Source organism: Apteryx mantelli, chromosome 7, assembly GCF_036417845.1.
Source record: "Apteryx mantelli isolate bAptMan1 chromosome 7, bAptMan1.hap1, whole genome shotgun sequence".
Lineage (NCBI taxonomy): Eukaryota > Metazoa > Chordata > Aves > Apterygiformes > Apterygidae > Apteryx > Apteryx mantelli.
In genome coordinates, this window is record NC_089984.1 from 43,808,896 (window position 1) to 43,880,831 (window position 71,936).

At 40.9% G+C, this 71,936-nt stretch overlaps 2 protein-coding genes across 3 annotated transcripts; one reads left to right on the forward strand and one right to left on the reverse strand.

The window, feature by feature from the left end:
* Positions 1 to 10,065: 10,065 nt before the first annotated feature.
* Positions 10,066 to 24,958, reverse strand: C7H10orf143 (chromosome 7 C10orf143 homolog). 2 transcript variants are annotated; one of them, XR_010884770.1, is made up of 5 exons: positions 24,878 to 24,958; positions 18,932 to 19,072; positions 18,748 to 18,813; positions 14,856 to 15,023; positions 10,066 to 14,047 (listed from the first exon to the last, which is right to left on the reverse strand). XR_010884770.1 is itself a non-coding variant. In XM_067300388.1 (4 exons), exons 1-4 carry the CDS (start codon positions 24,956 to 24,958, stop codon positions 14,994 to 14,996), a joined length of 318 nt encoding a protein of 105 aa, XP_067156489.1. In that variant the 3' UTR covers positions 10,066 to 14,993. The 2 variants fall into 2 exon arrangements, 1 of the variants encoding a protein (XP_067156489.1); XM_067300388.1 differs by having other exon boundaries at positions 10,066 to 15,023.
* A 9,769-nt stretch (positions 24,959 to 34,727) lies between these two features.
* GLRX3 (glutaredoxin 3) lies at positions 34,728 to 59,717 on the forward strand. Its single transcript, XM_067300389.1, has 11 exons — positions 34,728 to 34,834; positions 39,968 to 40,076; positions 43,038 to 43,112; positions 43,750 to 43,951; positions 51,569 to 51,741; positions 51,841 to 51,902; positions 54,662 to 54,719; positions 56,520 to 56,572; positions 57,756 to 57,795; positions 57,878 to 57,970; positions 59,438 to 59,717. The coding sequence occupies exons 1-11, from the start codon at positions 34,767 to 34,769 to the stop codon at positions 59,486 to 59,488; spliced, it is 984 nt and encodes a 327-aa protein (XP_067156490.1). The 5' UTR covers positions 34,728 to 34,766; the 3' UTR covers positions 59,489 to 59,717.
* The last annotated feature ends 12,219 nt before the right edge of the window (positions 59,718 to 71,936 follow it).

Consider the following 71,936-nt stretch of genomic DNA (forward strand, 5'->3'; position numbering starts at 1 on the left):
TTCGCGCTCCCCGGGTAGCGCGAGGAGCGAGAGGCGCTGGCGCCGCGGGGGGAGACGCGCCGGCGCTGCCCCCAGACCTCGCGCGCTCCCCCCGCACCGAGCCCCCCCGGCGCATGGCGCCTCGGCCGAGGAGGAAATCTGCGGAGCGCGCGCCCGCCGCCTCCGGAAAACCGGGGCACGCACGCACGCACGCCGCCACGCTATCGGCATCGCGTTAAACACATATAGAGCAAGCCGGGGCGTCACAACAAGTAGATGTACAATTACGGAGACAAAATACCCCGAGGAAATCAACGCTGGGCTTATTAATACCCAGGCCTGCAGAAGACAACTGTCAGACAATTGGTCAACAAGGTACACGGTATCTGTTAGGTACTGACTAACCCATTATGATCTTTATGAAGTGTCCTTTTGGGGGTCTAGATCTTCAAATATGAGTTGGAAGACCCTTTTCTTTTATTAGTTGCTAAGCTCTTTATACTTTTACCATATTGCGGCAGGTTAGAAGTCTGAGCTTTATTGTCTTATGTTATTGAAAATCCAGATTCCCGCAGCCTTCTCCCTCAGGTCAAGATTTGTCTGAGAATACATTCTCATTTCTCCATGTACAAAGGCTGTCTGGAGAGAGGCAGAAAAAGATTATGACTGTAATATACTTAAATCCAATTTATTTGCCTGACTAGAAACTTCCACACTTCACAATTGCTTCCTACAGAAGATTTTGTGTTTAATTCTCTCGTCGCGGGAGGCGGCGGCCGCGGTCTTCCGGCAGGTACACGCTCAGCACGCACCTGAGCCGGGCGAAACGCGGCGCGGCAGGCGATGCTGTTCTCGTCGCGCTCTGCACGTCCGCGGCTTATTCCTGCTTCAGCACAGTGCGTTGGAAACGGACCTTTAAACGTGCTTTGCAGAGCTGGCGCTGCAGGTCGTCGCTCGGGAGCGACGCGCAGCGATGCCGGAGGCCCGCGGTTTTCCCGCGGCTTCGGGGCAATACTTCCGAGTCTGTTGCAGGATAAAAAAACCTGAAACAGATTGCAAATCAACTACTTATTTGCGCAAATGCTGCAAAATTTTTTCAGGACTGAAAAAAAATCTCAGCTCAGGCCTTGGTTCGGACTGGGCAAAGTTGATTATTTCAAAAACCCGCGCGCCTGCTCTTCTGCACCAAGCCCCAGGACAGAGGACACGGATCTGCAAAAATTTGGGATGTTTATTTGGTTGCTCCTGAGCGTCTGCAACTTGCACGTATAAGCTTTAAGCATGGGGATGTATCGCACGGGCTTTCCCGGGCCTTCGCCGCACGCCGGGCGCTGCAGTCTGTGAACCGCAGTGATTTAATTCCCATCCCTGGCACGGGGCTGCTTGGAAAGGTGTTGCGGCTTCCCGGCACAGCCCGGCATGGCCCCCGGGCATCCGGCACGCTGAATTCTTTCACTTTCCTCACAACCTTCAGCACAAATTGTTCTTTCCAAAGTTTTCACCCCCTGGGGCTCTAAAATCATAACAATTAATGCGGGAAAAGGCTCCGGAAGCCCCCTAATCCGTCCCTCCCGTCGGGGCAGGATTGCTCAGGTGCGGAAAGAAATGAAGGGGGAGGGAGGAGCGGGAACCAGGCGGTGACCTGCTCTGGGGCGGAAATTCGGGGAGAAAGTCAGAACTCTTTGGAATGCCTATTTTCAGGTGAGCAGGCCCAGCTGCTTTTTTGACTTTTTCGGCGTAGCAGTTACTCGGGAAGCAGCGTTAGTCGGAGCGTGTCCCACGTTCAGTGCCCATTCAGGTCTTTTTTTACACTATTTTTTTCTTTTCAACCGCACCAGGATGATCCCACAGCGAGAATCAGACTTCCAATATTCAATTCTCAGCGCCTATTTCCGAGCCGGAGCCGTTCCCAGGCGGGCGCTGTCCCAGGCTCTGCCCCTCACCTCCGCAGGGTTTTGGCGGAGCAGGGTGGGTATCAGCAGAAAAAGTCATTTTCCTGAAAAGCGATTTACTCGGGGGCTGGCGAGGAAGCCCTAAGACCCGGTTCGGGCACGTAAACCTGCGCCGGCTTAGGCTGGCCGGATCCGAGAGCCCTTTCGCCGCTGCCTCCGGGAAGGGACTCGGGGCACCACCACCTCCGGCCTTCCGGGGCTTCCTATGGATTCGCGCCCCTCCTAGGAAATCCAGGGATCACAGTAACCCCCGCGGGTGCTTCTCTCATCCGCGACCCAGCGGGGTGCTAACGATATTCCCTTGTTTTATCTAACTGCTGGAGATGATCCAGGAGAGGGGCTGTGGACTGATTCAGATCAGGGAGTCGAATACCTGCATTTAATCGTGACCTAAATTGAAAAAGAGAGGAACTTTGATCCGAGTAATTGGTTTTTCTTTTCATTTTGCTTTGCATTCGTACTTTTTTTATTCTCCTAAAGAAAGTTTTGTCCCCTTTGCGTGATGCATTGGACCTAAAAATTGTCCTTATAAGAAACCAGGTGCTATTCTTTGCATAACAAAGAATACGCAGTGTCTGCTCGTGTGTTTGAGCAATGCTTGTGAACGCGCTTTTATTCAAATTCGTAATTTTTACATAGAAAACACTTCTCTGCGATGTCTTTACTCCTTTTCTGCTGCCTGTGTCCCAGCGCTCGCTGCCCCCGGCTGCAGCGTGAGCGGCTGCGGGAAGCGGCAGGGTTCGGAGCAGCAGCTCGCGTGTCTTCTTGCGGGTGCAGCGCGTTGCACCGCATACACGGCACATTGCAGCACATACACAGTGCGTTGCACCACGTATACAGCACATTGCACCACGTACAGAGCATGTTGCACCACGTATACAGCACATTGCATCACATATACAGCATGTTGCACCGCAGCGCATTGCGCCACATATACAGCACATTGCACCACATATACGGCATGTTGCACTGCATATACATCACGTTGCAGCGCATATACAGCATGTTGCACCACATATACAGCGCGTTGCACTGCATATACAGGATGTTGCACCACATATACAGTGCGTTGCACCACATATACAGCACGTTGCAGCACATATACGGCACATTGCATCGCATATACAGCATGTTGCAGCACATATACATGTTGCACTGCATATACAGGACGTTGCACCACATATACAGCACTTTGCAGCACATGTACGGCACATTGCATCGCATATACAGCACATTGCAGCACATATACGGCATGTTGCAGCACACATACAGTGCGTTGCACTGCATATACAGGATGTTGCACCACATATACAGTGCGTTGCACCACATATACAGCACGTTGCAGCACATATACGGCACATTGCATCGCATATACAGCACATTGCAGCACATATACGGCATGTTGCAGCACACATACAGTGCGTTGCACCACATATACAGCGCGTTGCACTGCATATACATCCCATTGCACCACATATACATCACGTTGCACTGCATGTAGAACATGTTGCACCACCGTGCGCTGCAGCGCTGCCCAGGCTTGACTTATTCCCGCTAACGGTGTCCGATTGACGTGTGCTGCTAGCTCCTCGCTGCCTGCCGGGTTTGCCATGTTTGCCCACATCGGGTCGCAGCGAAGCAGAGGGCCTTCGTGGCGGCCCAGGGCTGCCGCGGTTCCTGGAGCCGGTGCTGGGTTCCTGCTCCCGCGGTGCTTGGCCCCCGCAGAGCGGACGGAGGCGGAGGGCACCGCCGCCCTCCGCCCTCGGCAGCCTCGGATGGCTCGTCCATGCGTCCTGCTGGCCCCAGCCGCCCCGGGACGGGCCGCGTCCTCGCCGCCGGGAAGCGGCGCTCATTTGCAAGCTGTGCGCGCGGCGCTTCCAAAGAGCAGAATCGGGCCCGTAGTGTTCTTTTGATGTGTTTTTTGTATGCAAATAAGGTTTAATTTCTGAACTTTGAACAGTTTGCAGATGAGTTTATTAGAGTGCTGTATTATTAAGTCGCATACCCCTGGGGTCAGCGGCAGGCGTTTGGAAACCTCGGCGAACATTACCGACATTGTTAAAGCGAGGCGAGACCGTCAGACAGCTGGTATTCAGCGCCAAAGCGGGCCATGAAAACAAAGACATATTTGTAATCATACTCAGTAGTCTTTTTATGCGAAGTAATTACTAAAATAATCTGAGGACATGGATCAGATTATTAATGAAAATTAGAGCCTGCAAACTACAGTAATGCACATCTCCACCTTTCATGAAGCAGACGGGAAAGCGCGTAACGCGCTGACGAGCCGCGGGGCCGAGCCGCTGCTGGAAACGTGTCGTCCCCGCGGAGGAGCGCTGAAGGGAGCGGAGAGCACAGCGGCGCCGCGCCGCGGCTCGGCCGCCTAGATTAAAGCACATATAACCCGGGAAGAGCCCGGTGGCCTGGACCCCGCGGCTCGGCAGCCCAGCCAGGGCGACGAACGGCCCATTTTCCCGCGCCGGTGATGGCCCTGCCGAGCAGCGGTGGCTCCGCGCGGAGCTGGAGCTGTCGGGAAGCCGGATTTGCAGTTCCTGCTCCGAAAGCAGCGGCGCGGCTCAGCCCTGGCGCCCACGTCCGCTCGGAGCTGCCAGCCACTTCAAAGGGAATCCTGCCGGCAGAAGAGCTGCGGAATCGTGTCACCGGCTGATGTGCTCCCAAGATGTTGTCCATTTAGACAATTCATGAAGTTAAAATATTCAAGTTGCATTTACATAAAGCTCAGGGTAATCTGAGCGCTTTCTTATTTCGCAAATGACCCGAAGTTTGTAGCAGGACTCTAGTCACGAGCCGGTGACTTGGAGGGGACGAGTCTGCCCAAATACGGAGGGACGATTTACAACCTGCTTCCTCCATTATTTGTTCCTACTGCTGGTGAACCGTCTGCGCCTCAAAAACTGCAAAGCCAGAAAACTTGGTTTTATTCGTCCTGTGCCTCGTTACGACTTCTAAGAGGTTTTTCCCTGTTTTCCAAAGTAATTCTTCAAATGCTTAGGGAGGTGCAGAAGTCGCCTATCAGCTTAATGCCGCGCCGGCGAGTGGCTTCGTCACCCTACCTGCTGGTGCTGCTCTCGGTGCTATTTTGTGTTTGAATAGTCACAGGTCACCTCCAGCGGTGAGGTCCGAACCCATTACTTTACCCGACCTCTTTAGACTCAGATTCTGTCAAACGTCGGCTGCCTGGTCTCCCCCTGCGCGTTTAGGCACGTGCTACACCGCGCGCGCTGAAGAGTCTGAATTACGGAAAACGGGGCGACGGCCAGAGCAGACGGTCACCACCTGGGGCAGAAAGGCACGAAAAAGCGTCAGTTCCTGGTGCCGCGTTTGCGACAGCGCCACAAACGATTGCTGTCGATCTGAATTCGCTGTCGGGCTTATTTTGAAATCGGCATCTCTGGTACATCGACGTCTTTCAAAGCTTCGCAGAACCTTTCCGTGGCCGACGGCCCTGGGGACGGATCCCGCAGGGATTCCTCGCCCAGCCCGTCGCGGGTGCGAGCGCGCGGGTGGCGGGTGCCGACGCCGCCAGCTCTGGAAGGGGCCCGGGCGGCGCCGAGAGGAGCTGCTTGGTGCGACGCGGGAGGGCGCCGAGCGGCCCCGGCGGGGCTGCGGCAGGCGCTGCGTTAGCTGCCTGGCCCTGGAAGCGCCTCGGCGTTCCCGGGGGCGCAGGACACGCGCGAGAAATCTGTTAGGGACCTATTAGGGCCCAATTCATAACGGCGAGCGTTTTGCCTGGCAACTCGGTGGAGGCAAATCTCACCCCCGGGAAGCATCTTGCAACACCACGGTCTTAACTATCACATTTTGGGCGATCTTTTTTCTTGCCTTTTTTTTTTTTTGTAGTGTTTTTAGTTTAGAAGGTTCTGCTTTATCCAGCTGACGTTTTGTCTTTCAGATATGTGAAAATACAAATATTATGACTACGAGTCTCAGAGCTTCCCTCCTGACCGAGCGGACCCGAAGGGAGGAGGAGAAGTCTACGCGCTCGCCCGTACTTCCAGGTGACGACGGCAGCGCTCACAGCCACTGCCGGGTGCTGGGTATGAAGCCGGGCGAGTGGAGCTCCGGGTGCAGGGCGGACAACTTCTGCATCACATCCACAGTCTTACCGGAACTTCACAGGCCTCTCACTGTGCAATTACAGGAGGCATTTAGTCTGATTTTACATTAAAAACTCCTCTCTAGAAAGAAACTAGAAGATCAGAGACATTTTCTTTCAAGTACCACATTGAAACGTGAACGCTCCTGCTGCTCATTACAGAATGTGTCTACGAGGCATTACTCTTAGACTTTGTATTTTCATTGTTAGATTTTTTTTTTTGACTCTATTTAAGCATTACATCCAGGCATCTTGTTGGCATCTCGGTTTCTTTTATTGAAATATATGTTACGAAGTTTTAATTACAGTCTGAGCAGAATGCACAGTCACAAGCCATTGTTATGGATAGCGTTAACAGGGCCAAGAGAATCAAAACCAAACAAAAAATAAATGACACTTTTGTCCTTCAGATATGTGAAAATGTGAATGCAAATTCTATAGCCTTATTTTTTCTGATCCCCACTATTCTCTAATCTTATCAAATACGCATTCCCATATTCTGAGTCAGTCTCATAAAGCGGCTTGATATACACAAGTTGCATTAGATTTTGTAGAGCACATTTTCCTAGTAAATCCAATTTCACAATTTTTTTCTGGTGACATATTAGCCATTCCTTAGCATAGAAAATGCTCTTTGAATATTTTGACGACTGCGTTCTACAACAAAACACAGCATAACATAGTTGTCCTGTACACGACGGTTCTTTAGAAACCATTCTTTATTGGAAACGTATTACCGTTTCACGGCGTGCTCCTTGTTTACTCCGGCGAGACGCAGGTAACTGGTGCTCACCCGTACACGCCGCGGTTACCAGCACCTGCCTGGATGCAGCGTATCGGCTCCGTTAGCCTTTGATATTGCTGTTTGTCTGTGAATGGAGGTGCCTCAAGGTTCATAAATCTGTATGCAGTAGTATGGGTTCTCTAACAGCAATTCATTTTAATTATGTGAGACATAAAAAGACCACCTACAGATGAGACAATACAGCTGTAAGATTCTCAAGGTTACTATGGGGAATACTTCATAACTGAAGTATGTTTTCCCTAAGGAATTATACTACCATTTGATTTAATTTTTAATTTTTACATTTTAATCAAAAATAGATCAAATGGTGGTGTTATCTCCTGGGAAACATACTTCAGATATGAAGCAGTCCATGTTCCTTTTAAATATGTAAAGCTGCCATTTATGTATAACTCATGAATGACACCCTGTGTTGCAAGCAAATATCATGCAGTGATTTCTATATTGTTTCAGTAACAACACTATAATCATACACAAATATCACTACTGTACATCTGATTCTACAAAGCAAACGGTACTAAGTATTACGAACTTCAGAAGCTAATACAATATATATGTAGTGCTAAATAAGATCCATCATTTATTGAACGTGTGCACATTAGTATTGGCAGGGACCATATCCCATGGGGTGCTCAAACATCAAGCAAGTTGTTATTTAGGTTTCTAAAAGCTATTATTTGAAAACTCAGACTCAGAAGCACAGTTTAATGTATTACAGCAAAGAACAGAGAGCAACATTTTCCAATTGGGATGCCACAGTTTAGAGACCTTAGTGCATACGTAGTCATGGAACGGCAAATCTGTTCTTAAAAGTCGGTGAGGGCCCTGGTCTTTGGCAGAAGGTGAGGTTCAGATCAATAAACAGCTATTTGACAACCAGTCCCGGGCTGGTTGATTTTTGTGTCTGAAAACAAAACAAGACCGCCGATCTTTCTCTCGCTTACTTGTGAAAGAGTCGGGAACAACTAGGGAAGGCAGAACCACAGCAACAGATCAATCCAGATGGTCTTTGACCTGGGGAAGCCCACGGCTCACCGGTAAAACTTGTCACGACCGAGAAACCTTGGAGAACAGGAACCTGTTGGTGTAGGCCCCATTTAGGGGTGCGGTATGTTATATGTTAGGTAAGGGAAACACAGGGAACCCTGGGCCATAGAGCCTGGCCCAAACAACTTTGTTTTTCACTTTGTTTTCTCCCTAGAGTTTCCAGCTCTGTCTGTGAATTTTAGTTTTCTGTGCAAGTCACTTCAGTAAAATATCTGTCTCACCAGCATGCAAACTCCTTGTACTTATCAGACCCATGTTTACTCGTCTTTATATGCAGTTATTTTCAAAAGAAGTTTCATGCATGATTAAATGTCAAGGTGTAACTTTTAATGTTATAATTGCTGCCAGCAATCAATGCAAATATAGTATTATTAACTTGTGACTATTAATCTGCTACTATAGAATATCATATTATGTTCTCAGGAACCCTCATACTCGGTTCTCAGGAGAGTTGCCAAGGTTTTCATACTTACAGGCTTTCAGTTTTCCCTAGTAATGTCGGCATAAACACCATTCATTTTTAAATGTATTATTTTCAATAGATATGTTGTAACTATAAATTTCTTGGCTTCGTGGCCAGTCAAGTACAGACTGCCTTTAAACCCCCCACATGCCAGAAACAAAGTTTCTTTTTTTGTTAGCAGCCAAGATGAAGTCAACAAGTAATTATTAGCAAGTGAATAATTAAGTGAACACTATTACCACAGTCTAAAACAACTAAACCTAGTACAAGATGCTACACAACATGTGTAATGTATTTATTATTTTCATCAATGACGTACTCATCCTGCCCCTTTCACATGCACTCTTGCTACTTCGGACATCAAACCAGGCCTAGTTCTCTTGAATAGTGTTTCATCTGCTCACCTTTATACAAAATGTATGTACAGTTCTATCCAGTCAAAATCCTGCGTTCATCCATAAATAGACAAAGTTACTTTACACTCAACACCTGCAGGCCTGTATGTGACAAAAAAAAGAAGAAAAGTCAGCAAACACCTCTGCCTTCACCCTCCCTCCCCTTGGTTTCACTATCGCCATTCCTGAGTACGACTGTTCCCTTCCCAGGAACGCTGGACCGCGCTGTTTGGCAAGTGTTACGTTTTTCCAAGGCAGCCATTTAAAAGAATTCTTCTCTATAACAGGAATAAATGCAAGCATGTAAATAAATAAACATGTATTTATTCCTCGAGCAAGTTTCATTCCATTTTTTGAAGATTTTGCAGAAATGGCTATTTAAAGTAAGGGCTTTAAAATGCAGTGCATCCTGTATTTGGCTTAGCAGCTGCATTTTGAGTCCTCGTGAGGACTTTGCACCTAGGTGTCTCGCTGGGCTTTGCAACAACAGGCCTCTGCAATACAGCGCAACAGCCTCTTTGGGGATCGGACGGACAGCGCAGGCTCAGGGTGCGCTGGCTGGCAACCCCGTGGAGCAGGTGAAGAGCCCCTGCAGCAGCTCGTGTCGAGGCCCCTACACCTATGCTACGTGCAGCCGGAGGTTTTACTCCGGACCAGATTGTCTAGTCCGCCGCACCGAACAGAAGCGCCCGAAGGACCAGGCTCGGCTCCGACGCCTGCGGACCCCTGAGGGCTGGCTGGTATTTGATGTGCACCTGGAATGGAGGTCCTAGGTTGGACCGCTCCTGGAAGGAGCTGCTACACAGGCACTAGAAGTGTGCTAAAAACTGAAACAATTCACAGCAAATGGCAATGGTTGGGGAATTTGCTTCAAAATCACACTATGTGAAGTAAAACGATCACCTAAATAAAGCCGTAAGTTGGAAGAGATCACAGCTTTGATTCACACAGGTATCTAGGCACCTACCTTTCTACTGAAGTCTACAGGAACTTAGATCTAATCCTAAAATAGTCCAACTAGGTGAGGAAGAAAAAAACTGGAAACACAGAGGGGGAGGAACATTTGAAGAATACTAAAGCTTAACTCTATTAAACCAAACCTATAGAGGAATTACTTCATTTCAGAATATTGATTTTGCATATCATTCATATATCTAGCCAGTGAGGGGCAAAAACTGTGTGGGCTATATTGTGGAAATCGCACTTTGTATAGTATGAACCAGAATCAGTTTTTATTTACCTTTATGCCTTGGTGTCTGCAGAACACGATTCAATTATTAATGGAATAACAAAAGAAAAACAGTCAATTTCATACGGTAGCCAAAGTGGTGTTTAATGATTCTGCTTCCAATAGTAACAATTTACAAAATACAAAGTTAAAAATACTAGATTATATCATTTTTACTTGAATTAAAAACAGGCTGTATGTCTAATTTACTATACACACGTAAATAAAGTATCACTCAAGTTATTGTGTGTACAAAACATAATATTAATATAAAGAGCATATAAAATTTATTAAGAAAGCAAAATTCCATAGTTATTACTATGGTAATAGGTGAGGTGAAGAAGTCTTACAAAAATAAATTTGTGGTACTACCGCAGATCTGACACAAATCTGCTTTGAAGAAATATTTACCCGTCCAAACCTGTACTGCATTCATCTGTACCTATTACAATAGCTTTATGATTCTGACTAATGGCAAATCTTGAAACAAATGACAAATACAGTATATCTATTTAAAAAATACCAGTATTATAAGTCTTCAATATATTAAACTATTTCAAGTACAATTTATTTTCACACTAGCTGATTTATAAATGCATTCCTTACTCCATTAGGAAAAAAAAACACTCAAATACTTTCTAGCCTAAAGACTCACTTTAAAGTTTATCTACAAATGTATGAACTTGTTTGTGAAAAATCAGGAATAATGATGATGTTTCTGAGAACTGGCCAAAAATGTCAGTTAACACTTTAGAAGGAATAGACTAGCAGCCATTTGACAAGGACCAAAGAAAGCAGAAGCAATGATACATGGCAGATGCTGCTTTGCCCCATAAAGAAATGAAGAGTTTGCACATGAATTTAGGCTCATGAAATGAACACCACCAGTTATTTCACATTTGGATACTGTACATAGAATATAATCAAATTTACATCTATACAGAGTACTTTATTTATCAGTAGTAGCATTCCCAGAAAAGTAAGTAAAATCTGGCCAAGTTTTTGTTAGGACTTTTGGCCTCATGTAATAAACAATAATTTAGAATGCTGAATAAAAATTACCCTTCCTCTCCCTCCTACCTTAAATTGCAGTTCCCAGAGGCTTAATTATTATTATTATTTTTAACGTGAGCCAACTCAAGAAAAAATAGAAAGGAGCTATTTTTTAAACAAATGCTAGACAGAGTATACTTACACCATGTGAATTAAATGAATATGAGTATACACACACACACACACACACACTTGAATTCTAGTAGTACAGAAATTATTTCTTACATAGCAAAGACACCAATGCTTAATATTAAAAGGGAAAAGTCAAGTTTAACATTCTCCTGAGGGCCAATACATTTTATGTCAACAAACAACTGTGAAGACAAAAATGCCATTGGAAGCTATCGACATTTTCAGTGTCTTTGTAATATCTGATGTTCAAGGCTAAGAGGCAAGAAATGAAGCAACGCCCACAACAAACCTGGTGTAAAACACTGATTTTAGTGTACGTTTAGAATGTTTCCACTCAATGTGTCCTGTCTAGTCTAAGACAGCTCTTTCCACGTGTCCACTGTTAGTCACTAGAGCTTCTGGATATTGAACTAGGTGGTCTCAGCTGGCCCAGTCTGGTACTTTTGCAGTTAAGCAACTAGGGAAAATTACCCTGGAAATTGAGACGTTAGGGATGCAAAAGTTAAAACACTCATAAAATCTGAAGGAATAGAAAGATATAGACAGGTATCCTTTCATATCTTTGCTAAGGAAGAGAGGCACCACATTTCTGTATCAAAAGCTGTTTTTATATAATCATTTTTCATTCCTTTCCTGCACTAACACGTTTTATTTACACTCAGTGTAACTACGTGACAATGGTAATTGGGATAGGTGGAAAATGAGGGGAAGTTAACCTTCCACTACTTAATCTATTTCTACACCCCTTTCTCAAGTTCATTCTCAAAACAGATTAAATTGGTAGGTGAATAGTTATTTTTTTATTAAACATTATTATAGAATTGACCCTACTGCTATCCTATATGGTGTTCCTGGAAAATGGAAAAGGTAAAAAGAGTTAAAGTAAAAAAAAGTAAAAAAAAAAAAAAAAAATACTTGTGACAATTTTACTCGAGTTTATGTTCTATAATATAGCATTTAGATGTTCAAAATGTACATGTAAATAACATAACTGCTAATCAGTTAGATTTGAAACAATTACATCTGCAACAATGTAAAGAACAGGCCCACGTTCATGTTGCAGATTACAGACTTAAACTAGTATAAAGTTCTCGTATCCTGTTGAGCTGTATAGATGCAGTAATCTCCAAGGACAGTCTTGAGAGTCACTGTGGACAGTGTAATATCTGCACAGTGTACAGTAACAATGAGAAGACTGATATGAAAAAATTACATTATAATCGAACACTAGTATGACTTCATCAGCCTGCTGTAATGCAGCCAAGAACTACGACCAATCCCGTGATTTATGTAAGATGAGACTTTACAAAAAAACAAATAACAGCTAATCTAAAAGGAGAGCAATTAGAAGGAGTATGATATAAAAACTATGGAGACCATAAGGAAAACCAATTGATTTTCACTTTTGCCATGTTCCATACCAGATTAAAACACAGTAAGCTTAAGGCAAACAGAAAAAATACATGCATCAGTCCTATCTGTAAATTCTTAACACAACAAAATTCGAATTATTTAAACAGAAAACATCCTTGCTGGTTTGATGATCCATACACATATCATCCCCCTATGTTTTCAAACCGATAATATGCTTCTTTGCTCCAATATATTCTAGCAGAAAACTTTTCCATAATGGAATCCAAGTCTACTTTTGATATTTTCTTCTTTGCCTGTCCTAAATTTTGACTACACACTGTTCTACTCATCATTACTCGTCATAGATTTTACTCAATGAAACGTACCAGGTTTTCAGGTATTCTGCAATAACTAACTTTTCAGATACTTTTTAGCCTTTTACCTTCAACTAGCTATCTGAGTTCTCACAGTACAGAAATTGATGCCTATCTTTTTTTTGACTCCTATTGTTACCTGCGTTTTTAAAAAACATGGATTGGAAAATTTTGTAAAACTGATTTGGCGATTTGTCCACAATATATTTCTTACTGAGATAACTAGTTCATATGTACTTTTGGAGTAAACATCAGTCTCTTCAGAATACCTTTTGTATTATTACGTTGCACTAATTGATAAACTCTGACCTCAATATATGGGAATTTGCTTATGCACTACTGTCTTCTCAAGTCAGGATAAGCTCCTTTATAGCTTGGATAGATACTACTGCATTTATCAATCTGTACTGGGAGTGGGGGGATTCAGGATGAGTTTTGTATCTTCAAGGTAACAGTCCCAATGCAACTTTTAAAAAAATCACTGTGTTTCTTACAGACTTGGTCTTTGACCAGACTGTACTTTTTTTTTTTTTTTGATTAAATAAAGTTTTGAAGTGTTTGAAATATTTCATGCTCTGAAAGGATTTATTTTCAATGTAACTAAAATTTATAATGTTTTGGAAGAAATTTATTTTTTCCTAACAAAACAGTTTGGATGCCAATTTTTTGAAGCTCTGCTTTATAGACCTATTTCCTCATCTATCACTTATTTGAATTCAATGTTTATATGGTATTAGTTTATTTAGGAAGAGTATCTTAATAACAGTCAACTCAGTGCCAGCTACAACTCCACACCCAATACGGAAAGCATTCTAGGACCAGGAAAAAAAGCTTCGTCTAAGCATCCCATAGCCTGGTAAACCCTACCGTTAAAGACCTGTCACTAGCTTGTTGTGACTTTGGAGCTACCATTTTAATTTAGACTGGTTCCTAGCTGCTCTCCAAACAGGAGAAGCCAAATGCTGTTGTGGCAGCCATATCTGTTTTGGGTTGAACTGTACCTGCACGCTGTAGCTCAGCAGTTTCCCAGAGAGCGGGCATGGCTTCTCTGCGACGTTTGGGAGGTCACAGCAATCTGCCTCTAACGCAGAGGCATTCTGCCTGTTGGTTCTGAGCTTCGGAACGCTGCTGCCTGTCCCAGAGCATCCACTGAAGTGTCAAACCCCAACACCACAACTCAGCTATCTTAGAAAGTCTAAAAATCTGAATATGTTTAAGAATTACATAGTCATAAATACCAGTAAATTTTAGATGAAATGGTTTGTGGCAAGCCAGCTAAACCATGCTGGCTAACAAGTTCAAGACCTTTTAAATGAACAGATTGGATCTAATATCACAATAATGGGAAAGACAGATTCACGGAATGTCAGATGGTATCTTTAACAACTTTGAGAACACCGCACAGAGCTGAACTACCATTCATTTGCATTACAGAGTGTTGTTCAAATAATTTTACTTCTTCTGTTAACTGCTTATCTGCCACATTTGCACACTGCATTTGTTACAAAAAAATTACAAGTTTAACACATAAGATACCTGAATTGGATGCTTATTTTGGATTAAAAAAAGTGCAGGCTTCAATAGGACTTTTACTACCCTTTGTATAGATGCAAAACTGCATAGCTCTATCTCTGAAACTGAAAAGAGTCCTCCCATTTCTGCCTACTTATATACAGCTCAGATACAACCGTAGGCCTTGTATCCATGTAAATGCAAGGATCGCTCCCCAAGGCTATCAGGGAAAGCACATAAGAGACAGGAAAACGTCTTTTATCAACACTACCTTTGGCCCAGTCCCAGGTAAAGACTGGGCCAAAAGCCAAATCAGCTAAATTATTCTAAAAAGTTAAACCAAGCTTAGTGTCACTTTTTTTCACACACTGAGCTACCTTAAAAGCATTTTTCAAGTGTAAAAACAAAGATATACAGAATAGTGCAATGAAAGAGTAACACATACAGCAAACTGCTATATGCTTAATAACACACACAAGTCCACGCCATTAGTAGAACGGATGTACAGATATCCAGCAGTACAGTGTTCACATGTGCATCCTTAGAATGTAAAAAGTGTTGCTGATTTGCCATCTCTCAATTTCTAGAAGCCCAGAATATGGTTGAAGTGTCCCTGAAATGACAAAGTTCCATGTCATTAAAAATTAGCTGATTAAAAACTTTTCTTCTTAATTCTTTTAATAATGTACATTTTCAAACTTTTTTTTAAAAAAGAAACTGTGCAACAGTTCCACTAACAGCATCACAAATGTTCCCTTTCTCCCTGAATAACTCATGGGCAATTACAAGAGTCTGGAGAGTAAAGGGAATTCTCAACGTAATCTGTAGGAGGAGCATGATTGCATTATGACAGTAGTTTTGCACATCAGGTTAAACCATGCCTACAGGATACAGGCAATTTTAGCATCATACAGATATCTATAACATCAGATGGTTTACTCTATTTAATTACTAAGTGTTTACAGATTTTGAGGCTAGGACAGAAATTTGTTTTCTGATTGGCAAATGTTATTTAAATCTTAAGTTTGCATTTGTTTATATCACATTTTAAGGTTTTGTATCAGTTTAAAAAAAATGTATTCACAGTATTACCTTTAAAACAAGAAAGTTCACCTCTAGTTATCATGTAAGACAGGAAAATCTTAAGAATGATGGTGTTTCCCGCACCAAAATCTTACCTAGCTTCCTTCTTTTCTACTTAGCACTTCTTCTAAGTCCTTGCCTAAATAGTCAATAACACATTAGTCCAACGAAAGCTTATAAAAATTCCAAGAATTGAAGTAGTACTCTTTTTTCAAGTTCAGGTTTAATACAATTCTATCATTCCTTCTGAAATGTGGTAGTCATTAAATGTAGGAAAGAGATCTAAAGGTTAAAAGCACAAACCATAATAATCATGATCCTATATTTAAATACATATTGAAGTTCAAGGTACTTACAGTACTGAAACAGACTTAAATGTGTTCAGGAATGCTGATGCTAGTGAAGTTACTCACATTACCTATTAGCTCCATAAATATTAGGATTTCTTGATGCAAAATACAATGCTGATGAGACTACCTACAGCCATGAACAACTGTCTCAGTTGAATATGCTTTGTGTTTGACTTGTCCCAATTTGGATGTTTTATTTACTGAATTTCCCTATCATCTGTAGAAAACACAGCTTCTTATCAGAATTTTAAAACCGTTCTCAATTATGAAAATAAATGGCAACATTAATAATCTTTTTCTGCCTGTAGGCTCCTCCCTCACATTCATTTTAGCTATTCTGAATGGTTTCCATGATGCATTGACTACTGTGACAGTCTCTGATGTTCCTGAAGTGAAACTTTAACTTTGAAGAAAGTTATCTGAGTTAATACCAGTTTACTAAGCACTGTCTGTTTAATATAAGCTTTGTATTATTTTAAGAATGAAGATAATTTAGTAATGTAGTTCCTACCAAATTTATCAAAGTATAACTACATCATTTGTTATGATAATGACCACAAACAACTGATTATCCAAAGAGAACACAATGAACAAATCTATATGATCAGTTCATTACCCATATGTAGAGTTATGAACAAATTATGCTCTGAACACAAACACACTCACACAAGCCAGGAGCTCGACACAACATGAACTCAGCTATACTGAAACGCAGTTCCAGGTGCTCTAGTCCTGTCTTCAGGTGGCATTATGTCCAAACTAGCAAACTTTCCTAACCGGACCTGGGAGCCAAAGAGAGCCTCTACTCTCTGCAAGAGCAAGCTATCAGTGCAGAAGCAATCATGTTTTTCTTTTATCCAGGTTAGAGAACTGAATATATACACTAACTTCCCTATTCCATTACTAAACATTATATTTTAATCCTTAAACTCTAAGCTGTATCTGACATTATGCTTTCCTGTAACAGACACAGATAAACTCTTTCCCTACTACAGGGCACACAGATGAAACTGATTTCCATGGATTCAGTCATATTTAAAAATCACCCTGCTTTGAGTAAAGCATTTTCACAGTTCAAGTCAATGATATGTGGCAAATCTAGCAAAAAGTCTAGCAAGTAGCTCTACAAGGGCTTCAGACTTTTATAACAATAACTTGAGATGACGTACTGAAAGCACAAAAAGAGTCAAGCAAAAAAATGGTTCAGTTTTCAGGAACCCAATTCTTACTGTGTAAAGCTAACAAATTGTTTTCCTTAATTCTTATAATTGTAGCTGATCTCACCAACTAGAAAACATTTAAAGTGATCAGAATAAGTCATCCGTTATGCCAAACTTCAATACATCAATGCTTGCGCAAGAGGTGAATTTTACCCTCCAAGTTATTTGGCTTTGTATTTTTGATCTCATGTTCACTAGTAAGCCACATGAAGAAGAATACTTCAGGCTAATCTGACTTAAAACAGAAATGGTGTTATTTGAAATAAAGTTATTTATACTCATGTTACATAAAACCAGTCACAGCTTTCCAAAATTAACTGGTTCCCACTATAGAAGAATTTTACAAACCATAATATAGGCATAACAAAACTGACCTCCAAACGTGCCAGCTTGGGTTTCAATCCCAAGATGCTCTTTAAGATCTCCAAGCCCCCAAAGATGGTAACACATTTGAACAAATACATTTGAAAAGTTCAAATTTGGTAATTCAAATATGTGGTCACACTAATTTCTATATTCCTGGAGTCAGCCATGGATCTGGTTTCTATTTTGTTTTTAAAGATGAGCAGAAATAAATCAACACAGATACCAAATCTCTTTTTAGTCACAACTCCTGACTTATGAGAGCAACCTAAGTCTTATGGCATTCAATGGAAATTTTGCCATTAATTCCATCAGATTAAAGGTGTTGCTATAAACATCCAGTCTTTTTAAAGAAATGCACGGCATTCCCCAAACCTCTCCTTGTTTTTGGCTCTCTAAAGAATCCCCTATGATGGTTCAAAAGGATGCAGAGGATGCAAACAGAAGTTAATGGCAGCTCACAGTTTGAGAGACTTCCTAAATGTTGGTTAGACAATTTGTGTGAAAAATGAAACTGTAAAAACACCATAATCTCTTTCACTGTTTTCCAGACAGGATCCTTTGAAGGCTTTAGCCTTTTTTCCTCGGAAAAAGAGAGCAGTTAAGATCATCTATTAGTGGGAGAGTCTAGTACTACTGCTGCAGTATTACGGCATATCACATTGTGCCAAATCACAGCTGTGACTACAGCCTACATAAATAAAAAAACCCATAGATTTTAATTAGCTTACTTGGATATCAAGAGGAGCCTATTTGTAGCAGCACAGAACTCAGCACTATTCAACTGTCCAAGTACTTACTCTGCTTTTCAGAAAACTCAAGTTGTCTGTGCCAAGTTCTGATTGCCATTGGTTCTTTAGTTAACTAGTTTAAAACTAGTGCTAGCATGTCTACGGTGCAATATTTTTAGGCTGCTGTTTTTTTGGCAAGGAAGTATCAAGTTGGAGGAAAAAGAAAAAAAAGGAGATAGAATGGAATTCCTGAATATTTTATCATCATCAGATAAATGAAGAAAGATAAAAGAGGGGGTAGAGGAAGTTGTATGTTATTGTGGGCTTTAGTTACTTCCTAAACTCTGCTTTTTAGAGTGAATTTGAAAAATGTGTTTGCAGTCTCTATATTTCCAACTGATGCTGGAAACATATTAGTTTGTACTCTGCTGGCATACCTCAGAAGCGCTAAATCAATCTGCCTTCTTTTATTTACATGCTTTATTCCTGAGAAATGTAATTGCGGTTTTTATTAACTTTATGTTTTATGGATCTAATACTTAAGAACAAGTCTATCTTTTATGTCATGGAAAGAAGGTTAATATACTTACAGATTCTCCAGCAATACATCTTGGGCAAGGCTGGGCAGTACCTCTGCTTCCATGGTTTTCAAAAATCTAATTAACAAAAACACATACAAAACCATCAAAAAAGCAATTACTTGCAATTTTATTATAAAACATATTTTAAAAATATTCTTCTAATAAATAGATATTGTTGACGATGTAAACGTACCATTGAATCTTGATTTGTCTTTGCAGCTTGAGGAACACAGTCAGTGGAGACTTTCTGTTTAGAATCCAACTCCATAGCACAATCAATGAAGCAAACATCAGCCTCATTTGGAATGGTTTCTAACTGCTTGCATACTCGCTTCTGAAAGAATTAAAAGCAATATTTACATATCTTTGCAAGGTGTAGGGCACTGAATATAAGTTTGCAGTATTTTTCTTGTTTATGACTGATAGAGATCTCCCATTCTGCTGCATATCTTGTATGTAGAATAAGGCCTAGCAGACGCTAGTCCAGAACTCAAAAAATTTTGTACCTAACTGTGCCTCATGCAGGATGAGCGGGGAAGTCTGTAGATAACACTAAATGTCTCTGTGCTTCAGTTACATAAAATGGGTATAAAATGCCACTGGGAAAGGAAGATACAAGGCTATACTTCACCATGCATTAGTGTATAATTTAGGATGGGGCTTATCAAAGGAGCGGATCATGGGAAGTTGTGTGAAACAGCTAATTAAATCAAGGAAACAGAAGGAAAACCCTGAAGCCAAGTCAGACAGTTTTGAAGATATATTTTGTAATGATTTCTTTACATCTTTTTCTGAATATTGTCACCTTTTCAAAGCTTTCCATTGCTATAAGATAAATTAACTTTCTACTTCTCACTTGAACTGTTGTCTAGTATTGAATGACTTTTGAATGACTGCATATCAAAAGCACACAACCTCCAGAGAACAGGTTATCCTGAACAGGGGTGTCTTTCTCACATCCCGTTACAAGATTAAAGGTCTCCAGAAAGTACTGCTTTAGCACTCTATAAGAACCTGTTTAGGAACCAGTAAGGTTGAAGAGATCTTCCAACAGGAAACCTTAAGCAGACTATCCTTGGCTTGTGACTGCTATCCCATGCAGTGGGAGGGCTACCCAAATCCCAGGGTCTCCTTGAAACTGAAGTATCAAATTAACAGAATAAGGGAAAATTTCAAAACCAATGCAGGTATTTCAGGGTTTGACTCTGACAGAATTCCAAAGAGATACAGATGTTTTTGAAATTTTTTTCTGATACCTTTCTGTACAAACTTTGTTTTAGGAATAACAACATTCGATCTCTTTCACAAGCATACAATTTCACAGGCAGAAGATGAGTTGCCACAGAACTAACAGACTACCGAACCACAAAAACTAAATTTAAAATTTGAATATGTCATGTAAAAATAAAATGGATCAATACAACATGAACCTCAGTGGAAAACAGCTGAAACAAGAACACTGTGAAGGAATACAAGATATTTGTATGGGAGGTAAATCAAAAAGTGAAATATGTATTGTACTAAGAAAGTGAATAATATAATAACAAAAAGTCTGAGAAAGTCCTCTAAAGATAAGACTGCCCTCCACTGGGAAAACATTCTCTTGCCTTTGTTGCTGCAGAACTCGTCCTTTATTAAAAGCTACAGCATGGTGGTACAGCAGCATAACTAGCAAGATGTGTGAGATGAAGGAGAAAAGGAAAAAATGATTTACTGCCATACATCAGAAGAAATTTGGCTTGTTAAAAATAAATTCAAAGTATTGGGTTTTTTGGAGGGTGGGGGTTAAGATACTTAATATCAGTGACATAAATTCAGCATACAGAGTAGCTAGCTGACAATCTCATCATACCGATGTTTCTAGAAGAGGCTGGCTTCTGGGAAGACTTCATTCCCTTGAATTCTCTCTCTTAGTAAAGAAACAACCAATACATCAATCCTGCCTGCCAACAGAACACATTTAACACAGGATTCAAAAAGTTTTTGATTAATAAAGATCAACAAGCTAGCTATTCAAAAGGCAAGCAAGGATTTCATCAAAATGACTAATTTTGTTAGGGAATGATCATGCTACACCCAGCTTGGAAGTATAGTTCAAGATAAGTAACAGCAAATCATATACTGTCCTAGAACAGGTAGAAAACAGATCTACCTGGAGAGAAGATATTCTGTAACTTCTCTTTTTTCAGTTGGCAAGTCCCGAAAAAACATGCCTGCAAGAGATATGCCAAAAAATGAGCCTGTGGCTACTTTATTGCTGCTGAAAGGACAGAGACCTCACAGAAGCTACTTTTCATAAATGATGAAACTAAACAGATGCAAAAACTAGCTACGTACAAATAACTAACCTGAATGCATGTGAAAATGCTTTTAAGGCAGACTACCAGTTGCTTTTTGATTTAACTGTAAGACTTTTAGGATCTCCTATACATTTGTTTGTCACAAACAATTTCTGTTCTGTTTGCCAAATTTTTAAAAGTCTGGCTAGCTTCTGTGTATTTCATAAACAGCTGTCCGTAGGTATAAAACTCGTCTCCATCTAGCTCAGTCTTATATCTTTAGCTCTGCTGGATACCTTTACACGAAGGACAATGACAGTAGCCTATAGATATTCCCCATTGTTAGTGCCCAGCTCCCTACTGAAAGAGATGCAGACGGCTCAGTTTGGGAAAGTAAAAGGAACATGAGGGGCTGCAGGTCCTTGTCCTGGAAAACTCTGCTTGCAGGCCAGTCCAGAACAAGCCAGCTGAACAGCCCTAGCCTAGGAAACACTTGACTCTTTACTTGTGTCTAAACCCAAATGCCTTAAAACCAATGCAACACCAATGAGCAATTGTAAAATAAGTTTCTGAAATGCAGGCAAATAACTGTATTAATATACAAAAGACAAAGAAATCATATGTACATATATATAACATACAAGAGGAGACATGGGAAAGAAGTCGTCTAAGGAATCTTTCCCAGGTACATCAGCCATTAGCATGGAACTGATTAAGAGAGGCTATTCAAAGTAGTTGCTCCCTAAAACAAAAATCAGCCTGGCCCTGTTTGTGTCAGTTAGTGGAACTGAATTCTCTGATCCCACACATGGTGGTTCATTTAGTGGTAACATTTCATAGGCCAGCTAGAGTGTTCACAATGACATTAAGTCCCAGTACCCGCAATATTTTAAAACCCCCAAAAGGACATAACCCCAAGGAGAAGAGTGGCAAGTATTCCGATGTGAAAACCGAAATGTGCAAAAGTGTGTACAGCATGGTATAAAATACAAAATAAAGCAGTTTACCTCCACTGCCACTAGGGCTTATGTTATCAGCTAAAATCTAAAAAAGAAAATATTTTAAATTATGCAGTTAAAAAAACCCTGCACCACAGCAATCAGGTACTATAAGATGCAGAGCACAATTAAGTTACTATGCACCATCTCAACAATGGAAAAGGTTAAGCACAGGTGTTTCACCTCACGTTTGTGATAGTGCACGTGATTACTGCAGCTCAGCTGTTCACTTAACTCATTAAGTCACGATGACTCTACTGTGCCTGGACTGAAACAACTGCTGTTATGAAAAAAAGAAAAATCTCTTGTCTAGGATTCTCTATATAGCAAATTTACTGGATTGTAATACGCAAGGTTCTCTTTTTAAAGCTTCATTGCAGATCTTGACGCAGATATTCTGCTATCTACATAGGTTGTGACAGAAATGCTGAACTGCTATCTGTCATGGAGATTTGAGGGAAGAATTTTATCCTGTCTCCAGAAAGCTCTCTCATTAATGCTTTTCTTAGCAGACAAAAGGCAATTCTTGAGCCAGAAGAAAGTTATCATTTGGCTGTCTAACCTCAAAAAAGGGAGAAAGGTTTTTTCTTTTCTGCCTAAGTGAGTTAAGTCAGAACTTGAAAGTTCACTGAACGGTTTTTTTTCCTTTAGCTGTAAATGGTATTTCTCTGATAAACAAGGTTAGCCCCTAACTAGATAGATTTTTGCTCATGTCACACCCATGCAGTCATGATTAAGTAACAGTAAGGAAGAACATGAACACTAGCACAAGTTGTCCTGGAGCTCCTGTTAACTTTCTCAAAAGCTTGGCACTTATTAGGAAGAGAAATGCCTACTAGCTGGCAGATGAGAGACAACTTGTTGGAATGAATCTGATTAGAGAAATATACGCACACAAGTGTAGATAAAGTGGAAAACCCCTACTCTGGGAGTACAACATATAAACTCTTAACACACTGTCCTTCTGAGACACCTCCTGGAACTAGGACAGCAGGAAATAAATAGCATTAATAACAACAACTGGTAATAGGAATACCAGCCAAAAAAAGAAGCGATGCTTGTTCAGTGAAATACCACTTAATATTATGAAAGTCTCTGTACACACTCACTATCTCTGCTTGGACTGAAATCCAGATGAGATTTATACAAGCCTTACTCTGAACAGCACATTCGGCAGCAAGATCCTTCAGAGACGTGCAGCTGTCAGGTACGGCCTAGTAAGAACAAGTGTTTAAGATCCTCTAAAAGCACCGCATATCTGTTCTGTGACGACTCTGGGCAATGTGACTGCCAGAAAGACTTTAGGAACTTGTTCGGAGTGTTACATATAGTGACACAGAAGCACGATCAATATACATCCTGGTCCTCTTCTCACAGAACAGCTCATGTGTTGTCACAAAGGTGCACGCCTGCTCTGCATTAATTCCTCATGCATACCGCTGTGTTTCAAAGTATTTCAAACTCCCGCATGGTCTTAATGTACCTCAATGCACATCCCCGTGGGGAATTACCGCGAGTGACGCTGTTAACTGTACGCCGCTCCCTCACCACCGCCCGCCGCGCTGCAGCTCCGCCAGGCGCACGGTGCCGAGGGCAGCTGCCGCCGCCGCCGCCGCCGCCGCCGCCGCCGCCTGGGCGCCCCGGCGCTGCCCAGCTCGGCTGAGCCGCCGCCGCCCGCGGAGCGGCACCTGCGAGATCCGAGCCCAGGTGCGCAGCGCCCGGCGCCGGCACTGCGGCCCCGCCGCCGCCAGGGGGACGCCGGCTTCCGCGCCGCCCGCTCGGGGCCAACGGTCCCAACGCTGCCTCGCACCCCCCCACCCCCTCAGCGCCAACGGTCCCAACGCTGCCTCACCCCCCCACACACTACCCCCTCAGGGCCAACGGTCCCAACGCTGCCTCACCACCCCCCACTGCCCCCTCAGCACCAACGGTCCCAACGCTGCCTCGCACCCCCCCACCCCCTCAGCGCCAACGGTCCCAACGCTGCCTCACATGCCTGTCCCTGGGGCCAACGGTCCCAACGCTGCCTCACCCCCCCCACTACCCCCTCAGCGCCAACGGTCCCAACGCTGCCTCACACACACACCCCCACCGCCCCCTCAGCACCAACGGTCCCAACGCTGCCTCACACACACACACACCGCCCCCTCAGCACCAACGGTCCCAACGCTGCCTCACCCCCCCCCGCTGTCCCCTCAGCACCAACGGTCCCAACGCTGCCTCACACCCCCCCCACCGCCCCCTCAGGGCCAACGGTCCCCGCGCCGCCTCACAACCTCCCGTCCCCAGGGCCAACGGTTCCCACGCCGCCCACCACCTCAGGGCCAACGGTCCCAACGCTGCCTCACACCCCCCGCTGCTCTCTCAGGGCCAACGGTCCCAACGCTGCCTCACACGCCTGTCCCCGGGGCCAACGGTCCCCGCACCGTCCGCCGCCTCAGGGCCAACGGTCCCAACGCTGCCTCACCCCCCTCCACTGTCCCCTCAGCGCCAACGGTCCCAACGCTGCCTGACACCCCCCCCCAACCGCCCCCTCAGGGCCAACGATCCCAACGCTGCCTCACACCCCCCCCCCACCGCCCCCTCAGCACCAACGGTCCCAACGCTGCCTCACCCCCCCCCCCACCGCCCCCTCAGGGCCAAGAGTCCCCACGCCGCCTCACAACCTCCCGTCCCCGGGGCCAAGGGTCCCCGCGCCGCCTCCCGGCGCGCGCGCTGCCGCCAGCTAAGAGCAGGGCCGCGCTGCTGGGGCCGCCCGGCCGCCGCCGCCAGCAGCGCTCCGCCGGCAGGTCCGCGAGCACCGCCCGCCCCGCTCCGCTCCGCTCCGTCCCTCCCGCCGCCGCCGCCGCCGCCGCCGCTCACGCGTTCCGGCTCCCCCGGCGGCGCCTCGCGCGCGCGCAGCGCCGCCCGCCGCGGCCGCCCGGGCAGCGCCAGCGCCTCCATGGCGGGGGCGGCCCCACGGCGCGGAGCGGAGCGGGGCGGGGCGGCGCCGGGGCCGGGGCCGCGCAGCCGCGGCGGCGACAGGCCGCTTCGAGGCGTTCTCGCCTCACCGCCTGCCTGAGGCGCTCGCTTTCTGCGGCTGCTGTCAAAATGCAGAGCAAACCGAGTTATTTAACTGTAAAATGTCTCAACGCCTGCCGTAGGCCTGCGCAATACAAAAGGCGTTATCGCACGCGAGTCTTAGGCGACCGTTCTGCAATTTTTATTTTACACAAAATTACGCCCTTCCCGAGGGCAGCAAATTTCGTGGATCTCTCCCAGCCGGAGGGGTTTGCTCCTCAGCCTCCCTGCGCCCCGCGCTCGCTTTTGCTGTGAAAACCTGGCATTTTCCTCAGTATTCAGCCCAAAGGGATATAATTTCTGTGAATTCGTGTTTCATCTTTGCAACTTCCTGAGTGTTTCTGAAATTGGTAACAGAAGAACTAAGAGTTGGGCAGGAGATTTCAAGTGGTCTTCAAGTATGAGGTGATCTTACGTGTTCCTCTCCTTTAAATTCTGCAGTAGGTTGCAATGGTATCTTGAATGCAGAGAGCTTTTATTCTTCGCTTTGAATTTCTTTGGGTTTTGCAGGCATTAGGACAAGTAGAAAATACTATCTGAGGCCTTTGTATCTGTGTGTTTGGGTGTGTTTAACTTCATGTAACTTACAGCCTAATTTCTGTGCCTCTGAGCTGTGGGAGTGCCGAAACGTCAAAGAACAAAACCCACATGAAAGCATGAGTTTGCCTGCATTAGTGAAAAGGGAAAACTTTAAAATTGACATAGTAGATTAAAAAAAAAAAAAAAGGCGAGAGACCTAACCAGGGAAGAGCAAAAGGCTTGTTCTGCTTATGTGCAGCCCAAAGAAAGCATCATAAAAGATAAAACATAGTCTAACCCGTTTTTGTCCGTTAAGTGTATTTCATGAGCATTTTATTCACAGCAGTGTTTATCCATTGAGGTAAGAATGGATCAAGGTCGTTGGCAGCATTGAGCGGATCTTACTCTGTAATTAGGTATTTTCTAAAGGAGTGAACCTCCTTTAAAGTGCCGCGGAAGACGAGAAGCCGAGTGGATACCTTCGCCTGCGTTCCCGTAATGAATGTCCGGGAGTCACCGCTCGCGTGGGGTCACCCTCCGCTGCTTGCTGCGCGCTCTTCTTCTCCCGTTCGGTAGCGGCGAGCCCGTCCGTCGCGGTGGGAGGCTACGCAGCGGCCCAGAAGTTGGACCTCCAGTCGGCGAGGCTGCGCAACGGAAGCCGCGCGGTGCCTTTCGGCGGTGCCGTTTCCCTGCTAGTGAGGAGCGTGCTACAGCATTTATTCCTGTAGCTGTTTCTCCGAGCGTTTCTGGCTCTTCCCTGCTTTTGGATGCACAAGGGAGCACATAACCACGGGCAGCTGTATATTTTTTGTGTTAACAAATACATTCAGACAACTGTACAAACCATTTCAGCTTCCTTTTCTAGTGTGTGTGTGTGTGAGGACACCAAGTGCTCCTTCTCAGAGGTGACTTTCCCTTTCCTTTGGACGGTGATAGTTTTGACTGTTTATACAGTACACCGTTGTTGTCCGAGCCTTGGACAAAAAAAAAAAAACCACAGGCAAAAGCAGCGTGAAATACATTTTTTTAATAGCTGAGCATTCAACCATGCTCCAAAATGTGCCCAAACTGAAAAGTCAAGGGGCTACTAACAAGCAATCCCTCTCTTTCATATGGCAGCACCATAGGCTGCCTGATCAATCCATTGCACATAATCTAAGATCATCCCTGTTTGTTTTTACTTCTGTAGTGTTTTAACAATATTTAGTTAACTCAATGCTTATTAACTCCAATTACCATTTTTATCCTTATCTTAAAATTTAAATTCTGGTTCATTTTTTCCTATTCTTATCGTTGTGACAGAGCTGTAAAGAAAGTAGGGCACAAATCCATAGTCTTCATTTGTTCTGCTTCTTAATAAATTGTATGTTTAAATGAAATTAAGGTTATTTTTCTTTCATCTTCCCAGCATGATGTAGATTTTTTTTTGCCCAGAATAACATGAGGTTTATTTAGACAGGATAGTTTTCCATGTCATAGTCCTTGCGGCTTATCAGCTCTCTTCCTTTCTCTTTTTTAGAGTGTTTTTTTTTTCCAAATGAAAATAGCATTTTTTCTCTTGAATGTAATGATATATAGTCAGTCCTTTAGCAATACTATTATTCCATCATTTTAAATAAATGAACAAGGTTTCATTTACAGATAAGAAAATGGAATAAGAATGACTTTATGGAACTTGAGTTTTTATCTATATTATTGCTTCTCTATTGCATGTTAAGAACACACAGTTTAAAAGCTATTTATTTCCGTACTTATTCCAGATTAAGTCCCATGAAAATGCCTGAGTTTCAGTGTGAAAATGTCCAGTCTTCAAACCAGAATCTTTTGGAAGCGGCCACGGGTCATCTTCTAATTCCCACCCATGGTAACACAACACCAGGGTGTTAGCACAGGTTTGGAGCGGGGACCTGGCTTCCCAAGCTGCTTAGGCATTCCCGAAAGGAACGGATTCCCGTTGCACATTCACTCTGAAAATGACCAACAAAACCCTCTTTTGCAGAGGATTCTCGAGGTGTGACCGAGCGGGATTCAGCAGCGCTCGGCATTCGCCAGCACTCCGTGTCCCAGGTGCCGACTAGAGCCCCTCGTTTTACTTTGGCTGGGTTGTGGCACCGGCACAGGCTGATACCCTCCGTCGAGAAGGTCTGATACACCACTCGTCTCCTCTGCCCTGCTAAGCCAAACTGTTCTGCAGGAGAGAACACGGACCGTCAGGTTATCCCTGGCATTCCTCCGAAGAGCTTATTCTTCACCAGGGATCCAGTGGTACTCACAGTATATGCTCTGTTGTGTTCTTTGAGCCTGAGGGTGTATCACGAAAAATTAATCCACACATTCTTTTTTTTTTTTTTAATTTAGCATTTGACATGCCTGATAGAAAAATAACCCTAAATCTGGGTAATCCAGTTTGCAGAACATCTGAAGCATAAGTCTTTTCAGAGTTTGAACCAAACCCAAATCTATTCACATCAAATCAGATTTATATAATTATTTCAAAACCACTTTCCCATTCCACCCCCAGAGTCTGTTTACGCTTCTTGCCAGTATAACTAGCATTGTTAACTGGCTTCCCATTTAAACTCACATGTTTGGAACAACAGGATGCACTATAAAAAGCACGCATTTTGTGATACATCCATCTAAATGTGTCAGCATACGGCAGGGGGTCCTTTTTTGCAGGTGCAAGATTTGGAAATGTCAGTTGCATTAGAAAAGCTTCTTCTGACATACAGACAGCAAAGTTTAAGTAGTATCTATTTGAGCAGGATTAATGTTAGTTCTTTCCCTCCATGGATATTTTGCTGAATAAGAAAAAGTTTAGCTTTGTAAAGGTACGAAAAACCTGCAGGTTTTCAGAGCTCACTTCAGTAAGCTGCAAAACATATTCATGCACCTCAGAAAAGGGTAATCTCATAAAGGGACTAATTGCTTATGCTGTGAAGACTGCGTGGCCCAAAGTAAAAATGCAAATGGTACAATTGTGAGATTTAAGCAGTTTACCAACAAAGGTAGAGGAGATACAATTTACAAACCTTTTCAAGACGTCTTGGGACCTAAGAGGCTAGGGATGACGGAGATTTTACTTCTTTATGCGAATACATCTCCAGATACAATGTCTTATGTTTTCAATTAGACCACATCTGGTATTAACCTGAGATAGGTAAACTCTCAAAACCAAGAGTAAAGCTTATGCTGTATAAGGCGGTGTGAGACGGGCACATGGTAAGGAGCAGCTTGGTGTCTGCCCACGTACTACCAGGGCAGGAGCAGGTGAATGTTACAATACTCTGTCGTTAAAATCAAGCCTTTTCCTGACTTTATTGTACTCAGCGTTGTGGGCGATGTATTGTGCTACCCATTTCTCTTGTGCTTTAGTGCAGGTGTTAACATGGGCTGCTAGAGAGGAGAGTAGGGCAGATATCCTCGTCAGGATCTCGGGCACTAATTCCCAGCCCCGTGTTCTGCCGGTGACCCGACGCAGAAAAGCTCCGACGGAGGAACAGAGATTTAGTTTGGTTGTCAGAGGCAGCTCGTTGCCATCTACAGACTATCAGCTATCTTCGCAGTTGCTAAACTCATAGCCAGACCTTTGCCTCCGGGCATTTGATGACTTTTATTTGGAGTAGTTTGCCCTTTTTTTTGCATCTTACATAGAGGAATTACTCTGTATCACCCCCAAAATCACATTCTCAGATTCAGTGTTCTTGCATTCTTCTGGGAAACTGAGGACTCACAGGTCTATGTTTTAGAGTTAAACAAGTACCCGTATGAACTAGTCCCATGAGATTTCTCTCAATGCATGATCCAAAAACTCAGCAGACTGGTTTTGGCAAGGACTGCTCCTTCTTCCATCTCTCACTCACCCTGTTCTTTCTTTGTAGGAATAACTTCCTCTTCTTTGTCATTGCACAGGCTTTTTCTGGCTATTGGTTCTATATCATGGTCTTCAGAGACCTCCAGTCCACAAATAGCTATAACTTTATTCTCATTTTTCTCTCCATTTACTCAAAAATTTTCCCATTTCTCCATTAAGCTCAGTTGCTAAATGTTTCTCTATGCTTTCTCTGCTGTTCTTAACCCCTTCCATCATTTTGTGTGGTACCAGGTAACTTAAAAGGAGAAAGAATTTACCATTAGGAAGTAGATTTAGTGATCACAAACCTGGCACACCTCCCGACCTGTTTCCTCCTACAGCCTGCTGAGTGCTGCTGCAGAAACCCTGCTGACTGCGGGAACTTCTGCAATTCCAGACGTTAGGTCTGTATCCTTAGGCCTCAGACTGGGACCTTAATTTCGCTTTTTTTCCTAGATGAAAATATCAGTATCTCCACATTCACTATATTTCATTTCTTGTTAAATTTTCCCCTCTTTTTGTTTTATTCTGTGTATATGACTCTTGCTGACATTTTCATTGAGAAAACTAGTGATCTCTCATAGCTTTTTTCCATTCCTATTATACTGAGACCCGACATGTCTTAAAGTGAATTCCTGTTCTTTCTCAGAAAATTTGCTTTTTTTTTTTTTCAGTGTTCATACAACACAACATCTCCTTCATCCAAACCTGTACATTTTCAGGACATAAGTGTTTTTCATTTGATCTTGTGTCATGCATCCAGAAGTCCAAGTATAACGTCTTTCTCCATACTTTTTGCCTATCATTAAAAGTTTTTTCAGACTCAGTTATGGTATCTGTTCTCACCACTGCCAGTGCCCTCTGCCTAGCTCCTCTCACCATATCATATTACACATTCTTACCACATCTAAGCATTTTTTTTTTCCTGATCATCTTCAAGCCACCCTCAACTCCCTAGAATAAAAGGGAAGAATAAAAATCCCTTCTGTGAACCGACGTGAGTGGTGGGAAGATGTGCTTGCACACTGTGTGCTGAATCTCACCTTTGGCTCAGTGCAGGTAGGTTGTTGTCCTTGAATATCTCTCGCTACATGAATAAACGATTCTGCCTTGATTTATATGGATTTTCTAAGGAAGGAAAGATCCCTATGTGATAATCATGCCACCCAATAGATAAGGCTCACAGTCAAGGGCCCTAGCGAAAAACTAATACTCAAAATAATTTTATCAATAAAAGTAATCTATTTTAATATAGATTTTAATTTGTCTTTGAATGGAACCACCATTTCCCTCAAACTGTGTTTTTCTCCTAGGATCAATCTTAATTTGTACAGTCCAGTAAATCTCACGAGTTCAGACACTTAAGAAGCTATTTTTTTGCAAGCATCAACAAAAATATACTATTCTTAATCACTTTGAATAAATGAGATGCCAAATTTGTGCATAATAAAAAGTCTTTTGGAGCAAAGGGCACACTAGATTCCCCAAAGTATAGCTGGTGATATATCAGAATAGAGGAAGGCTGTGACCAGATAAAATAAGAAAAGGTGTTACTTATATACATTCTAAAGCTGTTTATTTTTATTTTACATATGCTGCTATACATGTACTGATAAATAATATTTCTGTATAAAAAATAGCTTGTATATATCTTGAATACTTAGCAACTTTCAGCTACTTTAATTTCTTTAAACTGGAATTATGTAGTCTCTCTGCTGTCTCTTCCATCTTTGTCTATGCATGGGTCAGGAAAACAGTATAAAGCACCAGTAACTTTTCTGCCGCATGTAAAGTAGGGTGTTCAGGGATTGTATAGAACTAGAATTATGCTAAAACACATCAGTATTTTATGGGAAATTCCCAGATTGAATATAATCAAACCTGTGCCTGTAAGGAATATCCATTTCAGTACTTCAACAGAGCACTATAATGCAGTTATTAGCAAAAGTAAAGCCAATACAGAGTAATTTTGTAAACAGACTAAGGTATTCAGGCAGCGCAAGAAACTATTAGTGGCGCTCCAGAGCACCCGTGTCACTTCAGGTGTGCCGCATCTCCAGCTTTTGTTTTATCCAGATTGGGGTATTGCCTCTGTAATCAAGTTCTTTGCAACCTGAGGTGAGCAGTAGATCAGCCGGGCACTGTGGGAGGTTTGCCAGATTAATTTGGCCTGCTGCCTGGTGTTCAATCTGGAGTCGTTGAAGCCCTGGTTTCCCTGGGACCCTGCTGCCAAATACTCCATATGGGATGCCCAGAAATATAGCCTAATGTTAGGGAGATTTAGTTCCCCTATGTCTCAATGGGCCTATACATTTTTAACAGCAATCCTTGTTTTTACCTTCCAAATGAACCTTGAAAAGGTCTTGTGAACCTTACTAAAGAATGAGGTTTTAAATTATGTGACATAGTTGTAGTTGACATAGGCTACAGAGGAAGACATTTATTTTGAGAAGTTACGCCCTACAGGTGAAGTAGGGTGAGTCATTCTTAAAATATAATTGCGTCATTTAGCTTTGGCCTGCAGACTAGAAAGTGCTTTATCCCCCAATTCCATATTGGGGTGATTTGAACAGCATAGAGGCTACTTTCATTAGCTGAATTCCTTTGCAGCGAAAAAGTAGCTTCATCTGTTAAAAATGGGTTAAGCAATAGGACCAACAATATGGAGAATATGTGACTTAATTATAAGAGGTAATCAGACTATAACACCATTTTTTACTATTGCAAAAATCACAGTCTTTTCCAGTAATAGGAGTCTGTCTATAATATATCAATAATTATTAGGTAAAACAGAGTGAACATTTTGTGTGGTACCAGGTAACTTAAAAGGAGAAAGAATTTACCACAGGTAAATAGATTTGTTTGTGGAATTACATATTGTAGTCTTATTAGACTTACTATTAGAATTACATATACAGTCTTATGTCATAACATTGTGTCCTGTGCCTCTCTGCACAATCTAGTGCCTTTTATTAGTCACAGAACAGGTGCAATGGAGGTTATATGATAGTTGCTCTATGTTATAGGTTATTTAATATGTGAAGCTTTTTATGATCTGAAATCAAATAAAATCTGAGCAATCTGTAGGACATACTTATCTAACACAACAAATCTGGATTTCAAGCAAAATTATATTCTTAGGTTACTCCAAGTAAACATCAGGCAAAAATGAGTGGGTTTTCCTTGTTTTGTGACTGAAAGGAACACTAATTTTTAAAAGTTCTGAAACTCAGCAAAATATGATGTAAAATCCCAAATATGCTCTCCCTAAAGATTTTCTATTCTTACAAATTTCTGATTATGCATTTTCTGTTAGGTTAAAATGTCAGTTCTTTTGGTGTCTTTAGGTAACTTTCATGAATATGGGCTTTATGGACTTCGGTGATAAACGAGGAAATACATAGAATCAAACTTTCTTCCCTCCACTCATCTGAAATCATCTGAAAGATGTAGTGATCAGTAAACAGAAGGGAGTTTCTCTTACTTCTTATCATGTCTGAGAAAAAAGCATTTAAAAGAATTGCTGCTTTTATTGCAATACCAGTTAAGATAAACAAATAACTGTTAAGATGAGCAAATTGTGGTGATCTTGATTTATGATCCATGTATTTTGTTTAGGATTTTGTTGAACAATTTTAATTTATTCAAAAATGCATTTCTAAATTTTTTTTTCTCTTTGGTGTTCAATTAATAAACAGCAAACCGATAAAAACTGAAGAAGACTGTTTATCGAATTTTTCAACTCTTAACACACTGTCCTTCTGAGACATCTCCTGGAACTAGAACAGCGGGAAATAAATAGCATTAATAACAACAACTGGTAATAGGAATACCAGCCAAAAAAAAGAAGTGATGCTTGTTCAGTGAAATACCACTTAATATTATGAAAGTCTCTGTACAGACTCACTATCTCCGCTTAGATTTAGAGTGGTCTGAGGACAATCTTAAAGCTGAATCTACTTTTTATTGGCCTGATTCACTGTATTAATTGTGTAACATGCTGACTCAGTAGAATTATTAATATTTTATTTTGGAAAAATTTCTGTTTTGCTTGTTGATATTGCAGATAAAGTATTATTGGTGATCAATATATACAATTTTTAAGTTAAATTTAAAAGGACAGAAAACATTCTTCAGGGTGCTTTATGATCATCTGTTTAACAGCATGGGGATAAGACGCATAGTATTCTGGGTTTAAGTTTTTTATTTTCTTTCTGCATCAAAAGGACATAAGCATTATTAGACAAAACAAAACAAAAGATTCACTCTTCTTATCCCGTTTCATTTCTTCGTGATACGATTCCTCATCACCGGTGGTAATCCTAGTTCCAGTGGCATGAATTGTAACGGCTGCATATTTATGGGTGGTGAGCTTGAGGAGAGAAAATCTAATTTCAGGTTAACGTTATATCCTATTCTTTTCAGTAGACTGTCTTGGCAAACAGGAAGGAAAATGGTAATGCACAGGTCCCAGAAAGCAACCTGATATGAATGGCAAGAACTAGAAACAAGCTTTCCCGTCACACCTTTTGTGTCTTTTTTAAGAGTGTAATTTAAATTACAGTGTGAGAGTTCCTGTGTCAAGCTGCTTGGACAAATTAGTGCCCTGACGCTGCTCGGGAGAGCGGAAATCGCTTCCCTGCCTGCTCACGGAGCTGAATACGGGCACAATCCCAGAGCCCTCCAACATGCGGATTAGTCCTCTTCCCACCTTTACGCCCTAATATTTAAATATCTGCAGTATTCAATATTTAAACCACTGTGAGCTGCTAGGTTCCTTCAGCACGTGAACAACATTATATTGGAATCTTTACGTCTTTCCTTCACGAGCAACAAAAGGGCTGTACTTCGATAACAAAAGGTTAACTAGTAATAATAATAATAATAATAATAATAATAATAATAATAATTCTGTGAGGGTGAGGGCAGGCCTGCAGGCGCCGAGGCCGCGGGCAGGCGGCGCGGAAGAACCGCCCTGCGCAACGAGCGCCTTGTGCGCGGAGCGGGGCAACAAGCGGACGGGGCAAAGCATAACGGCGGCAGCAGCTCGCTTTTCCCGCTGCGGATGCGAACACGCTTCATGCCAGCGCAAAAACCCCGCTTCCCCACGCGCAAAAACCCCGCTTCCCTACGCGCTGCGCGGGCGCCGCAGCCGCCCTCACAGGAGGCGGCGACCGCTTCCCGCCCGCCGCCATGAGCCCGCCGCGGCGCATGCGCAGTGGGCGGGGGCGGTGCGGCGCATGCGCAGTGGGCGGGGGCGGTGCGGCGCGCCGGCGTGCGCGCCCCCCCGCCCCTTCCCCCGGCTCCCTGCGCGCGGCCATGGCGGCGGCGGTGGTGGCGGCGGGCTCGGCCCAGCAGTTCCAGGAGCTGCTGCAGCAGCAGGACAGGTAGGGGGGGGCCCGCACCGCCCCACGGCCGCTGTGGGGGGAAGCGAGGGGCGCGGAGAGGCGTGGAGAGGCGTGGAGGTGGGTGACGGTTGGTGGCGGTTGGGCCGCGGCGCCCTGAGGTGAGAGGGGCGGTTGGGCCGCGGCTCCCTGAGGTGAGCGGCGGTTGGGCCGCGGGTCCCCCCCCCGGTGTTTCCTCGCACGGAGCGCAGATTCCGCCTCGGCCCGCGGTGGCGGCTCCCCCTCCAGACGTCTGGAGCATTAATCCTGCCGCGGGGGGGGGGGGGAAATCCCTACATATATTCTTATTTCTCCTAGGCAACGCTCACGGTAACCAGCATCTTAATTAAAGGCAGATGCGCAAGCGCCTGCCTGAAGGAGGGCGGATTCGGGCCTGCGCTTTGCTCGTTTGTCCCGTTGAATCGAAGGTGTAGCAGCTGTCTTGTTATATCTTCTAATCCGCGAGCTGAGTGCAGGCTAAATAGCTCTTGTAAAGCACGTTAAAGCGTGATGCTGTGTTAAAAACAGTGCCGTGCTTGGCTGCTGAATCACAAAGCGACCTCTAAATGGAGAAGGAGAGAAAACTGATGAAATTATGGGTTTAAAAAGAACAATGAAGCTGCTAGCGTCACTTTTCCACAAACAGCGTTAGAAATATTGAAAGGTCTTGACGATGGGAAGAAGGCACTCGTATTTCTGCATTGAGATTCTTTGAGATTTGCTGCATGACGTCCACTCTTCCTTACAGGAATTATGCTTCAGCCGAGTTGTTGTGTGGGGATATCCAAGGGGGAAATACATAGTGAGAAAGGCTTCAGGAACAAGTACAGTGTTTTGAAGTTATTTTCGACAAAACCCCCACCAAATCTCTCTTTTCCTCTGTCCTCAAAAACATGGTTCAGTTTTCTCTTTAATGGTTTTGATTATGTTACACTACTTTTGATCTTAACACGGATTGATAGTACTGATGATTCTTTTCTGCTTCAGTCAAAAATATTGGGCTTTGTTTTTTGTTACTGCTAAGACACTCAAAAAAGCCAACAAACCTGCACTCAAATGCACAAAACCCCCAAATTAAAGTTTTTCTTATGGTCTCATCATCTCTTGATGGTGAATTTTAAAATTTAGAAATTAAAAAAATAGACGTTGGTTTGTTTAAGGTACCTTCTGTATTTAGATTATCAAAGTGATTTTGAAAATTAATGATGTCAAAAAGTAGTTTTAAACATTGCTTTAAATAATGAAGTGAGAAACGAGAAAATTTATTGAAGGAAATATTTCTTTTTTGAAAGTTAAAGCTTAAGGCAGAAGATATGTTGAATTTTTAAGGACAGGCCTAATTCTGTTTTACAACTAGGTTTGCTGTTTGGATAAACTTCCTGCTTTTCCAAACTAATAGAATTATCACCTTTGAGATACAACTACCACCATTTTATCTTGCAACTTAATTTCTTAGATTATCTTTCTGAAACCAGAGATCTTATCTTACATCTGTTTTATTAGTAAGCTTTGTGTTATGGAATAAGTTTAAATTTTAAGGTTTACATTTTTCCAGAACATGTCTAGATTTCTTAGGCGCATAAGATGAACAGAGCCAATGTTTTCAAAATTACTGAACCACTTCCATTACCACTCTGTAGTCTGTTCTTTTACCTAGACTATGTTTTAGAAAGATCAGTGTATAAAATTGAGTTACCTGTCAATGGTAGCATATAAATATTTACAAAATACTTGCATCTTGGCTTAAAAGGGGGTTGACCTATGGAAAAACCATTTTCTGGATTTTCTCATTCAGAAAATGTCTTGCTATGTTAGTTCTGCGGTAAATAGGCTCTTCATTTTAAGGATATGCTTTGTGACTCCATCTCAAACAAATCTTTCTCTCTCTCTTTTTTTTTTTTTATAAACAAAGACGACTGGGCTTTTCGTTTATCCATAGAGAATGCATGATGTACTCTTCTGCTTCCAGTCAAGTTTAATAAAAGTTATTAGAGATGAAAGAAGCGAATCTTATGTTTGGGCCCAAAGCTCTTCCACCAAAAATTGAAATGTGAAATGACATAGGATGAGAAATTTTGGGGCTTATTATAACACTTTCATTACTGTTCTCTTTCTCATAACCACTATCTAATAGTAGAATTTATAGAAATAGCTTGGTTGAATGTAAGAAATACTTTGTTTAGAATCACTTATACACTTTATTTTGTTGACTTTTAATTTTTTTCCTTATTTTTGAATTACTCTTGTCATTGTTTCAAGCTTAATTTAAAATGGTCAGAAACTGAGGGAGCAATGTAATTGCAAAACTAGTTAGACTTGTTCTGTGAATGAATTTGGCAAAAACAACCCTTAGTGCAAATTATTTTTATCTTCATGAAACTTGTATTTTAGATTAAAGTGCATTACAACTGTATGTTGGTAAGGAAATAATAGGTTCTGATGAAATGAGGATGAAAGAAAAATGTGATTATTACTTCTGTGCTTGTCATCAGGTGACTTTCATGTGATCAGATGTGCCCCCCTATGCATACTAAATTAAACTGAGCACCTGTGAAATACTTCTTGGTGGCAGGCAAAAAGTCATACTTTTCCTACATTCAGTTATATATGTATTTTTTAAGCCAGTGGAAGTATTCTTTTGTCCTACTTGAAATTTAACAGATGCACAAATAATTTTTAAATGTGAAGCAGGCATTGCATTATATGGCTGCAATGACAGCTTTACAAGTAAATTAACTTTATTCTCTATAATTAGTTGTAAAAGCTATAATAGATCAAAATAAAATAGTCTGTTTTGTGCTGACTACAGTAACATCATAGAACTTTATTTTTGTGAAGTTACTTTTGATCCTCCTTGGTGTGTTTATAACAGGTCTCCTGAACCCTTAACAGTGTAGGGTAACCAGTACATACATAAAGAACAATATTGGAGCAGGTCTTAAAAGTGGAACATCAAATGAAGGTTGTGATGGGCAAGTGCAGAAAAAACAACCCTGGAGCAAAATTCTTGATTATTCTCTGCATTAGCGCTTGGTCTGGGTTCTGAAATACCAAATTACTGCTGTGTTTTTTTTTTTTTTTAATCCTCTATCTATTGTGACTGGGTATTTTCATACATATAAGTGACTCCCTTTGCCTCCCAACCTACTTAATTACGATCACCTCACTATGTTGCGGCTTTTGGCCTGTAAATTAACTTTTTGTGTTCTATTTATGGATGGAAAGGGAAGAAATTTGTAGTTTTCTTTTGTCTTGCCTGTCTTTACCTTACAAAAGATGTATCTAAATAAGATAAACCCCCCAAAATTGGTTGCAGCATGGTATGCAGCGTTTGCCCCATTGGCTCAAAAGTCTTAATAAAAATGTGGCAGCCTGAGCTGGCAATGGTAGTAATGTTTGGAAGACTGTCAGCTGGAAGGAAAGATAAAGCTTCTGCTTGAACTGCCTGTGCTATAATCTGCCTTTTCATTTGCTTTGTAGACAGATTCCAAGAGGAGCATTGGTAGAAAAGTTTACATGCTGAAATGCAGTTTTGGAGTTACTCCAAGAAGTGACATGATCTCATGTTTCTCAAGGAGTTCATATTCGCATATGCCATTTATAAGTAAAGAATAAATCACTGAAAATGAGCCTTTACTGGAGTTTAAATGTTAGTGTCAATTGTGTGCAGTGAAATTAGTCCAAAGAAGTATACGGCTATTCTATTGTAATTCAAGGGAGATCATTTGTCTCAAGATCGTTGTTATTGCTGAGTGATTGTACAAAAGTGTTGGAAGATTCTATACAGAGAAGATGTGCCCTGGAGAAGATGTGTTACTGTTCCTAAATTCAGGTCTGAATTTGCAAGGCTGGCCCTTGAAGAAAAATGGAACTGTCTTGCAGTTCCATAATTTCAGTTTTTACTAGCCTGTAAACTATGCCAGTTCTAACCAGCTTTCAAAGCAGAACCACGTGCTGACTGATCACGTTATGGCAAAAAGACTACCCTGTTCTACTTCTACTGAAGTTGTCTAGAATTGCTTTGGAAAATAAAGCATATGAATTTTACAGTTCTGTGTCTGAATTGAGTTTGGTGTTGTATTCAGAGTATGTGGTCAGGTAACACAGCTTCTCTTCCAGCATGAATATTGTGCTGCCCACAAGACTGTTAAAATTTATAGTGAGCTTCTATTATTTACGCTCTAATAAAAGACACTAAATGACTTCTAGGGTATGGTTGCTTTGATAGCTGTACCTCTTTCGAAGTAGATTAAAAACAGTACATTATATGTCTTTTATTCTTTATCCTCTATTATCTAGTGCTTTTAACTTCAGCAAACCTAGAAAACAGAATTGAAGATTAAATGCAAATGTCTTGTCACTGTTGTCATCAATGCCTGTTTGGTTAAGCTCACGAGAAATACGTCATGGTGCCCAGTTTGGGATTTTTGTTCACATGTGTGACTTCTTATATTTAAATACTGTGTCTGATTAATACTAAACATTCAAGGAAATTTTACTGATGCTGGAAAAGGAATAAGAAATTGAAGCTAATAAAAGCAAAAGCTTATGTTCCTGTATAAGAATACTCTATTTTTAGGCAAGTCCCAGTTGCTTGAAAAATTACTACCTTATTTCCTGGATAGATAGTAAAGAAATAAGAGTGGCATTGAGTGGAGAAAAGCAGTGGTGCAGCCTTTGGCATGATGCTACTGAGCTGTGGAGTACCCAGAGCTTCTGGAAACAGAAGACCTTCCTGGAAGAAATGCAGGACCCCTGAGAATGGTCTGTGTGCTTGGCCTGTGGATGCCTCAAAATCTGCAGCCATGAAGTGCATGACTTGATCTTTAATATATCTGCTTGTTCTTTTCCTGCTTGCCATTCATATAATGTGGTCTCTTACTACCAGAATACAGGGTGGCATATTTCTTTGTTTGTGTATTGAGATATTTCCTGAAAAAAGTACTAGATGTCCTCAATTTTTACTTTTTTTATAAGTAATTTCTCTCTGTGAGCCATAGATAATGGTACTGGTTTCACTTGATTATCTTTCTTCTCAGGAAGGCTTTCTTTTTGTTTTTTTTTTTTTTTTGCATGGCATATCAAACTGCATGATACTTTAAAAAAATAAACACGCTATACTTTTTTTTGTAATAGGTCTCTTGTAGTTGTCCATTTTTGGGCACCATGGGCTCCTCAGTGTGCTCAAATGAATGAGGTTATGGCGGCACTAGCAAAGGAACATGTGCAGGTTACATTTGTGAAGGTAAGTCTTTGTTACCAGACAGTAAATCCTATTTTATACAAAGGAAAGACAGACAGACAGACATTGGAAAGCTGTTATTACAAAATATGAATAAAGTTGTGTTTGAAGTTCCTTTTTGACTTTGTTTGAAGATGTGAGTTGAACGTATGCAAGAGATGCATCAAAAAATCTGTTAGATCGAGTTCTAGATTCATCTTTGCAAGCTTGATATCTCAAACTTAAATAATGTCTTAATTTTTACATTGCTGTTAAAAAAAAAAAAAAAAGAGTTGGTCTAGTAAGATACAGTGAAGGCATTTCTTTCATTAGCATTTCTTTCATTCATTTTCATCTAACAAGTAGGCTTTTAAATTTCCCTGTTCTTGCAATGACTCAGTGCTTCAGTACTGTAGTTAGCCATATTGTTAAAGCCTGATTTTCATCCAGGGATTTGAGATTAAAATGGCAGCACTGTTCTTTTTCAAGTTTGTTAGAGATTTCATTTGTTTTCATGATGTTACTGGTTAGTCAAATAGATCTTGGGATTCATTTCTGTCCGTTATTAAAGAGCAGTAATCTTTATGGAGTTTAAAAGTAGATAAATTTAAAGTCTGTGCAATGTTGTCACTCGAGGATGAAAGTGGTATAATGCTGGATGGTATAAGCACAAATGAGATGCTATATTTTTGTGAGATCATCATCACATCCTAGTAAGAGAACTAGTGTGGAGGGAAAAATGAATGCACTTCATCAACATGCTGTTCATTTTAACACAACTTTCCCTTGTTAATGAGACACTTCTGTGATTATGAGGGCAGGGAGTAATGGAACAACCAGCTGTGTGTGTGTTTTAATTTGATTTCTTACAGCCTTTAGGTTTTGTGATTTGTTTTTAACGATTCCTCTCACAGTTGGTATTTTTTTCTCTAAAATGGAAGGATGGACCTATTTCAATTGTATTAATTTACAAAACCATTTTAATTAGTGCATCCAAAGACTAATGTTCAACATTTTGAAAATTTGAGATATTTGATATTTGTTTGTATAGAGTTGCTGTGACTTTTAGCAGGCCAAAGCAAGTTTGAAACCTCTCAGTTGCTTCTTTATTATTCAGCAGTAATTTATTTACTTTTTAATAGCAAGGTTCTGTATTCAGTGGTCAAACATTGCAAAGCTAAGATAATGGCATACTCATTTAGAGAAAACAAACTACCGAGAGACTTGGGGGTAAATTCTCTTGATATGGTATATTTTTTGCTCCCCACCGGGAATATCTTTAATTTTGAAAGTACTCAGTGCACAGAACTTTGGTCTGTGTTCCAGAATAGCCAGATTTTTTACTGGCAAGAACCTGGTAACTTATCGGACAGTTACAGATGACTAACCAAGAGCAGTGTAGCACCTCGCAAGGCCAAAACAGGTCGATTCTAGAACAGAACTAATTAGCATGGAATGAACTTCAAAAAATTGTTAATAAATCTGAAGGAGTCTTTCTGAATACAATTTCACATTTCACTTGTTGCATTTAGTTGTTGCATGTCTTAATTCCAAGATCCTTACTTGGTTAAAATGAAAATGTTTTTATCAAAAAATGGTTAGAAGCAGAATATTCTGGAAAGATGTACCAATAACAGCAAGTTATTGAAATACGAAATGAAATCTGTTCTGTATGCATGAACCTCACCAGAGTGGAACATAAGTATCCAGGTAGATAGAAAACTCTACTAGAAAATTAATATATTTAGTATAATTTGTTCAATCATTTGCAACTTGAAAGCAAGTAGATAATTGGAATTGTCTGTAGTAGAAAGTTTCTGAGTTGATCCTGGTGGAGCACTGATTTATGGGAATAGAGATGAAGCTTGGACTTCAAGTTTTGAATTGATGGCTGGGTTGCTTCTGTGTTCAGTGAGTTCATTAAGAGCCTTAATGGTTGGAACAAATCAAAACATAATGTTATAATACTGGAACATTCAGAGACTCACTGTATCTCAGTTAATAGAACAATCACAGATTGTGTTTTCTAAAATAGGTTAGTAGGGATGAACAGGTGAGAGCAGGAGCAAACTGTTAAGTAGCTCTGCGGGTGCTTGTCGATGAACTGTCATTGTATGGTTTGTGGAATAAGAATTTGAAAATCTTTTTCTTCTGTACACTGGATCACAGGTTCCTGTGTTTTAGGGTCTGAAAAAATATTTATGTCCGTTATAGCCACTTTATTTTGCTGCTAACTGCTGTTGTTACAGAGCTAGCAACTTAAAAAGCCTTGTGCTCTGTCACTAAAATAAGTTTCTAGACCGTGCATAGAAAATCACAAATTTGATTAAATTAAAAGATCTATTTTCATGGTAAATTATTACATTGTAGAATTTCAAGGTAAGCATTTTAAGGCTGAATAAACTCAGAACGAATAATCTGAACAAGCTTTCCACTCAATACTCAGTAGTCTTTCAGGAGTTAAAAATAAAATTTACTAGGCATCAATAGTTTATTGAAGAAACACTCCTTTTTGCTTCATAATTTGCAGAAGGCTGCAAATGTCAGTCATGATGTACTGCCCCTTGAAATTAGTCAATAGAGCAAACAGCAAGAATTGCTGTGGGCAGAAAATAAGCACTGTAATCATGACATAACTGGGGTCAATGATTTATGGATTTCAATATAGTAGTAGCTGCATATGATTGAAAATTTACTAGGTCACTAGTGCACCAAAAATTTTATTCGCAGCCTCCAGGCATCTTTTGAAATGTGCAACAAAATAAAAACCTCTGAACCTGTTTTGACACTGTGTAGGCTCGGTGGATGACACGCCAACCCAGTGAGTCTCATTTAAATGCAAATGTGTCACAAACTTCTGCATCAAAATCCTTTTTAAATGTATAAAATGCCTAGAAGAACATTCTAGGCAGGATTGACGTGCATGGTCAAACTTTAAGGAAGATTATGAAAATGAAACCATCTTTTCTGTTTTCTTTTTCTAAGCTGGAAGCTGAAGCTGTGCCTGAAGTGTCTGAAAAATATGGAATTAGTTCTGTTCCAACATTCTTATTCTTTAAGGTAAGAGAAAATGGATGTAAAAGAAATGAATTCCATGTGGGCTCTTAGCGTGTACTTCTATTACTGGAACAGCAGAAACTTGTTAAGAACTTTCACAGTTAAGAACTTTCACAGTGAAGAAACATTTATGCATCTGGCTTAAGTCTGGATAGCAGATCCTAAAAAAAAGTAGACAGAAATTGTTTTTATACCTAATCATAATATTTTGGAACTTCCTTAATTGCATTGGGATTCCTATAAGGTTTTTATGTTAGCTATCATACCTTGTATTGGGTCAAAAGTTTTTTCAGTGGTGTTTTCTAGTCTAGCTATAGTTCTACAACACAGCAAAAAAAACCAGGTAAATATTCTTTTGGTAGAAATGACAAGTATGCAGGCATGTTTGTCTGTGATTAAAAAAAGCAAAATATTTTAATTCATTAAAAACAAATTTCACTAGCATTAACAGGAGCTAGCCCACAGGATGGTGTAAGTCTAGAGTCTCTGCTGGAACTAAAGATTGGCTAAATGATCAATGCACTAATTCACTTTGCATCTGAAAATCTATATTTTATATGGTAATTTTACTTTTTTTTAAATTAGAGTACAAATACTGAATTTCATTTGTTAACATGAGCCTGTATTTTGGCTTCCTTAGAATTCTCAGAAAGTTGACAGATTAGACGGTGCGCATGCCCCAGAGCTGACCAAAAAGGTCCAGCGCCATGCATCTGGCAGTTCCATTTCTGCTGGCTCTAATGACATTGCAAAAGAAGATCTTGCTGTGCGTCTAAAGAAACTCATCAATGCTGCCCCTTGCATGTTGTTTATGAAAGGGTCTCCGAAAGAGCCTCGCTGCGGTAAGAATTTCCTGAAGTTCCTGTTCAGTGTGGCAGTCCTTGCTTTGGGCTGGTTGCCAGATTCATTCGGTTTTGGGGACGTGCATTGCAACAGTGTCTTGCATACCTAGAAACAAAAGGATACAAAAGTATTTTCATGTTGCTTATATGTAGTTAGAGAATTGCTGTTCCCCTATTTAAATTTTGGAGATAGGGTCACAGAGGTCAGGGGCTTTCCAAAGAATATGTATAATGCTGTCCTTGAACTAGGATGCTTTTTTCTGAGCTAGCTCAATGTTTAATCCTGCCATTTTATGCATTGAAGTACATGTTAACAATGTAAAATAGTTTGAAGAGAACTATTCAATTCAAGGAATAACAGAATTGACTAACATCCTGGATTACTGTTGCCATTTGGAAAAACAAAGTAAAACTACCCTAACTAGTAAAATTGGAAGACCAGTACCTTGTGTTGCCACTACAGAAGAAATGCCTTTTCTTCAGCTTGACTCCTCTAATCCTTGCTCACGGTTTAAAGTGATTGGCTCCCAGCTGACTTGAAGTATTGATCTGTATTGGGAAAGTACATAAACAAATGTTTAAAAATAAAATTGTAGTACTATGAAGCTGCCATCCTTCTGCCCATGCAGGCTAGGGAAATTGCTTTGCAGAACTGATCTTGCAGGGTGGGCTGTGGTGATCTGCAGGAGGCGAGTGGAAGGATGCTGCTTTGATGTGGGTTGGCGATGGCTTGGCTGTGCAGAACTCTTGGCAGGGCTTGGCTGTGGCTCCCTCTTGTTCCGGGGCAGGGCTGGGGGCATCGTTTTGGCAGTTAACAACACAACGCTTCGCACGCTGCCTGCTTTGAGCGCAGTCCCGGCCTGCCTTTTGGGGACGCGTCTCAGGATAACAGCTTGTTTGAAGTATGTCTTCTATTGCTAGTCTGCTTCTTACCCACAAGTCTTTTCCTACTGATACCTTACAGAAGTGAACATTTAGCTGCTAGTTGCTTTGTTGGTGTTTTCATGTACACTTATTCCCAAATGACCATATTCCATCCTGAAAAAAAGGAGCAAAATGCGATGTGGAAAACCTGCCATTCTTCATCATTTATCTTGAGAGCTTCACTAGAAATGGGAAGACTGGAAAGATTTTATTCTGGGGATAGGGGCTTAAGATAGGATTCTAGAATTCTAAACTTGTGTGTGTGAAAACAATGAAAAAATGTTGCTTTGACTTCTGCCTCCTTTTTCTCCCCAAATTGGTCTAGAAATCAAATGTTGCAACTTTCACAGTTCCTTCCCCACTGTAGCCGACACGCTGAGATGACTAAGACGGGATTCCTTTGCTAAGTGAACATGTATCCTATGAGGCAAATCGTACTAGCCACATCTTGGGGCCAAAAAGATGAAGGATTGTAAAGCGTAACAGGAGAATCGGAAAAGATTTAGAAATAACTAGCTCCTTACAGGTCTTGCTCCTTACTTACAGAACCAATACAGAGAGATTTACTGCTCATGAAGTTAAATTGTTATGGAAAACTTCAGTTGTTTGTGTTTAAGAACAAATAGTGAAAGTCCAAGTCTTTTTTTTTCTGGTCTGTCTGTGCATGAATTGCATTAAAATACACTCACTTGAAAGATTCCTGTATAGGGTCATAAATGTTTTTGTATCTGGCAGGGATACACGTGAACTTAATGTGTTCAAAACGTTTTGCTGAGAATGAAATGAGGATTCGCAGCATTATTCTGTTTGACCCTCTGTCTGGAAAGGGCTCAGCATGTGCAGCCCAGAGGCAGAACGGTGCCTTATGTCTCTGACAGAAGTTCGCAAGTGTGGTGTTTGAAATGTTGATATGGTGTGTGGGTTTAGTGATGTGATACTCACTTAATTGCCAAATATCCTTGTAGTGTGCTTGCACTGCCTATATTCTAGCCATGAAAAAGCTTGTAACAGTATTAAGTATTAAATTCAGGCAACAAGTTCCAAGTTTAGACATGCCTTTGTTAGCTGCCTTTTGTTTTGTGTTGATACATATTCAGGAAGTTCCCAAAAGAAACTAAATTGAGAAGAACCATGTAAATAATAATAATAATGAAGGAAGTAGTGTAGAAGGACCTAAAAGAAACTGATTTTACATGATCCGTCTGTCTATTTTAACCCTGCAAGATGCAGATCGTGGTATTACCATGTGCTATTAAAATGAGGGACGGAAAGGATAATAATGAGGAATACATTGATTTGATGGAGTGAGAATGCCGGTTTGTGATATGTGGTTTACAAAATAGCCACTGCTGGTTTGCATTGTATCTGTGTAGACATCGTATCGCAGGAGAGCCATTTATATTACAGGAGGCCTAGCTGTAGTTACAGTTATTGAAATTGAGGATGAGGTGCATGGAGTAAATACGAATCTCCACATTAACTTCAGGTGACTTTGGATCAGTCCCAATTCTTGACAAATGAGGGAGCTGACAAGAGCAGTGACAGCAATGAAGCTGCCAGTTGGCCCTAGTGGCGTTGAATTACAAAGAAAAGCTTTGAACTAATACAGCTTGTCTTCGTCAGGAAAGGAAGAAAGTCTGTGTCTGTCAAGCAGTGTTAATTGGAGGGAGTTTAGTATAGTACATGGTGCCCTATTTTTAGAAGGATGGCTTATATATGAAACTCGTGAAACAATGTTTGAAAGAGAAGTAGTGGTTAAAGCATGTCAAACAAAATGCTGGACCATGGGCTGCAGAGAATAATCCTGCCCTGGCAGAATGAGGGGAGTCTTGCAGCACAACCCAGATTACTTCAGGCTGATGAAGTACTTGCTTATGGCTTGTGTGCAACTACTTTATTGACTCTGCCCCCAGTAGCTAAACATTCTCTCAGCTTCTTTTAAAATACTTGCATGCCATTCTATGATTTTCTCCTGTTGTAGCTGTGGAAAGATTACAGAAATATGAGGGGAAGTGCAATGTCCTATATATACTGAGTCTCCTCATTCTGTTTGGTATTTGCACACCTTATTTTTTCCCCTTATTTTTTCCCTTCCTAGATTCAAGGCTGCTGTTTCATTTCAGTGCATTAGTAGGTTCTCAGTATCTTTTCTGTAGAAGTAGTTTCAGAAATAACCCCAGATTTCAAAACTCCTTCATGTTCATTGTGCGGTTGTATGTTAGCTTGGAAGTCTGACAGTTTGCACATATGCATTTGCTTATTTCCAAGAAGTAATGAGGAGCTGGGACAGTTTTAATGATTCGTCTGTTCCAACCAGTACATTATACATTTAATTACTTTGTATTTCTGTCATTCTTCATTTTTTTGTTTTTTGTCTGAAAAATATTTTTAGGCTGTTATGAAAGCTGAGCATGAGGTTAAATGGTAGTTTTCATTCTAACATACGGTGCTTGCTGTGTCTAAGTCTTTTTTTAAAGTGTTAAATGGTGTGCACTAGAGAAACAGAACAGGGATGGAGTGTAGTGGACTAAAGTGTTTCTTCCCCTCTTATCATTTCACAGTCTGAATGCATTGTCTCTTATATCTAGTGGCATATAACTAAATGTGAGTTAGCAAACTAACTTAGAGAATTTAGAGATAACTTAGAGAACTAAACTATGCTGCAACTGTTTCTTTTAACTTTGACTTCCTTTCCTCTACATCCTTCCCCCAGTCCCCTCATCAAAATAGCTCTTCCTATTTTAAGTGCAGGAAAAAAATTTCCTCCTTTGTGCATTTAAAAACTCAAACCCTAAACTTAAAGCTTTCAGTAGTTTTCTGACTCCTCTGGCATTGAAGGAGTTTGAGACTAGGAAGTAAAATTTTGTCAAAGAACTTTGTTGAAGTGCCTTTGGACATTGGTATATTAATATGATCACAGAATTTCTTTTATTCAAGATGATGAGCTGATGAAGTTTTGTTTATGTGTAGGAGCATAATTTAACAACATAATTACAGGTGCACAGAAGTTACATATGGTCACAGGAATTTAGATATCATAGGAATGGAAATTTTGGCTTATTCTGAAGTAGACTTGTGAAGTGCAGCCGCTGATATGTTGTATAGTAACTGTATGTAGCAGAGCACAGCTCTGATGCACTTCACCATCTCCTAATATTCCTAAGCCTCTGTTTGGGGTGTCCGCAGCTGCTAATTCAGATATAGGTGGGGTAAGTTGAACTATGCTGGATGCTAGCGTAGCCCTTCCTGCTACATTAGCGGGTAGCCTGGTGCGTGTTGTGGGTTTGGCGGCGCCTGGGAAGCGGTAGGCGCAGAGCCCTGTGCAGGTAGAGCACGGTTCTTCCTCTGCCCGTTGCGAGAGCGAGGGTTGTGCAGGCAGCGATAACATGTGCTCTGACCTGCTGTGTGCCCAGCTTCTCCGTTACGCTCCAGTCGGCATCTAGCTTCAAAGGGATCAGTTGATGGCACGTGCACGCCATTTCTCCTCTGGATTTCTGTAGGTATCCAGTAGAGAGCTGGTCTGCTAAAGTGTATTGAGCAGAACTCTAGGCAGATTTTAAAGTTCTCTAAAGAAAAACCCCTTACAGTTTTTAATGTATTTAGTTTTTGATGGGAGGGACTTGAGGCTATAAAAAAAAAAAGGAAAAAATTAAAAAAAAGACATTAAGGCTTCAAGGATAAGGATACTTCATTAAAACTCAGCATGGAAAGTGAATTAAGAGCATAACAGGTTCATTTGCATGTGTGTTAATATTATGATAAAATAGGTATTTCTTCAAGCTTACAGTTTTTATATTTGATCCCTGGTACCCTATGAAAAGTATGCAGGAGGTGCTTACCTAAATAGACTTAAGTATTAAAATTGGAAGTATGCAAATGTGATGCCACACACTAAATCATCTGAACTTACAGCTCTTTATTTTGCAGTTAAATACTGTGCCTGCTTAGACTGCTTTGATAGTTTCTGGCAGTAGTTGGGAGACATTAGTAAGTTGGATCTGTTGAAATTCCTAGAATAGACAAACTCTTTTTTCAAGGCTTAACATTTAACAAATCCATATTATCTTTGACAAAATGTTATAACAGTAGTAGGAGTATTAAAAATGTAATTAAGTAAAAGGAGACATGCCTCTCTAAAGGTGAACGTATTGGTGAATTGTATCTATTTTGATTCAAATAATAGATTTGGTGTGTTGAATGCAGTTGGCAAATAGTGTGGAACCCTCTCCAGCAGCGTATTATGAGATCTTCTTGTAGTTTATAATTTCTTCATTGGGAAAGCTGATTCAGTGTAGTGTAAATTAAGGTTTGTCGTCTTGGCTGTGTTTGCTGGCTATTGTATCTGGTTGCTATGCATGTTGTATTATTTCAGCAGATTCTTTTGGACTCTAATCGTATTTGTTTATTTGCGTCATCGATACAGTAATATAGGTAGTCTGTCATTATCAGTGTAGAATCCAGAGTGACATTTGTGGTTGTCTAGATAACCGCTTAAAACATTTTGTTCACAGTTTAATTATTCTTTGTAATGCATGTATGGTATTTCTTCAGAAATTCAACCTAAATCTTTTGTTATGAGAGTAAAGCTGTTCTGGCACTTTATCCCTAAGCATAACACTTCCAGACTGCTACCGTATCCCTTCAAAATGAAACACAGCCAATCAATCTTTCTAGTTTGCATGTAATTGCCTACAGCTAAAATAAAGCTTTTTTTTCCCCCCAGTCTCTTACAGTAGAAATGAGTTAATATATTGGCAATGGAATAACCATCAGCAATCAGCCTTTAGCTGTTTACTAATGAACTCCCAGATGTATGAAAAATTTCAGAATCTGTGTTTTACTTGAGGCTGTACATGAACTTAACACTTCAGTTGTAGAAAGAAAAGCAACTTAGATGCCATACATATAAATACTACTACTTCATATCTCAATAAATTGCAGATCATGAAAACTGCAGAAAGCTGTAGTAAAAATCCATATTTCAAAAACTAATAGGTAGTTTTGCAAGCTGAAATCAAAGGTTATTCTTGTATGGCACTGATTCTTTTTCCTCATTTCAAAATTCTTTTTTCATTTCTTTATTAAAGCCTTTAAGCATTTTTTTTATATATATTTATATAGAGGTTTTTATTTGTCTGCACAGCATTTGTTGGAATTCTTTTAGGAAATTGGAAGGATTGCAAGGTTATGTGATTCTAAAACAGAATGAGTTGGCAAAGATGTAAAATGTACATTATTATCACATTGATTTGTGGGCAAATTGTCATGGATCACTTTTGCAAATCATGTAATAGTGTTGTCTAGGAGGCCTTTATTTCCTCAGAAACGATGTGCATGAAAGTAGCAGTGGCAGGTGTTAAAATATTTCCGGGTAAAGACCGAATGTTAGAAATGAAGCAAAACTTCCGAATCTTTGTGTGTTGCTATGTATTTAGCAGCTCTCCTGATCAGCATTGTTTTCATAGCAGGGTGCATAAGCTGTGGGGGAACAGAGGAATTGCAAATCAAAATCTGACCATCAGTCCTAAAGATCAGCTCCTTGGCTTCCTTGTGTTGTGAAGTACAGCAGACCTTCACATCCGTTTCCTTTATGGAGTAACTCTCTGCAGTCTACTCTGGAGCATCCAGTGAGCTCTGTCCTCTCCAGAGGAGCGCTTGTGATGCTCTCCGTGGAAGCTGCGAAGTGGAGGAAGGTGGCTTTGGTTGTCAAAGTCTAATACTGCTTTTCAGGTTACCCCATAAAGAATGGCCATATTGGCATGAAGGATACAGCCTATGTGTGTTTGGCTTTTTTTAGAAGAGTTTCTTAGTTACAGGAGAGAAAAACTCTTTTCCAAGGTTGGCTACATAATAAATTTATAAAATTGGGATGTTTACATTCTTTCACTTACTGTCCTGACAAGAAATTATTGTCAGAGTAGGACATAATGAAAAGGGGTCACAAAAGGAAAGTAAAGTGTCATAAGTGTACGTAAGTGTCCTAAGGGTAGTAAAATTGTATTATTTACTCATGAATATAAACCTTAAAAAAAAAAGAAAAAAGGTATCTGTCTTTTGCTGTGAAGTAGAAAGGAGATGCTCTTGAAGCAGAGGTAGAAAAAAAAAAAAGCCAAGTTTCTAAGTTAAATAAGTCAAGTCAGTGACATGCTGGTGGGTTTGAGTCATAGTTCCTGTTTTGTGTTAACTTCATCCACTTTTGGTGTGGAAGAAGGTTATTATTAGCTGGAGGAAGAAATGACAGACAGAGAAAATGATGCGCAAGTAACTAGAGGAAGTGAAAGGCGGCTACTGAAGATACGGTTAGGGTCATTGAGGAGCTTTTCCTCTCTATGAGTGAGGAAGAGCTGGCAAGAGAAGGAATAAGGGAATGCATTTAATTTTGCCTTAACCGTATTTTGCATCAACAGGGAAGTACATGAAGGTTACTTACTGAGTACCGCTCTATGTAGAGAAGCTCTAGACTTACTGAACTGTTCAGTTACTTAGGTTTTATATGCCCAGTAATTAACCATGTTTATTTTTTACCTCTCTATAATATTTGGGGATATTAGCACAACAAGGAATAATACACTAGAGCTGTTGGTGAGAAGTTATGGCCTGAAAGGTTTGCATTTTTTTAATGAATAAAGTTTAATACAGACATGGGAACACTTGGTTTAAAATTATATGTAATTCCTCTTTTTACTTTTGCAGGTTTCAGCAAACAAATGGTGGAGATACTGAACAAACATGGTATTTCATTTAGCAGTTTTGATATTTTTTCTGATGAAGAAGTTCGTCAGGGACTGAAAACATATTCTAATTGGCCAACTTATCCACAGTTATATGTAGCTGGAGAGCTTATAGGTGGACTGGATATTGTCAAGGTTAGAAACTGAGAAATTTCTTAATCTTGCTAGTTATCAGAAGCAGTTTTTCTTTTTCATATCTGTTTTTTTTTTTTTTCCTCCCTGTAATCTCTGTAGGAACTTGAGGCTTCTGGAGAACTGGACACAGTCTGTCCGAAGGCATGCAAGTTGGAGGACAAGTATGACATTTTATGTCTTTATTTTAAGGGGGTTCATTTTTGAGGTTTCTTCCCTATTCATTTGTATATGGCAATCTGCTATATAAATTCCTTTTCTTTGACTTTATCAGAAGTAAACCAAGACTTTCTTTAACTACAGAACTCCTGCACTCCTTATTTCAAGTAGTTTAATATGTTCTGTTTTCTATAGAGTAACATCACTTTTATGTAAAGTATTAGGCTATACTGTTCTAACAAGCTTTGCTTATTATACTTGTAGTTTGTTAATTTTAAATTATAACAGGAATATATAGATTTCTTGATTCTTTTTTTAAGAACTTATTTTTAAAGGTAGCTCAGAAAACCCTCTTCTAGACACACTAGTAGCTTTTGTTGGCTTTATTTGACACACACTTACCTTCATAACTATGACATTGGTGTAGACAAAGTATCTAGGCTTCTCTCCCCATTTTTCTTGACTACCCATGTCCTTCAGTTCCTGTTTTCTTTCACTTTGACAGTACGAATGCATGCTGCGTCAATAGGAAGTGTTGCCTCCTGAGTCAGATGTAATATCTAGAAGCCAATTTGTCCTCCTTTAACCTGCCCATTTGAAGATACGCTGCTGTTTGAAATTCTGCCATACCTCAGGCAGACAAGCTCCAGATATGCGACAAATCATTGTTAGGGAAGTTGCTAGTATACGGCGGCATTTTTCTTTAGCTTTTGTGTGAATAGTGCCATTGAGACATGCAAAAGAAAGCTGATTTACAAGAAGTAGGCCTGTGCCTTGAAGGCAAATATGTTAGCATAGATTTCCCACTTGCCGTCTGAGGATGGTGAGAGTAAAAGTCTTGCAGAGCTCTGGAGGTGACTGGTTCTGGTCTTCTTGCCTTGATGAAGCACAGCTGAGAAATAACTTAAAGCAAGCTGTCTTTATGCAGTAATGAACCAGACTTACTTTCACAGGTGTGTGATGCCTTTTAATTTGTTCTATCTTTGAAGTTCACATGTTGTTACTCTTGAAGGGCCAGTTGTTACCCTGGTAGGGTAATTAGTAAATTATTTCACTGAGACCACAAAAAGCAATCACTTACTACCTTCTGCAGCTTAACTGAGCTTAAATTATATGTAAAGATGGGATTGTCTCAGTGTGTCCTTTTTAAAACTTATTTTAGAAAGTGTCCCTTGGCCTCTCCTCCTTTTAGCAAACTTGCAAAGCATATAAATTCATTGAGTTTATACGTAGTTTTTTGTTTTGCTTAGTCTTTTGGGGAAGAGAAGGTAAGTGGAGGACATTTCACATTACCTAATGTGTTTCATAGAATAAAGTTGTAGGTATAGCTAGATGTCTCCCTAAAGAAGCAGCAGCATCTCCTGAACAGGTGTGTGAAATGTTCTCAAATTTTGATGTAGAAAATTCACAGGGCAAGTCACGGGCTGCTCCTTGTTGCATAGTTTGTTATTCATCTCTTAGCAGATGTGTTGGTTTCTCAGGTTAATGCACAGCATTTTGTTGAGGTCTGTCTTCTGTTTTCTAGTGACAACTGGGAAGTGTTTTTCTACAGCACCAATTAGTTTTTCTTTGTACTTACCCTTGTATGTAGTTTCTGGGCAACTAGCTCTCTTTCTAACTATATTCACTCTATCAGGATAGTCACTCATTTAAAAAATAAACAAAATCTGTGGGCTAGCTGTTTGAACATGTTAAGACTTAATAAAATGAAGGAATATCAGTAGTGCAACCTATTTAATGCTAAATTCTGTTCCTTTACTCCATGTTTGATCTCTTCCCATCAATGAACTGTGTCTGCTTAATTGAAAATCTCCTGGAAAATGAACTCTGCAAATAAGCTTGATTTCACCAAACATTTTCTGGCAGCTGGGGAGCTGGTCTCCTGTGGCTCACCTTTGGTGTAATTGTTAGTTTACCGTTGCTTTTTCCCCTAGAGCCAACTTGGTTGGAAAAATTGTCTTTGTTTTTAGGTTTACACATGCACAGGCTGTAGGTCACCAACAAAACATCATTTAGTTTTATTTTGCAAAGAGCCTGGATTCTCCAGTTTAGAATCATTTTGCATTGTGCGAGTAGTGCAAAGTGACCTTTTACAGAAAATGACCACCTGCCATGCACTTCATAAAGGATAAACTGCCTTTAGCAGGAAACTGTTGGACAGGAGGCTTTGCTAACTTTTTCCGTCAGTTGTCCCAGCAAACCTTTTCTATAAGCAGAGGGAAAGAAAAGAAGTGTCTGAGTTGTTATGTGGGTGGACCAAGGATAGGCCAGAAGAAGACAGGGCGTGATGGGGCAAAGTGGATCTATTCCTGAATTTCAGTAGCACCTTGTCCTTCGTGATCTTATGACTGATGGATAGCAGCTATAGCTATTACTCTACAAAATGCTTTGTCTCATATGGAGAATAAGAAACGTTAAGTATTATATTCAGTATGTGGAAAATGATGTGTTTTGTAGTGATATGTGACTGAGTATAGATATTGTATTAAAAATACCCTGAAAGAATGTTTTTCCTTAAATCTATTGCTTCTTGATACTTACAGGTCAATCTAGAAAAGTAAATTTTTGCTCTAAAAGTAACAGGATTGTTTATAACTGTAGTGAATGAAGTTGAACAATATAAATGAATACAGTTGGTTATAGTACTGCTTTAAATTCATTTGGTAAGTTGTCTTTCCACTTTTTGCATTTGTTTTCCTGTTGAACAAAAGCACAGGATAATAATTGAGCTGTTCTCTGTTTTCCTTTTTCCTGCCTCCTGTAGGCTTAAAACCTTGATAAACAAAGCTCCTGTGATGCTTTTTATGAAGGGAAATAAACAGGTAAGGTTTAAACAATTGTTTGAATAGAAGTAGAACTGTAGTTCTGCAACACTTAGTGACAGTTACCTTCTTTTCCTTTGTTAATGAAAATTGGTAGCTCTGGGAAGTTGTTTGTGTTTTTATTTGGTGCTTCTGTAAGTCATAGAAGAACAGTCCATATTTTACCTGATTGAAATATATTGCTGAAATACTGATAGCAACAGTCCATGTCCTTTTGGTCTTGGTTAATGAATTTTCTTCTGATGTTCTGAACATTTGCTCCCAAAGTCTACCATACTGGAGGTGTACACTTTGACTATTACCCAACATGTTAATTCCATGTTTTTTCCCCTCTGCTGACCTAGTTGGATTGAGTGTCCTATACTTTTTAATTTCTCTGACTTTATTATGCTTGCACAATTTCATTTAAAAAAAGCCAATAGATGTTTTCAAGGCTAACGTATAATGTCACATGCAGTAAATGATCCACTCTTCTTCTCACGTGCATGGAGTGGTCAACACCTGGTGGCTTTTAATTCATCAGTTATCTATCTTGTGCACTGAAATAAAGCTAGTGGCCTAAGACAGATGACTGCCTACAATTAGGATTAAAATAATGGCAAATGACTGTAAACTAAAAGGTCATCCTATTTATTTGTGTTGCATGCCCATACAAGGTAACCAGGGGATAAATTTTTCCCTTTTGAACAGCAAGGCAGTGCAGTTCTTTCTGTCAAAGTTACCTGAACAGCACCCGCCTCACCTTAAACTTTTCATTGGAGTGATGTACCCTAAGCAATAACTGTATTTAGTGGCCAGATTTGGAGAGGTGTTTATGCAGTGTTTTTTAGAAGGGATACAGAGGCAGGAAACTGAGCTCATTCATGTGATTTCTTTCCATTTCATTTTCTCATTCGTTCCCTGAGCCCTCTCTGTACATCAACAAGAGATGCTTGTGAGAGTAGCATAGGCTGTTTTCCGAAGCCATTTCATAAGCGCTGGAACCTTGTGGGTTACGCTGCCTCGCTGAAGCGGTGGTGACTTGCTAGTTGTGCTTAGTTTTTAAAGGCACTAGAAGTGCATCTGTTTAGAAGGCTGGTGTCTTGCCTGAAGAAAGCAGAGTTTGGGAAAATTGTTTAATATGCGTTTTGGTTTTGCCCGAGTTACCAGCAGAGTTAAATCCCCAAGAAGAAAGGGTAGTCTGGATTAAATATACAGTGCCCACCATTTTCTAGACATTCAATGTCACTATACTGCCAGTATGGAAAGAGTTCACAGTAGATAATTGAAATTAATAATTGAAAGTAGAAGTTGCTGTACATGCACACAATTTATCAGTTGACCATAAGATACTCTCTCCAAAATGGTAAGTAAAGGGTGGAGTATGTTCCAAATAAATCACATCTTTTTTACAAATTTATATTAGGCATTTGTATTCAACCTTCCTATTGCTTTGGCTTTTTGAATGTTCAGAAAATAATGAAGCCTAATTAGTTTTCAAGATAGTATTGCCAAACTTGGAAAACAGATTCACCTTATATCACTTCACCACAACTGAAGTAATAGGAATTACCACCCTTAATACTTTCTTTTACTTTAGCAAAGTATATAAAGAAAGAAATGTTCAGTAGTGTTTAAAGCTCAGAGTGAAGTGTAAGGAAGAATGAAAAAGGGATTAGCAGTAATGCTCATCTAGTAAGGATGTTATTACCAAAAATTGATGTTAGCTGTAGTGTAATTTGAGGAGCTGGAATTTTGAGGATTTAAATGACTAAATTTAGCAAAAAAATATGTTTTAACGTGTGTTTTTCTGCATTTTAGATGGCAAAATGTGGCTTCAGCAAGCAAATTATAGAAATCATAAATAGTACTGGGTATGTAAGCTTTATTTACTTTAGGAAGCCAGTTCTCTTTCAAAAACTGCAGTTTGTAAATAGATAGTGTTTGGAAGATATTCGTGCCAGCCTTTACAAAAGCATCCTCCTCTTTGTTTGAAAGTGTTTTAAACTATCCCTATGTAGAAACCAATAGTGTAAATCCCTACTGCGTTTGCTTGGATACCAAGTTGAAATGTGGTGTGTCCGATGTTATGCTGCTTAAATACTTGTGAAAAATGACTGCTTCATAGTGATTGTCTTGCTCTGATTTAACCCTGTGTGCTGGGAGGTTATTGCAACAGTGAATTTCTCGTTTTTGCTGTGATTGTTGACTGTAAAGAAAAAAAAACGCCCTTCTCTGATAAGTAACTCGTCTTAGAGGTCCCTCTTGATCTCTTTCCTTAATCTTGGAGCCTCTCATCTTATCTAGACCCAGTTTTTCTCTTCAAAGCAATTCTTTCTGTAGTGAGAGATTAACATTGTCTTCCTCTGAACAAACCCATGGTGTTTTGTACTGCTAGTTAGAGGTTAAGCAGTTGCCTTGCTTACTAGACCTCAGAAGGAGCTCTTGAGATAACAGCCATAGAGCAGAGCTGTGTATATCAATGTACAACTTAGAACTGAGTAGTAGTTACTCAAATCACTGTCACTGGCCCTAGTGCACCTACAGGGATCCACGTGCTTTCCAGTTACTAAAGAATGCCAGTACTGGGAATACTAGGAATTACATACCAGAACTCTTAGCTGAGTCAGCCGGAACTGAGATTTACACTGGCATGATATATTTGGTGTCTTTGTGCAAGTAATATATGAAGAAATGAAATAGCTGCAGCTGTTTGATCGCTCAATAAAAACTTGAAGAGTGTTTTTTAAGCTATTTAGTGAACAAAATTATTTTGAACACATTTTGCACAATAAGAGTCGAAGGTATACAGCTCCATTTTTAGCACAATATGGTGTCGTCTGCATTATGAAGAGTTTTCCATGAATCTAGACATCTTTTACATTACTTTTTGGTGCTTAAGTAGCTGCCTTTTTTTTCCCTCTTTGTTTCTTCATATGTGTTAATTATATCCTGGATGATTTGGAAGCTAGCTTTGTAAACATTTATGTTTTGAATTTTTGTGGGTCTTCCATTGCAAAAGTCCATAGTAGATCACTCTTTTTTTTTTCTTTCTAGTGTTGATTATGAGACGTTTGACATATTGGAGGATGAAGAGGTAATTAAGTCTCTCCCACTTTGTGTATTTCCTTGGTACTTTTACTAAAACTGAAGTTTACATTTAAGATTATTTTTCTTAGGTGCGGCAAGGACTAAAAACCTATTCAAACTGGCCAACGTATCCTCAGTTATATGTAAAAGGTGAACTTGTTGGAGGGTTAGATATTGTTAAGGTAAGACTGGGAGAATTTTGTTTGACATGTAAATTGACCATTTGTTGAGAACTGTAAAAATGTTTTCTGACTGTAATATACAGAAATTCCTGTGTAGCGGCCTGAGATTTTGAAATCGAATGACTTGGTTGCTTTTACTGTGACTTCCATTATCTCAACATATGGTTGAAAGGAGCTTTAAATCTCTAGTGTTCCTATACTCCAAGATGTAGCAGTGAAATGTATTTTGTTGACAGCAGTCAGTTACCTTTACTGTAAAGACCATTTTTACCCCGTGGGTGCATTTTTACAGGTTTTTCTTGCTTCTTAGTTTTACTTTTGACATTGCTTTTCTCAAATAAGGTGGGTGAGACATTTTTTCCTAGCAAACAGTCTCATTCCTGGAAAAAAGTAAGGTTTATTGTAGTTGTTTGAACAGACCCTGAAGCAACAAAAATAGATCTGCATCTGTTACTGTGGTTTTTGATTTTTGTAACAGAGCAGGCACAGTGTTCTAAACCCCAAATACTCCTGAGCCTATTCTTGTCTGAATGGTTTATAGCCAATTCCTCAGACATTGTAACTCCTGGGAAGATACAATCAATAAATCTCATTTAGTTCTAAAAATACTGGTATTACTTAAATTATATAGATTACTTTAATTTTATTTATTTAACAAGTGTATGGGTTATTTCAGTGATCAGTAAGTATAGTCCTGGGCATTGCAGAGATGCTGCAAAATACTTTCCTTGCTGCGATTTAAATACAATTTTTCTATTTGCATTGTTAGACTGTGTTCAGTTCACACTGACTAATTTGTATGGGTAGATGAATGTTGTCAATATTTTAAAATACATTCCATAATGTAGCATAATATGAAATAAAATTGAGATAGAGAATATCAGGAAATGGTTTTAATATAACATATTGTGGAATATGTATTATTTTCCTACATCTCCAGGGAAAGAATTCTATCTGTATAATAAGTTAAAAGCTATATAGTTTGAATTAAACCATCAAGATGATGCAAGTAAATATTCCTCATTTATAACTTCTGAATTTCTCACTGTCTTGTTTGTTTTAATGTGTGGTAGGAACAAATTCTATCAATGGATGTCACTCATTTTGCGGGAGGCACTTTAAATGTTGTAAAATTTTGTGTGTACCTACAAAATATATCTGAAATTTGTATCTACAAGGGGAAATAATTTACTTTGTAAAGTATTAACATGACATTCTTCTGGGGGAGGAGGGAAGAGGAGCGTCTCTCCCTCCAAAAGTTTCTTCTTTTACTAAATGGACATAAAATAGAATTTAAATACAACATTATGAATGTTAAATAGTTTTGTTTGAGAGGGACCTTTAGTGGGTCATCTAGTTCATCCCTTTAATAGCCAGTGAATTATTTTCTTATCTGTGAACCATCCCTATTGAAATCTTGTAATCACAAAATATATTAAAAAAATAATTATGTATATTTCTTTACAGGAGCTAAAAGAAAATGGTGAACTGTTGCCTGTTCTGAAGGGAGAAAATTAATGCAAAAGGACATCAGTGGGAACCAAAATACTTTGAAAAATTATTCATGTATAGATTATATTGGAGCAATACATGACTTAGCCCTGTGGAACCAATCAGAAGTGAATAAAGGCTTCTTACTGCCTCTATATATTTCACAAGAACATGCTACTTATGAAAATACATGTTTTTGCTGAAGATACCAAATTGTCAACATCCTCACATTCAATTAAAATGTAATGCTGAAAAAGTTTGGAGTTTTTTATTACACTCTTTGTACATATTCATTGTATCTAGACATTTAACAGTGGAGTAATGACTCCACTATCCAGTGCACAACTTTTTGGGGCTCAGCTTCCCTTAGGAGAATATTAATGGGAATACCTCTGTAGTATGGAGCATAATAATTTTCTGTGTCTCTGCTAATAATTGTTTTCACATCTAGTGAGCAAGAAAAATACTGTTGAAACTGTAATCCAGTGCACCATTAAGAAGTTATTAATGAGTTTCAGCTGTATACTATGCATCTTCATTATCTAAGTATGTACAGTAATTTCAGGTGTTCAGCTTATTTAAACATAGATTTTTGGTCATATTTAGATTACAATGGAAATGAGCCAATAAATGCAATGATTAGGCCAGTCTTCTGGTATATCATCAATGTTACTTCAGTTAGAAGGAAGCACTTACTTTCTGGTCTGTGACTTCTGCAGTTTATATGATTGTGTTAATAAAGGGATCTTTCCCCTCTGTATTGAGAGGGTTTAATTTGTTTTTAATCCTTCTTTCAATACTTGTAATACTCTAAATATTTCTGCCACTCACTCAAACATTAATTAGAATGGACAGAGTCTAATAATAAGTTGACCATCAAACCAGCAACAGCACATGTATACTTGCAAATATATACCATATGTTTTATCTTTGGAGAAATAAAAGACAGTTGTACCAAAATACAGCACAGCCCATATCGTCCGCAGTGCTGATCTGGAGAGGACCATTTCCTCCAGAGAAATAACATTTGCTTTTAGGTCATTTGGGTCCTTAGCCTCTGTGCTGAGACTAATGAGGTATTTATTTTGGAGGTCATTTTTGTCTGTTTATGAAATACGAAAATATTTCTGCTCTGTATGATAGCAGTTGCAGCTACTATTGACTTCTAGCTGTGACATGCTGGTTTAAAATACTTTGAGTGCCTTGGCTATAGTCAACGAGAAGGACAAGGACACCGTACTCTGAGTGGTCTAGAACCTGAAGGGGGGTCAACTCCATTTATGAAGCCCAGAAAACAAAACAGTGGTGAGCAGATAAGTTCCCAACCCTCGCTAATAATAAGTTTTGAGCCAGAGTTGTTGCTCAAAGCCTGTTCCTTGCTGATGTTTGTGTTGCCTGGGCTTGCAGAGAAACACCAGTGTCTAGCCGGGAACCGTGGCTACAGTCTTCCCTGGAGAGTTGCCTCCCTCTCAGGAGGGGTCAGGACTGAACACTTGCTCTTTAAAATACGACCAGAAGAGAGGCCTAATGAGTTATGCGGTGCGAGGTTCTGGGCAGCAGCGGAGAAGGAAGGGTCTGGGGTTAAGTTTGGGCTTTGTTGCTTGAATTCCACCTATGTATATAGGAACCTGAAGCCAAACTGTCATTGGACTTCGTCCCTGACTAGTAATGGTTGAGTGCAAAGGAAAAGGTGTTTATACACGTTACCGAATTCTTAAGCTGATTGATATTTAATTCAGTCCAAGTGTTAATTTTCTAGGAATAATTTTGGAAACTACTTTAAAATCATGTTATCATTTAAAAACAATTTTAATCTGATCATAAAAAATCTTGTCCCTGTCAAGAAAACAAGCCTTAATTAATCTTTCAAAGTAAATTGCAAATGCATCCAGGCAGTCGTCAGTAGTAAACATAACCTACTTCATTAAAAAAAAAAAATATATATACCAAAAAGTAGCATCCCTGTGGTCAAATTAGGAGCTAGAAGCTTTAATTAAAGCAAGACTAAATGCAAAATGTTGTTTCTTCTGCAATAGTTAAAAAACAAAACAAAACAAACCCCCCTCCAGAATTCACTAGAGTAGAATTTAACTACTCGAGGTTTAGAGCCTGCACAAGATACTTGCAGAAGTGACAGACCACCAGTGAATAGCAGTTGTTTCTCTGACAGAGTATGTTCCATATAGTCTGGTGCTACGCTACTTACACCAGTGTGGGATTTATTCTTACTGAAGTAAAACCACTATGCTACTTTATAAACTCTGGCTAATTATTCTTCCTCGGTGATTATTCTCTTAATTTTTCATGGTGCTAAATTGTGGGTCTCCAACTTTGGTAATGAGCAACATTTGCTCTATCTCATAGTTATTCCTTTATCAAAATTCAGTGTAAACTAGCTCTGTATAAGTTAAAATAATACTTTGGTGTTTCTTTAGACAAACAGACTTTCTGGAAGCAAGCACTTAAAAAATAGCTAGTGTCAGAAGCAGCTCTGCTAAACCGTTCTGTGCGTGGCCGCGGGCCTCGTGTGCGGCTGGGCTCCGAGTGCTGGCGCCGCGCAGCCACGGCCCTGCGCACGGGACCTGGCACCTCTCGTTCCAGCAGGTCAACGGCATGAGCGAGGCGTCACACCTGGGTTTCATGCTAGCACTGTTGAAATGCTTCCGAAAGCGGTAGTGTTTCTGCGTGGGGCTCGCACTTTTGCATGGTGTAGGTACACCCCTACAGTTGTGTAGTTTAAGAATTTGTACTGAGAATATGGGGACTTTGACGTCCTGTAACTAATTTTGATTAAGATTTTTTTGTGTGTCTGAGGAGCTGTGCAACTGTTAAGTTATTCTTCATAAAGGGAAGGATCTGTTGGTGGAGGCTGCCTCTCTGTGGTAGAAAACTACATTACGCAGTGCAGTTGGCCTACAATCCCTTGGTACTACAAAAAAGAGTGGTGAAATCTGCAACTATATAAAATGTGCTTGGAAACAACTTCAGCCTCATGGCTAAAACCTTAATCCAAGAGACTGCTGAGCAGAGGTGTTGCTCGTGCACCACTTCTGCCTTGCAGGGATAACTGAAGCCCTTTTGTGGAAATAAATTGTCCTCCCGTCTTTGGAACAGACCGTTTCTATTAAAATTTTGGCTTTATATAGCATGAAAAAGACAATGGTCATGTAGTTTATCTCTGCTCATAATGAGATGAAGATGATTTAGTTGCGTTGAATGAAACATGAAGTAGCAGAGGGGTAAGAAATGCCAGGAAAACTTAGGCTGTTCGTTTCCATAAATGGCGTAAGTGTTGCTTCTTATTTCAGCTTTCTGCACGTACGCTCATTCACATCTGTTGTCTTCTACAAATAAATACGTTTTCTTAGTAATGTTCTCAAGTCACTTCTGTTAGCTCTTAATAGAAAACTACAGACCAAGCTGCGTAACTGTTTTCTGTAACATTCATTTATTGGAATGCATTAAGCAATACAGTTTATGTGGTGTTACCAGACCTTTAAAACCGAGCATGGTCAGGCCTAGTTAGCACTGAGCTGGGAGACATCCAAAGAAAAATCCATGTATGGCAGGGAAGGGAAGAAGGCAATAAAGAACTGGAACTACAAGACTCCCAGGTGAAATGTTAAGTGAGGTCTTGAACTTTAATGGATGCCAAAGATCCCATATTCGTTTTTACATAAGGAGAGGCATTTGGCATTAGTGTTTGGGGGCAGTCAACATTTTATTATTTATTATTTATATTACCTAACATACCCTTATTTGTATTTTCTCTCTCCCTGCCTGCCCCCCCTTGTCTGTCCCCAAGATTTCAGTGAGATTATTCTTTTCCTCTCATATTAGGGTATAAGGGAAACCATTTTTACTATGAGCGTGGTCAAACACTGGGAACGGTTGCCTAGAAAGGTGGTGGAATCTCCATCCTTGGATGTGTTCAAGACTCGGACAAATCCCTCAGCAACCTGATCTAATTTGATTTGCTTTTAGCAGGGGGTTGGACTAGGCGACCTCCAGAGGTCCCTTCCAACCTAAATTATTCTATGATTTTAAATGAAATAGTAGAGTGAAGTGTTGAACAGTACCTATGGTTCACTTCATGTGGCCAAAATACGTGAAGCCCTCTAAGGAACCGTAGCATTATCAGCTCTGCTGCAGTGATAAATTCCTGTATGATAATGATATTAGCTTCTATATATTAACTTTGCATAGATAGAGAACTTACAGTTTCCCCAGTCACTCCCTCTGTAGTGGAACAAGAAATACTTCAGGATTACTGAAAACACTATGAAGGACTCAGTTCTTCAAAGGCAAGTGCTATGTAGCTGAGATAGGTAATGCAATATAGTTTTTGAGTTAAAAATTATTAGTATAGATATATGGGAATACTGGTTAAAGGCTTCTGATAGTCCAGTGAGGAAAAAGGAGAAATTTGATGCAGTTAATTTTGATTAGGGGAATATTCCATGCATGGTAATTTGTAAAATACAGCATCTCGTTTTACAGTACTGAGACAGAAGTGGAGAAAACTAGTGACTTTTCTTTTTCCCCCAAGCTGTAGTTCCAGGCAGCCAGTTCAGGTCAGGCTACTAACCTATTCAAAGAGCAATCAATAAATATGTGTTTAAAGAGATGGTCTTTAGCTCATTTCTGACTATTACTTTCCTCATTTCCCTGATTTGAGTGTGGTCTGCTCTGTAGCAACATGAATAAACAGCAAAATGACTTTTGCCAAGCTCCTTCAGTGGAAGTAACTATCTTTTCTCTTGATCATGTTAATTTAATCTATACTGATGTTTATAGACACTGAATAGAGTCTCTTTCTGAAACAGGGAAACATTATGAAGTGTGCTAACAAAATTAGGGGGGGGAGAGACAAAGATGTTGGTGAAGTCCTTATGTCTGCATAGAAAACCTTAACCTCCGCCCTTCCCACCATTTACCTTGGAGTCTAAAAGTTCTTCTCTAACGCTGCTTTTAAGTGGTTTTCTCCTTAAGATGCAAAGGATTTTAGAAGACAAAGCACAGTCTACATTTGATAGCACCAAGAAAAAATTTTACTGAAGCCTACAGTATGGCATTCAGCCACTTCACATTGCCAGTGATGGAATTTGGAAATAATATGTTTGTCATCTTAGAGGGAAAAATAAGAGTTAGAGGGGATATTTAGTTGTGCTGTTTATTTTTCTCTTTGTCATAGTGATGAGGAAAAAAAATAAAAGGATTTTCTCCAGGACAAGAGCAGTCATACCATGGAATCATTGCCAGTATTTCTATTGACCTTATTGCTCGTATGTGTAAATATTTAACAAGGTGAATAAAGGGGCTCCCAGTGTGCACTGCAGAATGAAAATGCCTCTTTTCTTCCGGTATATTTAGAAGACCCCAGATGCAGCAGGACAGAAATGGAGCACTTTGGTCAGACCACGAACGGCAACACAACTTTTAGCTATGGACAGCCCCGAATAGGGAGCAAGGTGTTCAGACACATGGAATTCCAGCTTAGGCAAAGGGGGACGTGAGGGGCCCCTCAGTAATGGCATGGCACGGAGCCTACCCGTCACAAGCAGCTCTAGAAAAAGGGTGTGGGGGACAGGTCAGGATATGCTGTTTCTCTGTAAGGCACCTTGAACAGAACCTGGGATTTTGCTAGCTGCCCTGACAGGCCATCCAGGATTAGTACTGACTCTCCTGTCTGGGTTTCGGGCCCGTACTGACTGAGATGGAGAGCCATCTTTAAGGTAGTTATTCAGGTGAACTCTATTTGCAGTAGTACCAAGCAAAACTGAAGTGTGAGAGAGAGGTAAAGGCATTTCTGGCACTTCATTGATCTGCGCAGAGCCTAGTCTAGCAGGACATTGGTCTTGAGTCATCAGAGCAGATAATCGAGTTACTTTTGTTTCATAGCCATTTACTTTCTCAAAATGCTTCTCCCACTGACCTGTTTCCCATCTTATTTCATATCTTAAGCTGAGATCTGTTTAAGCTCCGATTTTCTGTAGGTGATGTGAAGGGCTGGGGAAGCACAGACCACAGATTATCAGCAGGCTTTTCTCATAAGATCTATAAGGGCCTCCTGTAAAGGCTGAAGGGGAGGGTGCAACATAAATTCAAACGATGAAAGGCTGCAGATTGACTGGTTCTTACTGGGCGGGATCTCCTATATGAAAGGAAAATGTGTTTGCAACAGGTGCTTCGTTCCATGTTCTACGTGAACACTCAGCATAAGCTGCAGTAGATCTAGCTGCAGAGTCAGCAGTTAAAATGGCCTCTGAGCTGGCCCATGATCCCTAAGACAGGCAGTGTAAGAATCCCCGGATCTGGCTTACTATATGGTGGCACAGAGGCTAAGGTTGACACCGGGGCGGGGGCAGGACCCAGCGTCTGCCAGCCCTGGGGAAGGAGGAGCCGCTCTTCTGCTGCTGCTTGCGCTCCGGTCAGCTCAGGTTGAAGCAACGTGAACCGCGCAGTAGGACCAAGCCTGCTCGCTCGGGTCGTGTCGGGATGCTGAAGGGTTTGGTTCATCACCACCTTCACAGTGGTCTTTTCCCATACACCGCCATGTCCATGGTAAACACCATAGCTTGCACAGGCACTAGTTTCTTGAGATGAATTTTCGAAAGAAGCCACAAACCTTTGCCTCTTTTCTTGTATCATTTTATTGAATATAAGCAGTGCTAGTACAGTGCATTTCACTGCCAGTCCTGTGTCTAGTTTAGAATTAGTTAGCTTTGGTATTCTTAGCAATAGTTATTAGTTAGTTATATATAGTTAATTAGTTATATAATGTTTTTTATTTCAATGTGTGTTTTAAGTGTGTCATTCAGAAAAGCAGTCTGACCGCTGCACAACCGCAGGCACCAGCAGATTATGACGGCGTGAGCTAAGCCGTAATGTTAGCGCAGAGGGAAGACAAAGTTTTCTCTCTCTTTTTTTTTTTTTTTCAGAAGCAACTGCCATGCATTGCTGGTTTTGTGACTTAAAAGAGAGTGCCCAATGCATCTTGAGTCAGCGTATTCTTTTAGATTAGTCCTCCACAGGACTAATCTCAAGGTGAATACTTAAAACATTAGTAAAATAATGAATAATTAAGCGTATTTCAGACATTGCTTCCTCAGTGCTCCACGAGATAAGTTAGATTATGCATAGCTAATAAGAATGCTTCCACATGGTGTGCACGAATGCTTAGTCAGCGATGTAAGACGCAGCCCGATCAGCACGTTGAAAAGCGCAGGCGTTACCTGCGAAACAGTCCCAGCCCGCTGTTTCCTCTGCTCCGCGCGCGAGGGCGAGGTGGCGCCAGGTCTCCACCAGAGGGCGCCGCACACCGCGGCCGCCGAGCCAGGCGCGGCGCCTCGCCGCGTGAAAACGCCCTTCGCCGGCAGGTGTCGCCGCCGCAGCGGCTGTGGAGGCGCCGCAGCGGCTGTGGAGGCGCCGCGGGCCGCTGGCGAGCGCCAGGAGGGCAGCGGGGGCCGCCTCCGCTAAGGGAGCAGCTGATGGGAAGATACAACGCGCCCCCTGGATGCGCGCTGGTTTTTCTTCTGGGGTTCTGCCTCCCCTTCCGCCTCTGCGGAAACGCCTTGGCGGCGGTGACTCCGTTTTGAGTCACCGGCGCCCACCACCACCACCCGCAGCCGGACAAAGGCCTCAGCGCGTGAATTTCTCAGCCGTGGAACCTGTTTCTGTCCGCTCGTACACGTTCCTGTGGTATGCACGCGCTTGTCTGGCGCTTTGCTGTCTGTGGGCACGGGTGACACCAGCAGTACCCCTTGTCACAGCGTTCTCCAGGAGGTGTCGGCCAAGCCCCTCAACCAGGCGGGTTTGGGAATATGTACGGGTAGGAGAAAGGTTTATTCGGTGCTGTGGGCTCCCTCTGGATTGCTCCGCACTTGCACAGCTATGGGCTGCAGTCACGTCTCCTGTTACAGCTTTTCTGGGTCACCAGTAAAACCAGTAAAACGCACCTAGTCCTTCACATGCCAGCACCTTAGTTTAGGAGCAGTGGGTCTGCAGCAGTTTTGCTGTAAACCAGGGCCGGGAAAACAGGATGGTTTTTTTTGCAGGGGCTGCAGTGTTCTGAGAAACCAGATGAAGCCTGCAGTCAAGGAGGGCGAGAGAAAAAAATAACGAAGTGCACAGTAATCGGAAGCTGTTTAAGTACAACTTGAGGGCACTTCGTATTTATGAGCTCATAACTGCTGAAGCTAGGGGAGTTTATTAGCCCAGCATATAATCCGATACGGCTATCAGGTTAATAGCAAGCAGTCCTGAAGTGTTGCTATATTGCTTTTTTTTAAAAAAAAGAAGAATTTGGACTTTTAAGGGTTTTTTTTAAGCTTAAGTATGAGGTTGAAAAAAAACACCAAACTGCCACCAGTTGCTGGTAAATCCCCCAAATGGCTGTTTTCTCAGTGAGCACTGCAGAATGCCTGTTTATTTTGGAAATAAAGATGCAAAGCATTGCTAAGCCTGTTTCAGGAGATGAGGGACAGAGGCAGAAAGAGCAGCGGTAGGCAGCTGGGATGGGGAGCAGTGTGAACAGGGAAAGCACAGCCTCTGGGCTTCACCAGCAGGTACTTTCCGTGGTGGACACTGCTGGGAGCGGAGACAGGCTGGAGCCTGTCCGAGCAGAGGGGCCATGCCAGCCACTGGCATGGAGAGATCCGCGTATGCAGGGGGAGAAGGCAAGGCTGTAGCTTTTTGCTGGTTAATACCCACGGGCCTTCAGTCCACTATAAGAGTGTGCATGCAGCTGCTGGAAATTTCCGGAGGGCCTGAGAATCAAACCCCAAGCAACGTGCAGGCAGGATTTGGGTGTCTAGCTCTCAGAGGCGCCTTAAATGCTTCATAAAAAAACCACACTGTGCCAATAAAGCCGTCCGAGAGGGCAAGAATGACTGCGCAGCAGCGTGGCTGTGCTGCAGTGGCTGCGCAGGGACAGCGCGCCCCGGCAGCCTTCCCGCCCGGCAGTTGGCAGCCGGTCGCGACCGGTTCCAGCCGCAACGAGCCCGCCCCGGCCGGCAGCGTTGAGCTGGCAACCAATCAGGGAGCGCGCTAAGGAGCGGCGGCCCAATCACAGCGCGCCGCGTGGCGCGTCGCTGGAGCCCTCGAGGCGCGGGGCAGCCTGAGGTGACGGGGCTGTGGGGGAGCCCGGCCGTCTGGGGAAGGGGCTCCAGGCTCCCCGGCGGGCTAACAACCGGCTGGTAAGGACACCAGTGAGCGCGGGCGGCGGGGGGACTAAGCGTGCACAGGGGAAATTAAGGTAGGACTGTAAAAAAGCCAGGGGTCTTTGCCGAGCCGCCCCAAGGAAGGGGTTTCTAAAGCCCTTCCTATGGCCTGAGCTAAGGCTGAAGCGGCCTCTAGGGGAAGCAGCGTTTCAGCTGACACAGCAGCCTCGGAGATCGGGCTGGGCAGGCAGCGTCCCTCCTGCTTCAGGCAGCTTCCCTTCGGCTGCTCCTCAGCAGGCCGCCAGCTTGTGTGGGAAGGGGTCGTGCAGCTGCATTCGTGCCACCCGCCTCGCAAAAGCTTCTGTACGCACAAATCTATAAACGCTACTTGCTGCTGTGTCTTGCATTAGTGAGGTTATGTACATGTGACACTGTTTTCTTTCAACTTGGAAAATAAGGGTGAAATTCAAAATACTAAAGTTAGGGCACCTGAAGCAGTCATGACTGAAGCTTTTCAATTAGCCAAGGGATGTTCAAGCTCCCAGCAAAATCATTTTGGCACTTCTGCCCCTTCCCCAGCTCTGATAATCAGTCAGCTGATCTGGCTTAGCCCCTGACGCTTGGTTTTCAAGACGTTAGTCGCTCTATCTAAGACTATACTTAGAGAACTTGGTTTCGTAAAGAAACCTATTTTATTCAAAAAGTTGTCAGTTACAGCGTAACTTTTAGTGTAATTAAATGATGGCAACAGAGTTAATGGCATTACATGCAAGTCAGGATGGAAGAATCTGGTCCTCAGCTGTGTTTGAGTTGTTCTTTATGTACACGTTTTCTGTACTCACTCATTTGGAACAAGATGATGTACCGCATTTTATCCACCGTGTGACTTCCAGACACAAGGTACAATATCCATTTTTAGATTTCTTCTCCCAACCGTGATCCTTAGTGTATTTGCAGTCACTGGGTGAATGGGTAACTCCTAAAATGTGATAGAGATAGCATCCATAGCACTTGTCATGCTGTCAAAAATTGATGCAGGTCCGGTTCCTGGCACCTTTTCCATTTGGTATAAATTCAAGCTTCTTTCCCGTTTTTATACTATTGAATGTGATAGCTTCCATTTGTATGTGTGTGTGTGTGGATTTACACAGGGGAGTGGAGAACTTTGGATACTAGAGCCTACCCCATATTTTTGCTTGGTTTCATTGTGTTTCACTTTGGACATTAAACCTCCAAGTGGGTAGCAGAGCAAGCCTATGAAAAAACATGGTCAGGAAAATCCAGTTATTTTGCTAGAACAGATAAAAAATCTAGAGCAGTTATTATCAATGGCGTGTGCTCTCTCTTTTTTTTTAGCTGGATTAAGTGTGATTAACACTAGATGGAGCCTTCTGTGCTTTGGAGGAATAGGACGGAGTATGAAGAGTTCAAAGTGGCATTCTTCAGTTACAGTAGAATTTTCTAAAATTTGTTAATCTAAATATCACTGACAATAATGGTGTTATTTAATGAGAAAAATAAGATGGTAAAATCCTCCTTGCACCTATGGAAGGCAAAAATCATGTAGTATTTCCTTTTGTATGAAAAATACATTGTATATAAGAATTAAAAGGGTTGCAGTGTTAAAGCTTAAATACACTTTGAGGAGTATTTTAAAATTGATGTATACATAGAGAAAGGATTATGTTTTTGTCTTTTGAGAATGTGGGCCTGTATATGCATACACTTAGAATTTTTTTGTCCTACAAACATGTGGCTTTGATCTGAGTCTTGGAGGTATGGAAACGAAATATAGTGCAATGTTTCCACAGCCATTTGCGGCTATCCTTCTTAGGAAGATTATTCAAAATATGATAAATTGTTTGACATTTTCTTAATAAGCTGATTATTATTTTGCAATGCAGCTTTGGTGGTGATTTGGTAGTGTACTGCCTGCTGATCCTTCTAAATGATACAGTAGTGTTCTTTTTTTTTTTTCCCGCACAGTGAAGCTCTTTGAATATTATTCCTAAAGAAGCAGCCTAACTTCAGCATTCCGCACACATACAGAGCTTCTGAAACCAACCAAAAAAGTAGATTACAGAAGACTAGTTTCCAAGAAGACAAAATTGCAACATCATTATGAAATGAACCATATCTTCTTAATTATTATTTGCAAATTTTAGCCTGCATATAAACAACGGATGCATGTTGCTGACATTCAGAATGTTTATAGGATACTGAGAAAATATAAATATAAAACAAATCTTGGGCAAATTACACAAGTTTTTACTAAGAATGTTAACTAAAGGAAAAATGTTTATAGATGCAAGAGCAGTGCAATACAAAAGATAGATCCTTTAAATCAAAAGGTTGCCAACAGTTTTCAAACCTCACAGGAAAGGATCCTTGATGGGTTAATGACCTAATTGTACAAATATTTATGCATACTGCTCTAATTTTGTGTTCAACTGAGTAGTTCCCGAAGAATTTACTAGAATCATTTCATTATAGCCTCTTTTGTGGAAAAAAAACATAATTAAAAAGTACAAGTTATATAGCACTGTGTGTAAGGACATTTTAAAAAAATTCTTACATTTAAGCAAACGGGCACATACTTCTTTATTGTTTAGAAACAGAAATTTAGAAGTGTTTAGAATTAAAGTTCTTTTCTACTTTCATATGCTTTGCTCATGCAGTGTATTATGATAATATTTTAATTGCATTTGTGCAGATTGTTCTGTTATGTCCCTTACTGTCATTGGCTTTCTAATCAGTCTATAAAATGGGGCTGGTAATATCTTTTGACTTTAAAGTTCTGTGAGAAGTAATTGCTACCTGTAATCCCCCTCCTCACCACTCAACCAGAAGAGACTTTTTAAGGTTTTTGGTTGATGGTTTCAATCTAATAAAGTAACATGAATGAGTTAAAAACATCATCATTCGCAGTGTGATATCTTGTGTTCTAAATCAAATGCATTATCAACAGCATGTTGAGTTTTCAGTGAATGTCCATAAGTAAATCAGAACCGTCAAGTTACTCCTAAACCACCTGAATTAACCTGTGTCTTTCTAAGCTTGCATTGTGTGGTATAAGTCATCAGATACACAAGCCAGTTTTACTGTAGCTTTCCCTTAATTTTTAGGTGAACATGACTTTTGTATGCTGCTCAGAGCTTGTCAACTGCCATTTGTAAGATTACTACAACCAAATGAAAACGTAATTTCAAAGTTGACATTCATCCTCTTTCCAGAATTCCTGTTACTTTCTACTCCAGTCATGTATTGGTGTGTTGTGCTGCAAGGCGAAGAGATGATAACAGAGCCAGCTCATA

What these genes read in the sequence shown, in the direction of transcription:
- C7H10orf143 (XM_067300388.1), bottom strand. Translation starts at nt 24,958, where the DNA reads ATGGAGGCGCTGGCGCTGCCCGGGCGGCCGCGGCGGGCGGCGCTGCGC. An exon ending in CGCCGGGGGAGCCGGAACGC is followed by an intron (nt 19,073 to 24,877) that starts GTGAGCGGCGGC and finishes TAATTCTTTCAG; the next exon opens with AAGCGAGTATGCAAGCAGTT. An exon ending in AGACAAATCAAGATTCAATG is followed by an intron (nt 18,814 to 18,931) that starts GTACGTTTACAT and finishes TTTGTTAATTAG; the next exon opens with ATTTTTGAAAACCATGGAAG.
- GLRX3 (XM_067300389.1), top strand. Translation starts at nt 34,767, where the DNA reads ATGGCGGCGGCGGTGGTGGCGGCGGGCTCGGCCCAGCAGTTCCAGGAG. An exon ending in TCCGAAAGAGCCTCGCTGCG is followed by an intron (nt 43,952 to 51,568) that starts GTAAGAATTTCC and finishes TTACTTTTGCAG; the next exon opens with GTTTCAGCAAACAAATGGTG. An exon ending in GCATGCAAGTTGGAGGACAA is followed by an intron (nt 51,903 to 54,661) that starts GTATGACATTTT and finishes TGCCTCCTGTAG; the next exon opens with GCTTAAAACCTTGATAAACA.